The sequence below is a fragment of the Hypanus sabinus genome, chromosome 13, assembly GCF_030144855.1.
Source record: "Hypanus sabinus isolate sHypSab1 chromosome 13, sHypSab1.hap1, whole genome shotgun sequence".
Lineage (NCBI taxonomy): Eukaryota > Metazoa > Chordata > Chondrichthyes > Myliobatiformes > Dasyatidae > Hypanus > Hypanus sabinus.
Window position 1 is genome coordinate 77774010 of NC_082718.1, and position 72089 is coordinate 77846098.

Genomic DNA, 72089 nt, shown 5'->3' on the forward strand with positions numbered 1-72089 from the left:
ATGGAGGAGAGTGGTACTGAGGTGAGCGATTGACCACAAGCGACAGCCTATTCCTTTTTCCACCTCTTTAATTACAAATCCTCCATTTGGCTGTACAGGACTGGAGTTGAAATATTTGAAGGACAGGTGCCCTCTGATACTTTAGCTAACTAGAAGCAAATGTGAGATGTATCCCTGATCAGGACATTTAAACAAAATCTTTTATCTTCCCCTATCAGATTTGTAATTCAGAGAATACAGGCTCTTCAGCTTGCGATACTGTGCTTTTTAACCTACTCCAAGATCAGTTTCCTGCCCCTTCTAATAACATTATTTAAGAAAAGCTTTTATTCTTTTACTTCAGGCTCCTTGACCACATATGGATTATATTTCTCCAATACAAAATTCAGACCAGAGAGCCCTTCAATACCACATGATGGTCTCACTGGACGCAGTAGGAATCCAGCCGAACTTACCCACCCTTGTGCCTTTATGTTAATTTTAATGACATACACTGGTCACTTAAAGTTCATATACAAGTAGTAAAGTATTAAAAGGGAAGACAAATATAATGAAATATTGTGCTATTTTATTGTGCATTCAAGTCTTTAAAAATTAATTTTTTGTACAATCTAATAATTACTGTGCAAAGTCTGATTCTGTATAAATAGTGGAATGTTCACAGTTACACAGGCCTTTTCTGTATGGTCCCAAGTAGTACCTCATTCTGGATTTGAAGTGTTAGGGAGTGGAAATTTTCCAATGCTTTCCTCGACTTCCTCCTTAACAGAGCGTTTCCATTCCAGGACCTCCTGCTCCAGTTTCTTAACCTCGCTGATGATACGATCTTGCCTCTCCCAGAGTTGAGAGAGCAGTATCTGTAGATTACTGTGCATCTGCTGGATCTCCGAGTCAGCACTCTGCAGGAGAGGGCAGCTCTGAATCTTTCTAGCTGGCAATTTGTGACCTTGCATATACTGTTCAAATTCCTCATGGGTGATATTGAGAGAGGGTCCATTCAACTTCTCGATAAAGCTGACAGCGCAGCACTGGAACACAGAATTTAATGTTATCCAGAGATACAATCTCAAAATAGGGAAAAAAAAAACTTTTGACCATTCTTTTTACTTTGCACATTCTCACAATACTCCGCTTGCCAAGATTTTTTACTCCAATTAAAAATAAAATCAATGGTAAACAAACCAGAAGTCTCTAGAAATTGTTCCCTTTTCCTGTTTGAACATTTATCATTACAGCTTATATGACAAAGTAAATGCTTCTTGCTGGAAAGTTCAAAAAGTACACAAAAGTCACCACATTCATTTTCCTGTGGGCATACTCAATAAATCTATAGCATAATAACCATAACAACAATGAAAGACTGCCCGACATGGACATTCAACCAGTGTGCAAAAGACAACAAATTGCAAATACGAAAGAAATAACAATAAATATGGAGAACATGCCTCAAAGTGAGTCCATTGCTTGTGGGAATATTTCAAAGATGGGGCATTGGTTCAAGAGCCTGTTGGATGAGGGGTAATAACTGTTCCTGAACCTGGTGGAACGAGTCCCGAGACTCCTGTACATTCTTCCTGATGGCAGCATTGAGAAGAGAGCATGTCCTGGGTGGTGGGGGTTCCCGGTGATGAATGCTGCTTTCCTGCAACAGTCCACCACATAGATGTGCTCAGTGGTGCAGAGGGCTTTACCTGTGATGCACTGGGCTGTATCCACTACTTTATGCAGCACTTTTCTGTTCAAGGGCAATGGTGTTTCCATACCAACCTAAAAGCACATTCCAGATTTGCATGTCTGTCTGGAACATTTGTCAACTCTCCCCTCAAAGATGCAATGACCTTTCCCATTTCCTATCAATGCAGAGACATCTCTCCATTCGGTGATGACTGAGTGGCACAGGGGGCAGTGCTGCTGCCTCAACTCTGGGCACTTGTGTCAACTGTGTGGAGTTTGCAATGTTCTCTCTGTGACTACAGATCTCTCCCTAGACCATAGGTGTCAAACTCAAGGCCGGATATGGCCCGCGAGATCATTTTAGATAGATCTATTATTTTAATTATTAATGGCCCAGCGATATGAAGCCTATGATTGTAAGTTAATACCAGTCACAAAAATAATGCTTGCTCAGCAGTCTTCTTCATAAGAAATGGAATTTGTGAAGTGAAACACTTTGTAGTTATAGCAGAGACTGAGACACATGAGAACAGGCTGAAAAAACGGAGGCAATGAAAGCTGCGTTCGCACGCGCCCGACTGATCCGGCCCGCATGAAGCTGCATTTTGCCCAATCCGGCCCCGACCTAAAATGAGTTTGACACCCTTGCCCTAGACCGGGGGTCGGCAACCCACGGCTCCGGAGCCACATGTGGCTCTTTTACGTCTGTGCTGCGGCTCCCTGTTGCTTTGAGAAATAATTGGTTGTGGCGACCCTTTTCCTGGCACATCCGAACCGACTCACAATTAGATAGCCTACGGGGGTTTGCGAGCACAGAGCTTTGGAGCCTCTGCGCCATGGGGGCAGGTTGAGTGAGGCTGAAGATTTCGAATAAAGTTTGTCCTTCAACTGCAGTTACCGACTCCGTGTCGTAATTTTAGCGCTGCGTGTAGCACACCGCTACATGGTCAGTATTTAATTAAAATGTATTTTATGTTAGTTTGTTAGTTTTTGAAATGTAAATCTAAATTTGAAGATTATGGTGATCTTGTACAATCTAAATAAGACGTTGTGGCGACCCATTTCCTGACACATCCGAACCGGCTCACAATTAGCCAGCGTTCAGGCTAAGGGAGATAGCCTACGGGGGTTTGTGAGTACGTGTCTTTTGCAGCATCCGCGCCCATGGGGGGCGGGTTGAGGGAGGCTTAAAAGCAAGGCTGTTTAATTCGAATAAAGCTATCTTTGACTGCAGTTTACTGACTGCGTGTAGCACACCGCTACAACGTGTTTTTATCGCTGGCTGTCCAGAGGGGAGGTGCTGAAATGCTTTGTCGCGTGTCTGGAAGAAGTGAAAACTTTCCTGGGCAGCAAAGGGCTCACCTTTCCTGAGCTGGAACAGCCAAAGTAGCTGGAAAATCTACACTTCATGGTTGACATGACAGCGCACCTGAACACGCTGAACACAGCTCTTCAACGGGGTAAGGACGTACAGCCCTGCACATGTTGGAGGATGTTTTGGCATTCGAGCGCAAGTTGACGTTGCTTGCCAGAGATTTACAGAAAAGCACATTGTCTCACTTCCCCAATTTGAGAGAGTTCAAACAAGGTCACGACTTGATAAATTCGGAGTATTTACATTCTGCAATCATCGCAATGCAAACATCGTTTGGGAAACGCTTCTGTGAGTTCAGAGAGGAAAAAAACACATTATCCTTCCCGGTCACTCCCCTAAGCATCGATCCATCCCTACTGAATACGACTGCATTGGCAGGTGTGAGTCAATCTGAACAAGGATGATAAATATTTTAATTGCCTATTATTTTGCGTACATTCATATGTTTTCATTGTTCAGTGAAATAGTCCTTTTATTTTTCAGGTTGACAGCTGGCTGACGTTATTTTTGGTTTGCTGCTGGCGGCAAATTTAAGTTCGGCGTTTTTCATAAATACAAGAAGGACTCAAATAGACATTGAGTATTTTACTTAAAAGTAACCTTCAACCCAACGTCTTTTTTTCGGAGGTCAAAATGTTTTTGTTGCATGCAGAAATGTAATTTCGTTTTCTCTGCAGGAGTTCATCAATTTCATAAATGCAACACATTATAGTTTGTTTATACATAGCATAAAGGCAAAACAAAACGTTGTATGCAGTGTTATTTCATTTTAAATGTCAAACGGGTTTTGCGGCTCCCAGTGTTTTCTTTTCTGTGGGAAACGGGTCCAAGTGGCTCTTTCAGTGGTAAAGGTTGCTGACCCCTGCTCTAGACAATCCATTTCCCTCCCACATGCCCAACATTGCACTGATTAAATGACTCCTAACTGAAGTGGCTGGTGGAGGAGAAAACTTTTCTATGGAGACGTGTGAGAGAACAGTTTTAAGGATACAAGTGAGGTGGTGGGGTTAACTGCTGAGAGGCATAGGCTTGAGGGGCTGAATGGCCTCATATAGAGAAATATTAGATATTGAATCAAATAACCCTCAGCTTTCACTCATTCCAGTTGACAGTATAATGTACAAGCATTTACTGCTCAGGTTCTCAGACTGTGTGGGAATCTTAAGCCAAGTTACAACCCAGAGGAGAAAATTAAAAACATCTTTGATTGGCAAAAAGCCATGGTTATGCATCAGCTAGATCCAACCCACAGAGTCAACAGAACTTGGGTTTGTGACGTTGATCGTGATTGCATCTGGCAGTTAACAATCTTCCCATAACACTGATGGTCAGTGATGAGACAAACATGAAACTTTTAGAAAGTTTCATGTATCTCACCAATCTCCACACTCCATCTCAAATTCCACTTCTGACCATAATCCCCAAGGATGTACTTGGCTTTACTTGTCACATGTACATCAGAACACATCGTGAAATGCATCATTTTACATCAATGACCAACACAATTCAAACATGCGCTGGGGCAGCCTGCAAATGTCACTATGCTTCTGCCAGCTATATAACATGTCCTCAACATGCTAACCCATGTGTCTTTGGAATGTGTGAGGAAAATAACACCCGGGGGAAACTCATGCGGTCACGGGACAGTGTAGGAGGTCACAAAAGATGCTGCTTAAATACTTCCACTTCCAAATAAAGTTCAAGAAGCATGACGTAACATTGCGACTCTAAAACTTTGCTGAGACCACACCTGGAATATCGTGTTCAGTTCTGGTTGACTTGTTATGGAATGAATATTGACACTTTAGAGAGGGTGCAGAGGAGATTTATTAGGACACTACCAAGATTAAGAGGTTTAAGGTTGAGTGAGATTTTTCCCTTTGGCGTAAGAAGCATAAGAAGTGACTCGATCGGGGTGTACAAGATGATAAGAAGCATAGATCGAATGAACAGCCAGCACCTTTTTCTCAGTGGGCAGTGGTTCCACATGGTTGGTAAAGTGATGGAACTTGGAGATTGTGGAGAAATGTGCTACACACTGTGCAGAAACACCAAAGTGTCCTGCTCACTGATACGGGCAATTCTGAAGATCAGGGAGATGAATTTAAAAGGTGGCTGAAGTTAGTGCTGTGAGAACAATTATTCTAAGTTGGAGGAGAGGTGGAAGCATTGACAGGTTGGCTGCAGCTGGACAGTAAATTCCACAATATGCCAGTGATATTAAACCAGATTCTGATTCTCAAAGTTGGCCAATGACTGATGGCAGCTGTGCCCTGCACCAGGTAAAAGATCACAGTCATGGAATGGGAAGGAAAAATTACTAAACCAATTAAAAAGCAATAAGTTCATCAAACCAGAGCACCCAGTGACAGAGATCACTGCTACAACAAATCCAAGCCTGGATCTAGAGGAGGTCATAAAAAGGGCTGCTTAAACACAAGCCTTTTCACTTCTTTAAGTAAAATTCTCATCTCGTTAGTCAGGGGACTGAGTTCAAGATCTGGGCTTCCTCCAGCCACTCTGCCCTACGCAGACTTAACTCAGTAAATGTGACTGGAGCCATCCCTTACCAGGTTGGTGAAGTAGTAACCCGCCTCACCGGTCATCAGTCGCTTGGGGTGGCAGAAGCGGATAATGTACTGGATGTTGGAATGCAGCCGGGGAGGGTTCACCTTCAACACCACGTGAATCAAAGTGGAGAGGAAGTCGTCTGCGGCTGCCGGCTTCTCGATGGAGATCTGGATTGCACAGAAAATGTGCCAGCTGCATTTTGAGATGCAGGCCAGCTTGTCCTGAGGAGCTCGCTTAGAATCCATCTTAACAATTGCTAATAAAACATTTGTAAGAGAGAGAAAGAAGTATTTTAATTTGTTTTGCCCAAGTTGGTTCAGAACACACCAAAATAACCCTTAATTATATTACAATCTGTCTCTTGGACCCAAATGGCAGACATTTGTTTCATTGTTCCCAGAGCATCTCTATCTGTCAGCCTTTGGTTAGAGGTGGCACTAGGACTCAGTGGACCAGGATACACAACAGCAGTCAAATTAAACAGCATCATGCACAAATCATCTAAAGATACAAGACATAGGAGCAGAACTAGACCATTCAGCCCATCGAGTCTGCTCCATAATTTGATCATGGCTGATATATTATCCTTCTCAACCCCATTCTCCTGCCCTCTCCCCGTAACCTTTCACGTTCTTAATGATCAATAACCTATCAACTTCAACTTTAAGTACATTCAATGACTTGGCCTCCTCATTTCTGGATATCCTTCTATTCCAGGGCTGTTCACTCTGGTTCCAGACTCCCTCACTATAGGAAACGTCCTCTCCATTTCCACTCTATCCAGGCTTTTCAATATTTTACATAGAACATACATACTTTTCAGCAAGTACAAGCCCAGTGCCATCAAACTCTCCAAATATACTAACCCTTTCATTCCCAGGAACAACCAGCACACAAAAGCATGTGCTGGGTCTCAGCCTGAAATATCTCCCTCCAAAGATGTTGCCTGACCAGCTGAGTTAGTGTCTCAGAACACCACAGCACAGAAACAGGCCCTTCAGCCCATCTAGTCCATGCCAAACCATTAATCTGCCTAGTCCAGGGGTTGGCAACCCGCGGCTCTTTCATCTCTGTGCTGCGGCTCCCCGTGGTTTGTTAGTTTTTGAAATGTAATTCGAAATTTGAAGATCATGGTGATCTTGTACAATCTAAAAACGTGGAGACCCCATTTCCTGGCACATCCGAACCGGCTCACAATTAGCCACCGTTCCGGCTAAGGGAGATAGCCTACGGGGGTTTGTGAGTACGTGTCTTTTGGAGCATCCGCACCCATGAGGATGGGTTGAGGGAGGCTTTAAAGCAAGGCTGTTTAGTTCGAATAAAGTTATCTTTGACTGCAGTCTTTATTTTAGCGCTGTGTGTAGCACACCGCTACAACGTGGTTTTTTTTTATCGCTATTAATATACATCACCACTGCCAATGCCTGACACCCGCCAGTGCGCGCTTTCTTTTAATTCTTCGATCCAAGGTAGGCTAACTATGGAGTAACCTTCAACCCAACGTCTTTTTTTCGGAGTTCAAAATGTTTTTGTTGCATGCAGAAATGTAATTTCGTTTTCTCTGCAGGAGTTCATCAATTTCATAAATGCAACACATTATAGTTTGTTTATACATAGCATAAAGGCAAAAAAAAACGTTGTATGCAGTGTTATTTCATTTTAAATGTCAAACGGGTTTTGTGGCTCCCAGTGTTTTCTTTTTTGTGGGAAATGGGTCCATATTGGCTCTTTCAGTGGTAAACGTTGCCGACCCCTGGCCTAGTCCCATTGACCTGCACCTGAACCATAGCCCTCCATTCCCCTCCCATTCATTTACTGATCCAAATTTCTCTTAATGTTGAAATCAAATTTGTATCCACCACTTCCACTGGCAGGCCATTCCACACACTCACCACCCTCTCAGTGATGAAGATCCCCCTCAACCCATGACCTCTAGTTCTAGTCCCACTCAACTTCAGTGGAAAAAGCTTGCTTGCATTTACCTTATCTGTACCTCTCAAAATTCTGTACAGCTCTATTAAACCTCCACTCATTCTCCTATGCTCCAGGGAATAAAGTCCTATTCTACCCAACCTTTCCCTATAACTCAGGTCCTGGCAGTATGTAAGTTTTCACTGCACTTTTCAACCTTGTTTACATCTTTCCTGTAGGTCGGACACCAAAGCTGCACACAATACTCCAAATTAGGCCTCACCAACATCTTATACAACTTCAACAGAACATCCCATCTCCTGTAGTCAGTACTTTGATTTATGAAGTTAAGTGTGCCAAAATCTCTATGACCCTATCTACCTGTAACACCACTTTCAAGGAATTCCCAGACCTCTCCCAAAGTGCAACTCCTCACATTTGTCTGCATTAAATTCCATCCGCCATTTTTCACCAGCAAGCTTTGATAATCTTCCTCACTGTCCACTACACCCCTAATCTTGGTGTGGTGTCATCCACGAATTTGCTGATCCAGTTTAATACATCGTCCAGACCTTCGACAGAGATGACAAAAGGACCCAGCACACCACTAGTCACAGGCCTCCAGTCAGAGAGGCAACCCTCTACCACCACCCTCTAACTTCTCCTGTGAACCGAATGTCTAAACCAATTTACTACCTCATCTTGAATGCCAATCGACTGAACCTTCTTGACCAACTTCCCATGTGGGTCCTTGTCACAAACACCTTGCTAAAGTCCATGTAGACAACAGCCACTGCCTTGCCTTCATCAACTTTCTTGGTAAGTTCCTCAAAATCAAACTCTGAGATTACTAAGACACCACTTACCACGACTATTGTAATCAGACCGTCTATCAAAATACAGATCAAGTACCCCTTATCCAAAATGCTTGGGGCTAGAAATGTTTTGGATTTTTTCAGATTTTGGAATATATAATGAGATAGATTGGAATCACCATCATTTTTGACTCTGAATTTAATTGCTACCAGCCTTTGCCTCCTCACACATACGCACTTAACAGTAAAAATTAGTCCATACTGTCAATACAAAGAAATGATAATCGGGAGAATACCTGAATCAGCTGCTGAACAACAACAAACAATGGCAGCCTTTCAGTCTCCAGCTACGATGCCATGTTTTGATTAAAAGGTTACACTACATTGTATTTGTATTTTACTTCTTGGGTTTTATGGAAAGAATGAAAACAATCACCAGACTTGTTCTGGTGCCAAAGTTTCGCCAACAGCAGATGCTGTAAAAATCTAATGTCGTGTTCTGCAACCAGCCTGCTGAGTATTCACAATTACCTTCAATTTTCTGTTTATTGTGATAGGCCTTTGCTTGCTTCATGATCAGCACACCGTTAAGCAGCACATTCCCCCAGTGCTGATGAATCCACTCTTTCAATATACAATCGAGATCTTTATTTTTTGCTTTATGCAATGCTTTTTCCATTTTCATTAACTTTTGTTCATTACAGAAGTGAGGTCACTTCTCAGAACTGTCTGTGCTGCACAGAGACCTGTGCATCGCCTGGGAACCTTCTCAGTGTCTTGTGGAATTTCCTGTTTGTGACTTCATGTCAGCACTCAGGTAGAATTTGGATTTCAGAGGTTTTTGTATGTTGGAATTTCAGATAAGGGGTACTCAGTCTGTACTTAAATAACCAGTCCCTTAGAAAACCTTCCAATAACATACTCATTACTGATGTCCTGCTCGTGGGTCCATAATTTCCTGGTTTATTCTTGGAGCCTTGCTTAAACAGCGGACCAACATTAGCCATTCTCCAATCCTCTGGCACCTTGCCTGTGGCTAAGGATGCTTTGAATATCTCTGCTGGAGCCCCTGCAATTTCTGCACTTGCCTCCCTCAGGGTCCTAGGGAGCAGCTCGTCAATCCCGGGGGATTTGTCCACCTTAACTTGCCTCAAAACAGCAAACAACTCCTCTTATGTAATCTGTATATGGTGCTGGAGCTATTTTCCATTGACTTGCCATCCATGTTTCTATGTACTTGAGAGGTCGGCCCAGACCCATCTCAACTTCCAGCCAGGCCAGAACAACCTGCAATGCGGGAATGGGTCGAGATAAACAAGAACCAGACTTCACATCATCTCCCAACTTCACTGCTGTTTGAAAACAGGAGGCAGCTGTGTGTACAGAACCCACTATCTACCAACACAAACATTAAGCAACAAGAACGCTCTTTTTTTATATATTAAAAAACCCTCAGATTAAACCAGCAGCTGTAAAAAGCTCACACGTCAGGAAACAACCCGATATTTGGTGTCAAAGTTATTTTTTTTCCGCTGTCGAGGGAACTCTGTGCTCCCATTGCTCATGACGGCAAGACGTAATTTAATTAACAAGACTTGTTCACCTCCAACACCCAACCCCCAAGGAACAGAGGTGCTGCTGATGCTCAGTGGTAGTCATTAGATAATCAGAGTTAATTAAAATGACAGCAGAGATCATTATCCTGACAATTCAGTCATACTGTCAGACCAAAAACAACCTCCATCAGCATCAGTGTCAGCATTAATTTGGGAAGACTAGACCGTCTTCTTGAGAAGGCCAGGATGTAACACTGAGGCTTCATAAAGCACCAGTGAGGCCTCTCTTGGAGAACTGTGAGCAGCTTTGGGCCCCTTATCTTAGAAAGGATGTGCTGACATTGGAGAGGGTTCAAAGGAGGCTCATGAGAATTATTCCAGATTGAAAGGCTTATCATACAAGACCACAAGACCATAAGATATCGGAGCAGAATTAGGCCACTTGGCCCATCGAGTCTGCTCCACCATTTCATCATAGCTGATACCCTATCACCTGCCTTCTCCCCGTATCCCTTCTTGACCTGACCAATCAAGAATCTATTAACCTCTGCCTTAAATATATCCAATGACTTGGCCTTCACAGCTGCCTGTGGCAAAGAATTCCACAGATTCACCACTCTCTGGTTAAAGAAATTTTTCTTCATCTCTGTTCTCCTCCTTTTCTGAGGCTGTGATCTTAAGACTTGAACCATAGTAAACATCCTTTCCACATCCACCCTATCAAGGCCTTTCACCATTCAATACATTTCAATGAGGTCACCCCTCCTTCTTCTGAATCCTAGTGAATACAGGACCAGAGCCATCAAATGAACAGCCACTCAATCCTGGAATCATTTCTGTGAACTTCCTTTGAACCCTCTCCAGTTTCAACACATCCTTTCTTAGATAAGGGGCTGAAAACTGCTCACAATACTGAAAAGCGCGTTATGAAGGATCAAAATTACATCCTTGCTTTGAAATTCTAGCCCTCTTGAAATGAATATTAACACTGTATTTGCCTTCCTTACCACAGACTCCACCCACAAATTAACCTTTAGGGAATTGTGCACAAGGACTCTGAAGTCCCTCTGCACCTCAGTTTTTTTTTTGTATTTTCTCTCCAGTTAGAAAATAATCAACCCTTTCATTTCTTCCACTAAAGTGCATCATCATACACTTCCCAACACTGTATTCTGTCATTTCTTTGACCTTTCTCCTAATCTAAGTCTTTCTGTAACCTCTCTACTCCTTCAAAACTCTCTTCCCCTTAACCTATTTTCATTCCATCTGCAAACTTTGCAACAAAGCCATCGATTCCGTCATCCAAACCATTGACATATAACATAAAATGAATCTGTCCTAACACAGACCCCTGTGGAACACCACTATTCACTGGCAGCCAACCAAAAAAGGCTCCCTTCATTCCCACTCTTTGCCCCCTGCCAATCAGCCACTGCTTTATCCATGCTAGAATCTTTACTGTAATACCATGGGTTTGTAGCTTGCTAAGCAGCCTCATGTGCGGCACCTTGTCAAAGGCCTTCTGAAAATCCAAATACACAACATCAACCAATTCTTCTTTGTCTATCCTGCTTGTTATTTTTTCAAAGAATTCCAACAGATTTGTCAAGCAAGATTTTCACTGAGGAACTCATACTGACTACGGTCTATTTTATCATGTGCCCTGAAGAACCCTGAAAGCACATCATTAACAATTGACTCCAACACCTTCCCAACCACCGAGGTCAGACTAACAGGGTTATAAGTTTCCTTTCTGCTGCTTCTCTTCCTTCCTGAAAACTGGAGTGACATTTACAATTTTCCAGTCTTCCAGAAACATTCCAAAATCTAGTGATTCTTGAAAGATCATTACTAATGCCTCCACAATCTCTTCAGCCAGCTCTTTCAGAGCCGTAGGTTGTACAACATCTGGTCCAGGTGACTGGCCTACCTTCAGACCTTTCAGTTTCCCAAGAACCTTCTCTCTAGTAATGGTAACATCACACACTTCATGACCCCGACACCTGGAACTTCCACCACACTGCTGGTGTCTTCCACAATGAAGACATGCAAAGTACTTATTCAGTCTGTCTGCCATTTCTTTGACCCACGTTACTACCTCTCCAGCATCATTTTCCAGAGGTCCAATATCTACTCTTTTACACTTTATTTATCTGAAGAAACTTTTGGTATCCTCTTTAATATTTTCATATTCCATCTTTACATTCTTAATGACTACTTTCATTGCAGGTTTTATAAAGCTTCCCAATCCTCTAATTTTCCAACTAATTCTTGTTCTATTAGATGCCCTCTCTTAGGCTTTTTTGTTGGCTTGGACTTAGTTGGTTAGCCACAGTTGTGTCATCTTTCCTTAGAATACTTCTTCCTCATTAGGAATGTATATATCCCGTGCCTTTCAAACTGCTTCCAGAAATTCCAGCCATTGTTGCTCTGTTATCATCCCTGCCAGTGTTTTATTTCCAACCAGTTCTGGTCAACTCCTCTCTCACGCCTCTGTAATTCCCTTTACTCCACTGTAATACTGATACATCTGACTTTAGCTTCTCCTTCTCAAGTTTCAGGGTGAATTCAATCATATAATGCTCACCTACCTCAAAGGGTTCTTTTACCTTAAGCTAATTATTTCAGGCTAATTGCACTACAGCCAATCCAGACAGCTGATCCCCTTGTGGGCTCAACCATGAGCTGCTCTAAAAAACCACCTTGTAGGCTTCCTAGAAATTCCCCCTCCTGGAATCCAGCACCAACCTGACTTCCCCAAACTACCTACATATTGAAATCCCCCATGACTATTGTAAAATTACCCTTTTCTATCTCCTGTTGTAATTTATAAACCACATCCTTACTACTGTTTGGGAGTCTGTATATAATACCCATCAGGGTCTTTTCACCCTTGCAGTTCACACTTATTCAGCAACTTCTGACCCTATGTCACCTCTTTCTCATGATTTGATTTCATTTTTTATCAATAAAGCAACCCATCCCCTCTGCCTTCCTGTCTGTCCTTTGATACAACGTGTATTGTTGGACCTTAAGCTCCCAGCTACAATCTTTCAGCTTCCAGCCATGATTCAGTGAGGCCTACAACATCACACTTGCCAGTCTGTAACAGTGCTACAAGTTCATCCACCTTATTCCGTAACTGTGCACATTCAAATATAATACCTTCAGTCCCACATTCACCCTTTTCAATTTTATCCGCCCTTTATCTTGCAACTCATTCTGTCGACTGCAATTTTGCCCTATCTTCAGCCTCTCTTGACTACAATTTGCCTCTGTTTGAAAAGCAGCTACATCATCTTCAGCATTCTCATGAGCCTTTCCTAAGATACTTCCTGCATTAAAGTATAGGCAGCTCAGGACACTAGCCACACCATGCTCAACCTTTTAATCCCCAACTGAGGACATACCAACATTTGCCTCCACAACCTCTCCGCTAATTGTTCTGGTGTTCTGGTTCCCATCCCCCTGCAACTGTAGTTTAAACCCCACCGTGCAGTATTAATAAACCTTCCCGTTAGGACATTAGTCCCCTCCAGTTCAGGTGCAGACTATCTCTTCTGTACAGGTCCCACCTTCCCTGAAAGAGAGCCCAGTGATCCAAAAATCTTTTGCCCTCCCTCCTACACCAACTCCTTAGCCACGTTATTAAACTGTATTATCTTCCTATTTCTGTCCTCACTAGCACGTGGCACGGGTAGCAATCCTGAGATCACAACCCTGAAGGTCCTACCCTTCAACTTAGCACTGAACTCCCTATGCAGAACCTCGTCACTCATCCTCCCCATGCCACTGGTACCTACATGGACCACGACTTCTGGCTGTTCACCCTCCCACTTCAGAATGCTGAGGACTCGATCCAAGATATCCTGGACTCTGGCACCCAGAGGCAACATACCATCTGGGAATCTTGTTCTTGCCCACAGAGCCTCCTGTCCATTCCCATACCTAATGAATAATCCCCTATTACCACAGCTCAGCTCTTCTCCCAGTTCCCTTCTGAGTCTCAGTGCCAGAGACCCGTCCACTGTAACTTCCCTCTGTTAGGCCATCCCCGACAGTTTCCAAATTGATATACCTGTTGTTGAGGGAGATGGCTCCTCAACCCTTTCCCCTTCAGTTTCCCGTGTCCTGCACCTTGGGTGTAACTACCTCCTTATACGTCCTATCTATCTCCTCTTCAGCCTCCCAAATGATCTGGAGTTCATTCAGTTCCAGCTTCAACTCCTTAACCTGGTTTGTTAGAAGCTGCAGCTGGATGCATTTCTTGCAGTTGTAGCTGTCAGGGACACTGAATGTCTCTCTGCCTTCCCACATCCCACAAGAGAAGCATTCCACTATCCTGCCTGGCATCTCTACTGTCTTAGCTGAGCAGGTATAAAGAAGGGAACTTAAAAACTTGAGCTTTTCTTTCCTTTGCTTTCTCTGAGTGAAGCCTCAAGATCACCACTCTGACTCCATCCACTCAGGCGATGGCCGCAGTGATTGCCCCGCCTTCCTTTAATTTGCTCTTGGTAATCAATCCCAAACTCCGATTGGTCGCTGGCCAAAGCCCTTTTGTGCTTTGGAACATTTGATGGCTCTGGGCATTTATTCACTGGAATTCAGAAGAATGGGGTAGGGGAATCTCATCGAAACCTATTAAATGTTGAAAAGCCGTGATAGAGTGGATGAGGAGAGGATGCTTCCTATGGTGGGGCAGTCTGAGACCAGAGGACACAGCCTCAGATTGGAGGGGCAGCCACTCAGAATGGAGTGAGGAGGAATTTCGTTAGCCAGAGTGGTGAGTCTGTGGAATTCACTGCTACAGGCAGCTGTGGAGGCAAATTCATCAGGTATACTTAAAACAAATGTTGATAAATTCTTGATTAGTCAGGGTGTGAAGGGAAGCGGGGAGAAGACAGGAGATTGGGGCTGAGAGGGAACTGGATCAGCCATGATGAAATGGTGGAGCAGAATTGATGGGCCAAATGGCCTAATTCTGCTCCTATATCTTGTGGTCTTATGATCAAGTGAAGAAGTGCAATTGATGGGGTAATTGTGTATTTGAGATGTCTCAGAGCACGTCATCGCTGCCCGTGGTGCAGTGTGGAAACAGGGAAGTGTCTTACACCATCCGAGCACAAACCTGTGATGGCAGACACAAGATGTTCTGTGACCTCCGGCTTGTCCTCATTGAGGGGAACTCGGAGCATCTCAGGGGTCACCCAGTGAAGAGCCCTGCGAGCACAGAGAAAAGACAAAGGTTAACAACTCACACTGGAGAAAGGTCGTGGCTACAGTTCTAACCATTTAGTTTTGGGTTGAAAGAATTGCAGTGGTCACAGTCAGCCCATTTCTACAATGCGTCCCAAACCCGTGCACCATTTCAAATGGGTGAACAGGAGTGAAATATATCAGCTAATTGAGTTGTATTGCAGCAACAAACTTGCATGCAATGTCAACAAGACCAAAGAACTGATTGTGGACTTCAGAAAGAGTACGACAAGGGGACACACACCAGTCCTCAGAGGGATCAGGAACGGAGAGAGTGAGCAGCTTCAAGTTCCTGGGTATCAAGATCCATCCTGGACCCAACATATTGGGACGTCTACAAAGAAGGTACGACAGCGACTATATTTCATCTGGAGTTTGAGGAGATTTAGTTTGTCACCAAACGCACTCGCATATTTTTACAGATGTACAGTGGAGAGCATTCTAACTGGCCGCATCACCCTCTGGTATGGGGGACGGGTGGGGGGGGGGGAGGTATTACTGCATGGGATCAGAGAGTTGTAAACTTAATCAGCTCCATCATGAGCACTAGCCTCCACAGTATCCAGGGCATCTTCAAGGAGCGATGCCTCAAAAAGGTGGCTTCAACTGTTAAGGACCCCCTCCACCCAAGACATGCCCTCTTCTCATTGTTACCATCAGGAAGGAGGTACAGAAGCCTGAAGGAACACACTCAATGATGTACATATCTTACTGAAATTCACGCTTTTTAAAATTATGATGTTTTACATTGTACTGGTGCCGCAAAGTTAACAAATCTCTCAACATATTTTGGTGATATTAAACCTGATTGTGATTCTAATCCTGACAGAGTCTTTGATCATTCATTTTACCAATGTGGGGTGTCCAATACAGAGGGAGTGTGGGAGGTGCTGGGCTCCAGAGAAGGTTCTGCAGAAAGCCCAGAGCCTGCTTGACAGAAGCTTCATTTGAGAAGGTGTGTGGGAGATTGAGAGACTGCAAGGGCAGGAGGAGGAGAATTCAAAAGGTCAACACTAAGACAGTCCAATTAAAAGGCAAGTGCTTTGTCAGAGTAAATAGCACATGGAGTGAAGTTGCAGGCAAAGGCTGACTATAGAGATTAAAGGAGACCAGGGATGGAGATTTCAGGTGCATAATCAAGGATGTTGTCACACAGAGCAGGGCAATGGACAGTGAACACAGACGTGGGGGTTGAGGCAGGGAATCAGGAGGGAGGGCGAGAGAGAGAAGACATCAGACAACTGACGACAGAGCACAGCTCATCAGAGGGAAGGAAGTTGTGCATATTCAGATGGAGAAATGGTGCCCTAGAAGCAGAATAAAGAGAAAATTTCATACAGTTGGGCAAGACACGTGAAGCAGGCCAGAGCTTCCAGCAGCGAGATCTCACAGAGCTTGGCCTGAGAGGTCGCAGACTGAAATTGAGCAGTCTGGAGGTAGAGACTTGGACGTCAAATCGTCAAATTTGTGCGTCCAGCTCGGGGCTGGCGTCTGTGAGTCTGGCTCTGGATAGGAGGCCTGCCTGTTCATGGTGGGGGGGGGGGGGCTCGTCTTGCCATTGTCTTGTGGTGTTCTGTTGCTGTAGAACTTTGTGAGCGTGCTACGCTGGTGCCAACACGCACAGCAACCTCCAGGCAGCCCCCAGCACGTCAACAGGTTGTGTACGGTGTGATCACTAATGACACATTCACCAGGTTTCAGCGTGTTTGTGGTAAATTAATGAATCTGATCAACACTGGGGTATAGGGCCCGGCTTTCAACCCCCCCGGAGACGAATGAATCGTCGTCAGTAACCAGTTCTGATCCATTAACCTGCCTTCTGATCGCTGTCACGCTCCTGAAACCAAAACTCACCGTATACGCTGTTGTATCGCTAAATCCTTCTGCTCGTCCTCTGAGCTATCGGGACAGAACACGGTCTTGTACAGCTGCGTCATGGTGAATTTCTCAATGTTATCCATCATCCTGTCCTTCTGTTCGGACGAGAAACCTGCATCAAGAGGAAGCCAAAAGCAATCAGGGTCAAGAACCACCATCCACCACCCCCCCACCAACTCCCGCATCCCAGTCCCGGCAAGAACACCAACAGACCGGAGGCTGCGTAAGATCCCCCACCCCTGGAATGAGCCTCTAAGGTTGACTAGTATAACCAGCTCCAGCTAGTACTGACTCAATACGTTGGACTAAGTGGTTAGACTGACAAACCGGAGGCTCTCCTTCCAGTCAAAGTGAGGTCATTAGTGGACCGTTTTGTAACCTCCTATTTAAGTCATGTCTTTTCTGCTTCTCTCCAGCTGTCTGCATGTTAACTCACCGGTTCGTGACTTACAAACATGACCTTCTGTCCCCGAGGGATGTGTACTGCTTAAAACCTAATGAGCATCTGTTCAGCAACTGACTAAAAACAAATCGCTGTGCGTAAACTCACCGTGCTCGACCCGATGACCCTCCTTAGGAACGGTATCTCATTCGCAGAGGGCCACGGGTGGGTGGATCTTTCGACAACAACGCACAGGGATGGAGACGGCATTACCGGGTCGGATGGAATGACATGTGTAGAGTGTGTACTGTGTATCACTCCCCCGACCGCACTCCAAAGACGTACCGTTAAGATTAGCGAATCGTGGGCCTGCCGTGCTGGCGCCGGAAACGTGCCGATGTCTGCAGGCTACCCAGCACAGTGCTTGCTGATTTGATGTGATGCAAATGATCCACTTCACTGTACATTTTGATGTTCGTGTGACTAATTAAACTGATTTTTATCTGTTCTTTAGCCACTCCAGAATTCCTCAGGAATATCGTCCTGTAATTCGTTACAAGACCAGGACAATGCAGAGTCGCTCAGCACCCACAAGTGGATTTCCAACAGGAACAGCCAACCTTGGCTGATTATTCTCTTATTCCAATTAATGACCTTAATCACTGCCCTGCCCCGCCCTGGTTCAGTTAAACCAATCAGCAGGGAGCAGAGCTTGGGAACAGTCCTGTTCCTCTCACCACTGGGCGGAATCAGCTGTGATCCGCGGCGGCACCATTCAAAACACAGCTTTTCAAACATTCAGAGGAACGTCGTGCATTTTCTGCCGTGCACCCACCCAAACAAAGCATGTGGTGGCTCTCGAAGAGAGGGCTTCATATGTGACAACTGAGTTAGACAAGGATAGAAGAAAAATATATATTAGCACTTGCTCTGCACACAGCTTGGGAGACCGGGGAGATTCTGCAGATCCCTGTAAATTTGAACAACACACTCACACACACACAAAACGCTGGAGGAACTCAGCAAGCCCTGATAAAGGATGTCAGCCTGAAGCGTTAGCTATTCATTCCTCTCCGTAAGTGCTGCGTGCCTTGCTGGGTTCCGCCAGCATCTTGTGCGTGCGTTGCTCAGGAGCAATAGGTCATTTCCTGCCGCCTTCACGGGCTGCTTTTTCTGTGCCCAATTTCCGGAGCTGCACCTTCCTACAACTCCTCAGCAGGTCACAGGGAAATGCAGCCACCCAACAGCATCTCCTTTTCAAACCTTTTCTTACAAATACAAATTAAAAGGCATCAACCTCTGTATTGCTTTTTTCACTCACCGTTAAAGTGTACAGCAACATTCTGGTAAAAGTCTTGTGCTAGTTCGGACTGCGCCTCGACAGTCAGATTCTGGAAGACACAAGTTAACCAACTGGGTGGAACAGAAATTGCAGGTCCTGCAGTTCATAAACCACTTGACAAGATTCAAAGCTCCGTCACCTCAAATCCACCCCCCCCCCCACCCCAGAACCAGCACCTCTGCGCTCCTCACAGGATGAACCAGCCACTCTTGCCCAGAAGTGCCCAGGTCAGTTTATCTTGCCTCCCACCGTCACAGAAGCCAGTCCTCATGCAACTCAAATTCGCTCCTGGTGGGGAAGGAACACCGAGGGAACTGAATACGACAAAGGCCATACGCCAGCTGTGGGCGGACACGGTGGTGTTAGCAATGAGCACATCGCTTTATAGCACCAGCCAGCAATCAGTGCCCAGGGTTCAATTCCTGCCCCAGGAGTTCATGCGTTCTCCCCGTGACTGTGTGGGTCTCCCCCAAGCACTCCAGTTTCCTCTAAAGACGTACAGTTAGGATGTTTTGCTATTTTGGCGCCAGAAACATGGCGGCACTTGCAGGCTACCCAGCACAAACCTCGCTGATCTGATTTGATGCAAACAACACATTTCACTGTATGTTTCAACATACATATGACAAGTAAAACTAATCTTTATCTGTTCCTTATGGACCCACCCATCTTCAGTTGCTTCATCAGTGACCTTGTTCCAGATGTGCTCCAAATTATTCCAGAGTTACAACAGCAGCATCTACCCAACAAAGAGGAAACCCCTCATGCTTTTAATGGACAGAAACTAACTGTGCATCGGCAATTTAGCCTGCTGTCAAACATCAGCAAGACAATGATTGGACCATTTCCTGTATTATCCAGCAGATCTTGCTCAGCTGTGGTTTTACCAGGAGTGCTTTTCTCTAAACATGTTGACCTAAACAGTGAACACAGAGAAATAAACGTCTTCCCTCCACCCCACCCCAGGGCAAGCACCTCTGCCTCAAGGTGGTACACACATGGAGAGACTGAACAGAAGGCTTTACGACAAGAGCCCGGGTTGACAGGGCGCCCCCTCACCTGCCTCGCCTGAAGATGCTCAATAAAATGGACACAGCGTTTCTGCACCATCTGAATGTTTGGTTTCCACAATGATTTGAGGAAGTCTGTGAAATCCCCAGACTGTACCGGCGTGGAAATTGGAGAGCTGACCTCGGGAAACTGTGGGATCTCTAGGATAGGGACAGAGATCAGAGATTAGGATCGAACAGAAGTACATCAATAAAGGACATTTCCTTTACGGTCTAAAAGAACAGAATGCAACCCGTGAGGATCTGACACACTGACACAAGTAGAGGCAACATTTACAGTGACTACATCAGCACAGCATGGGAACAGGCCATTCAACCCAACTCCTCCATGCTGACCCCATTGGTCCAGAGCACTCAAATTCCTGGACAATTCATGCTCATTCATATTATTTTGTGTAGGTTCCCCCCCACCCTGCTCATAACTGTTTGTTCCACTCTCATCAGGGAGGAGGCTAGGCAGCATTCACGGCAGAACCACCAGTCTTCCCCAAGCAGAGAGGCTGACCCACTCCGCCACACCCTCTCCTTTACCACCTCCTGTACCTAGCATCACTTTACGTACATGCAATCAATGTATCACCTCTAAATATCTTTTATATTTGTGTCTTTACTGTGTTCTCTGCCTTTTTATATGCTACATTGGATCTGGAGTAATAATTATTTTGTTCTCCTTTACGCTTGTGCATTGGATCCTGAATACTAACTGCAGTCAGGACTCCACTGCTCTCCAGCAGTGATTTCCAGGACTCTACACTTGCTGGGTGAAGGTGGTCCCTCTGATATCCCCTCTAAATCCCTCACCCTTCACCCTAAACCTACCTCCTCCAACATTATCTATCTCTGATATGGGGTGCTGTTTACCCTATCTCTTCCCCTCGTTTCTCCACCACAATCATTGTTTCCTCTTAACCTCCTTTGCTCTGGGGGGATTCTCCAGACTCTCCTCCTGACTGCATCCCAGGCAATATCCAGGTGAAAAATCCTTTCTATACCTCAATGACCAGAATTGCACACAGTAATCCAGCGGAGTTCTGACCAAGGCTTTTTTTAATATGAAGTATGAGAATTAACCTTGTTACTGCTGTAAGCAATGTCCCAACTAATGAAAGCCAGTGTCCTGTATGTCTTCGTAAATACAATGCCTACCTCATGTTGGCACCTTCAAGGATCTAACTAAGGACTTGTGTTCCAATGACTGTCTGTCCCTCAAGGCCTTACTGTTTACAGTGTATATTCTAACCTCATTACCGCTCCCAAAGTGGATCACTTCACCTTTGTACAGATTAAACCAGATTTATTAGCACTGACGTAGGGTACTGTGCAAATATCTCAGGCACGTGTATATAGCTCAGATACCCAAGAGTTTTGCACAGTACTGTAGTAATTTTATGTAATGCACTGTACTGCTGCCACACACAAAAAAACAATTCCATGACATACATGAGTGATGATAAACCTGATTCTGATACGGGTCCCTATTGTGGACTGAGAGTGGGAAGGGGGCAGGGAGAGGGGAATCATGGTTGGGAAAAAGGGAAGGGAGAGGGGAGGGAGTGGGAAGCACCAGAGAGACATTCTGTAATGATCAATAAAGTAATTGTTTGGAATCAAATTACCTTGCCTGGTGTCTCAGGGCTGGGTGTGTCTGCACCTGCACTAACCCCTCCCCATCCCTGACACTCCTTTTCTGCCACCTGCCCCGCACCCCTCCCAGAGCCCTCCACCCTCACCATCCCCGACATCCTTTGCCCCCACCAGATTTACAAGCTCGCTCTCTGCTCCACATTGACAAATACAGTCTTAGACACCCTATATGTGCCCAAGACTTCTGCACAGTACTGAATGTCATTAGATTTATTGTCTTGCAGTACAGTACAAGACATAAAATTACTCTGTACAAAAACAACTACAGAGGAGTAACGAGGTAGTGTTGACGGACCATTCAGAAAATGAAGGTGGAGGGAAAGACAACAGTCCTGAATCGTTGATGTAGCAATGATGGTGGGTCCTCTGGTTCTGATGGTGCAGCAGACATTTCTTCATGGGTCTAGCATAAGCATTGAGAGAGTAGAGCAGTGGGTTATGAGCAAAGCACGGACCTTTGAGCTGCCTGACAGCAGTCATGTCACTCATTATGTGTCATGTCATATGACGGTCTTGGCCATGACTGTTCTTGGCAAATTTTTCTGCAGAAGTGGTTTGCCACTGCCTTCTTCTGTTAGTATCATTACAAGATGGTAACCCCAGCCGTTACCAATTCTCTCCAGGGATTATCTGCCTGGTGTCAGTGGTCACATAACCAGGACTTGTGATCTGCACCGGCTGATTGATCAACCATCCACCACCTGCTCCAATGGCTTCATGTGACCCTGATCTGGGTGCTAAGCAGGTACTACACCTTGGCCAAGGGTGACCTGCAGGCTAGCGGAGGGAAGGAGCACCATACACCTCCATTGATAGAGACGTATCTCCTCCCCACCACCCTGAATGAGATGTTATTGTGGTTCTATTCCACTTTCCCTGTAGCTGTTGCACTTTATTCTATGTTCTGTTATTGTTTGACCTTGTTCCACCCCAAAGCACTGCGTAATGAATTGAATTGCATGTACAGTATGCGAGACAAGGGTTTCACTGTATCTCCGAACGTGATAATATTAAACAAATATCAATTCCACATCGACGGTGGACTCGGCAAAGGTCCAGTTGCAGAGGAAGGTAAAGAGGCCCAGGTTTTCAAACCCGTTCATTAGTACCGAGGGGATCACGGTGTTGAACGCTGAGCTGTAACTGACAGACAGCCTGACATAGGTTTTGCTATTGTTTAGACCAGGGGTTCCTAACCTTTTATATGCCATGGATTCCTACCATTAACCAAGAGGTCCATGGATCTCAGATCGGAAACCCCTGGTCTAGGTCCTCCAAAGCTGAGTGCAGAGCCAGTAAATTTGCATCTGCTGTAGACCTGTCGTGGAGGTCAGAAAATTGCAGCGGGTTCGAGTCTTTGCCCAGGCAGGGGTTTATTCTAACCACGTCCAACCTCTCAGAGAACTTCATCGTGGTGCATGTCAGTACCGCTGGGTGACAGTCAGTGAGGTAGGTCACCATGCCCTTCTTGGGCACCGGTATGATCACTGCCCTTCTTGGGCAGGAGGGAATCTCCAGCTGCAGCACTACGAGGTTGAAGACGTGCACTCCCACCAGTTGTGGGCACAGGTTTTCAATACCCGGCCGGATTTAATCCTGACACTTAGTGTGGGTTCACCCTCTTGAAAGAGTTTGTCACTCCACAGCCTAACACCACCTTCCACACTATGAAAAAACTCCATGCCATTGACTAGGTTAGCTGATCACACCTCTTCCATTCACATGCACTGCAAATAGCCTGGCCTAGATGTCTGTCCACACTCCAGGTTCTTCAGTATTTTTCTAGGTATGCCACCTGGCCAGATGCTTCTTGTGGTTTCACCCTCGTGTCAGCCTCAGAGACTCTGATCACAGAGTTGTCGAGGACAGTGGGGGACTTGTGGAGATGTCTCCATGTCGTTTCGGTCAAAGGGAGCACAAAACGTATTCAGCTCATCTGCAAGAGAAACCTCATTGCCATTTACATTGCTTGGTTTTGCTTTGTGGGAGGTGATGGTGTACAAGCCCTACCACAGTTGTTGAGCATCTCTTCATGATTCATGTTTAGTCCAGAACTGATATTTTGCATGTGAGATGGCCATACAGAGACTTCTTCTACTTTCCTGGGTCACCAGCCCTAACGCCACCGAATCAAGCCCTCAGCAGACTGCAAATCGACTATCGCCCGGTAGCACTCACATCGACAGTAATGAAATGCTTTGAGAGGTTGGTCATGACAAGACTGAATTCCTGCCTCAGCAAGGACCTGGGCCCACTGCAATTTGCCTATCACCACAATAGGTCAATGGCAGATGCAATCTCAATGGCTCTCCACTCGGCTTTAGACCACCTGGACAACACAAACACCAATGTCAGGATGCTGTTCATCGACTATAGCTCAGCATTTAATACCATCATTCCCACAATCCTGATTAGAAGTTACAGAACCTGGACCTCTGTACCTCCCTCTGCAATTGGATCCTTGACTTCCTAACCGGAATACCACAATCTGTGCGGATTAGTGATAACACATCCTCCTCAGTGACGATCAACACTGTTGCACTGAGGGATGTGCGCTTAGCCCACAGCTCTACTCTCTACATACACATGACTGTGTGGCTAGGCATAGCCATCCATAAATTTGCTGATGATACAACCATGGAGACGAGAGGACATACAGGAGCAATATATGCTAACTAGTGGAGTGATATCGCAGCAACAACCTGGCACTCAATGTCACTAAGTTGAAAGAGCTGATAATGGACTTCCGGAAGGGTACGACGAAAGAACACATATCAATCCTCAGAGACTCAGGATCAGAAGTGGAGAGAGTGAGCAGTTTCAAGTTCCCGGAGGATCTTACCTATACTTCATTAGGAGTTTGAAGAGATTTGGTATGTCAACAAATACACTCAAAAATGTCTGGTATGGGTGGGGGGGGGCTACTGCACAGGACTGAAGGAAGCTGCAGAGGGTTGTAAATCTAGTCAGCTCCATCTTGGGTAGTAGCACACAAAGTACCCAGGACATCTTCAGGGAGCGGTGTCTCAGAAAGGCAGCGTCCATTATTAAGGACCTCCAGCACCCAGGGCATGTCCTTTTCACTGTTACCATCAGGGAGGAGGGACAGAAGCCTGAGGGAACACACTCAGTGACTCAGCAGCAGCCTTGCTCTTTAGCCCTTGCCTGTATGCGGGTAGGCGGACAGATTTCCAGAAATGCCGCAAAGGTTAGGAACAGCAGGCATTCTTGGTGATGTAGCAATGATGGTGGGTCCTCTGGTTCTGATGGTGCAGCAGACATTTCTTCATCCTAGCCTGATTGAAGAATATGCAAGCAGTCGGGGTGGACATAATGCCTTTGAGCTGCAGGCAGCGGAGAGGTCTCTACGGTTGGAACTTTATCCAAGTCAGGGCAACAAGAGTGGGGCAAGACCACGACATGTGAGCATCACTATGACAAGCTGCAGACACTGTTGTGAGGGTGACTCAAGCATGGCAAATAAAACTGAAGTGGAATTCCTCATTGCCACATTTATCAGAGACAAAACCTATCGCCTTAAATCACCAAGGAGCACCTGAAACACAGGTTGCCATGCCATTCCTAATCACCTGTGGCCTGAGTCAGCAAGTTTACATAACTTCACATGACTGTCCGCTCCATCATGACCGTGCTAGTTCCAGGAAATTGGGTTTTAATTAGTTGGAAATTGTTATTGAGCATCCGTTCAGGCAGAATCTTCCAGATCACTGGAGTCAGCTACATGTAAAAACACAGAGGTCTCCCCAATATTTTCCTGTTCCTTTGCCTAATAAACACATGGCACTAATTTACAGTAATCAGCTATTCAGTGACAGACAACTTTATTAAAATGTTTCATAAATTTGGACAGAAAATTAGAGCTAGAAGGAATTATTTCAAATTTAAAACATAGAAATGGCCAGAAAATTGACCCATCTCCGTCTCACGAATCACTCTAATGGTTACTTTAAAACAAAATAACTGAGAGTAAGACAGGAGATTGGCACTGTGTGACGCACTTCCAAATAACGGAATTCCAAAGTCAGAAAAGGTACTTCAATCCTTTATTATGAAACTAACAAAGCCAAACGATCTTGTGGTGAAAAAACTATCAAAACTAAATTAGCATTATAACGGTCTGCTAGCGATATGAACCATTCCAATTAGCACTCTAGTTAGTGTATTTAAGCAATTTCAGAATAAGCACTCTATGCACACTTAAGCAGTCTAATGAAACTAAAAATTAACGTAATTAAGTGGTCAAACTAAATTAGAGGTCAACAAAATAATATAAACATGAGGAAGTTTACAGAGGCTGGAAACCCGAAGCAACATACACAAGATGCTGAAAGAACTCAACAGGTCAGGCAGGATCTATGGAGATGAATAAACAGTCGACGTTTCAGGCCGAGACCCTTCATCAGGACTGCAAAGGAAAGGGGAAGATGCCAGAGGAAAAAGGTGGGTGGAGGGGAGGGAGGCTGGCCGGAGGGTGATAGGTGAAGCCCATTGGTCCAGACTGCTTGTGGTGGCTTGCTGTGATGTTCTCTGTATTCGCACAATGAGTCCACTTCAAAATACACATTGAAAGTGACCTGAAGGCACTATATCAGTGCAAGTCACTTCTTTAAGACACTCCATAAAATCTTAAACATTAACCAAGCTTTTGCTTACTGACCATCGTGTGGTGGGGTTTCAAATCTGCCCGCGGAACGCCTCGCCATACTCCAACTTACCTTGCCTGGGTGTCAGCTTGGAGCCAAACAGCTTCTTCACCGTGCTGACTCGACGACTCTTCTCGTTGCTCCTCTTTTTCTCAAACTTTGAGAAGTTGAACAGCAAGCTGGTGGCGCCCGCAACCAGTGAACTTGTGGGCCCTTCATTGCTCATCCTGCAAAGGAAACTGCAATTTAGAAATTCAGTCCCGACACCGGGTTTCGGCCCAAAACAATCCCTCTCCCACCACCCCTTCTCCAAATTTTCATTCCAGCACCGAACAGAATACAAAGAGAGGGGAATAGAAAACCCCAGTTAGAAAGACAGACACAAATATCAAAGCTTTAGCATGGGGTCTTTTGGGGCACCATGGAAACATAGAAAAGTGGGACACTATTACAGGACATCGGAGTTCAGAGTTCAATCCCAGCACTGCCTGTAAGGATTTTGTACGCTCCCCCGTGATCATCTCCACACTCTTCAGATTCCTTCCACAATCGAAAGACAGACCAGATGGTAGTTTAATTGGTCATTGTAAATTGCTAGGGTTAAATAATTGAATTGTTGGGTGGTGTGACTTGTTAGGCCAGAAGGACTTGTTCTGTGCAGTATCTCTAAGTAAATAAGATTCTTTTTACTTGTCAGATAGAAATGTCACACACTCAAAAAAATTTCAGTTCAAACGCTTGGAGACAGGAGCCCATTTCAGCTGTATGGGCAGGAATCATTCACAAATCAGATTTGACAAAAACCTGTCCCCCCCCCCCTCCAGTAAACTTGTTGTAACTTACTTAAAACTGACAGAAAACAAGTTGGGCTCACGCAGATCGATCCTTGTGCTGGTCCATAGTGTTTCTCCGTTCAGCAAAGGTGATATAAACAGGCAGATCATATCACAGTATGGGCAGTTTAACAAAAACTCTTTTGCTGTGCTTAGTCTGAAATCCCCGAATGACTTGGAAATGCCCACCTTCAGCATTAGATCCAACTTACACACACCTAGATACTCCAGCCCTGTCACTGGGAGGGACAGGAACTCCACGGAGCAGCAGTGCGAGGGCAAGTGAAAATCAGTGAGGGGATAAGCACATGGAAATTCTTCCTCCTTCAAGATATTTGCATACATGCAGTGATCAGAAAGCGCGGCTCGGATCTCACGGCCTGTGGGCATACTCAATAAATCTATAGAATAATAACCGTAACAGCATCAACAGAACACCACCCAACTTGGGTGTTCAACCAGAATGTAGAAGAGAACAAACTGTGCAAATACAAAAGGAGAAATGATAATAATAATAAATAAATAAATAAATAAATATCGGGAACGCGAGGTGAGGAGTCCTTGTGAGTGAGTCCACGGGTTGTGGGAGCATTTCAGTGAAGTTATCCCCTTTGGTTCAAGTGCCTGATGGTTGAGGGGTAGTAATTGACCCTGAGCCTGGTGGTGTGAGTCCCGAGGCTCCTGTACCTTCTACCTGACGAGATGGTGATGACCGATGCTGCTCTCACACAACAGCGATTTTTGCAGATGTGCTCGGTGGTGGGCCGGGTTTCACCCGAGACAGACTGGGCCGTAGCCACTACTTGTTGTAGGGTTTCCCATTCGAGGACACCTAGTGGGAGAATGTTCAGTCAAAAGATTACACTGTTCAAAGAGTCAGCTCACCTTCTCAAGGGCACCCTGGGGAGGGCTGCAAGTACTGGCCTCGCAAAGGAACCCGGCATTCTGTAGAGAAGAGCTCGGCTCGCTCTGACCTGCTGCACAACTTCACCAGGGCGAACTTCAACTACCAGGAAGTAAAACTTGGCGAAGAAGCCAGCTAAACTAAACTAAACCAGAAAAGCAACAGCAGGTGGTGAGGGAATGCGTGGGGCTCCCCAAAGCTAGTCACTGAATCACATGAAGTTCCGTCATTTTACTGAACTTCAGAATTTTACAAATTTTCCTCAAAAGATATTTAAATGAGTTAAATAACCAGCAGGCAGAACATTTGGAGTAAAATACATTTGTGAATAAATATACAGAACATAAAGTGAATCAGCAGATGTCCATGTGATCCACTGTAATATGTAACTGACTACGTTGTTCTTAATACTGACCACTTCAATCGGTCCCTATCCCTTGTTCGAAATCCAAAACACTGGATAAATACCTTAAGATTGGACTTTACTGTCCCACAGAAAGATGATAAATAAATAGTCCTCAGTGTATAACTACCTGCATTAATAAAATAACCTTAATATAGCAAATTGGTGGCAGGCTGGAGATATGTCTCTACCAAAGGAGGCATAAGGTACTCCTTCCCTGCAGGTTACCCTTGAATAAGATGTAGCACCTGCTTAGCTCCCAGTCGGGGTCGCGTGAAGCCACAGGAACAGCTGGTGCATATCACAAGTCCTGGTTATGTGACCACTGACCCCGGGCAGACAGCTTCAGAAGGGTATTGATAATGGCTGAGGTCACCCATCTTTTTAAAGGCACTGCCCACAAGGAGGAAATGGCAAACCATTTCTGTAGAAAAATTTGCCAAGAACAGTCATGGTCATGGAAGGGCCACGATCACGTCACGGAACATAATGATAAAGATGACGATACTGATCAGGGGTAATCAACACAATGATGTTAAGCCATTTTATGTAAAGGTCAATGATCAGTGGCTTGGTTGGAGAACTCATTTTATGGAGCATTTCGAATGGAGGAAAGATTGGCTTACAGAGCATCCCTGGGTGCCCAATGCGTGGCTTGTGTTGCTGGAGTAATTAAAAAGGTGGTGATCAGAAAAGGAAATGAATTTATTACAGTTGAAGGCAATTACAAATATAGGAAGAGGTAAGTCCGCACAGCTACTCAAAACAAGAATGAGAATGCAAAGAGCAAAGTTGCTTCACCACAAGCCAATGTAGATTGGCACCCGCAGCAGCAGCTGACAGAGGAAGTCAGAGCCAGCTGGGGTGAAAGGTTTAAGGATGGAAGTCAGACAGTCCCTTGATGAAGTCAGTGATTTAACACGAAACCTAGCAGGTGGCTTTAGCCATCTAGGGGAGGCTACGTAATGTAACGCTCTGCAGCGTCAGCAACGGGTTCAATTCATCCTCGTACTGTGTCGACCATTGACGCAAATGCCGCATTTCATTCGCTGTACACGTGACAAATAAAGCTAATCTTTATCTATCTCAGTCTTCTGCTCCTCCAGCCCATATCAGACAATAGTTAGGCAGAGTCACAGGGGGAAGGTGTGGGAGCTGTGTGGTTCTAGCATACATACAAAGTATGCTGCTGTTGTCAGCTGCAGACAGTCTCCAGATGAGAAGGGGAGGGAGGGGGAGGGCAATACTGGAAGCAGGCTAGGCTTACATTAACTACACCTTTTAGTCATAACAAAAAGTGACCAATGACTGAGCCATTAGGTGGTCTCCACAGACAGCTGTCTCTTGGCCCAAGAATTCTGGCTTTCCTGTTGATAGTGGTGGCTGACGGGATGGAGATACTTCTCTGCCAAAGGAGGTGTAAGGCACTCCTTCCCTCCATCTGACCATTGGGCAGATGTAACACCTGCTTAGCCCCCCGATCAGGGTCACGTGAAGCTATGGGAGCAGGTGGTGGAAGGTCGTAGGAGCAGCCGGTGCATATCGCAAGTACTGGTTATGCGACCACTGACGCCAGGCAGACAATCTCTGAAAAGTATTGAAAATGTCTGGGGTCACCCGTCTTGTAAAGACACTGCCCAGGAGGCAATGGCAAACCACTGCTGTGGAAAAAATTGCCAAGAACAATCATGGAAAGACCACGATGGCCCACGTCATATGACACAGCACGTAATGATGGTGATGATGATTGGTAGGTGAAGAACAGGGCCCAGTTCTGCTACTAAAGCACAGCACAGTGTCACTGAGCAATACGTGCGCACAAGATGCTGCATTGTTGGGGTAACTCAGTACATTGGGCAGCGTCCATTGAGGGGAATAAACGGTCAATGTTTCTGGCTGAGATACTTCGTCAGGACTGGAGAGGAAGGGGGAACGGAAGGCCAGAGTAAGCAGGTGGAGGGAGGGCAGGGAGTACAACTGAGACAGGGTGAGGGGGAAGGAGGGTATGTTGGGGAGGGAGGGAATGAAGTGAGAAGCAGTGAGATGATTGCTGTAAGAGGTTAATGTTTGGAGAAGGAAGCTGATAGGAGAGGACATGAGAGAACGAGAAGGACGGGGACCATAGGGAGGTGAGAAGGGGACAAAATGGGGATTGGAAAAGGGGAGGGGAGTAATTGCTGAAGGTTAGAGAAATCGATGTTCATGCCATCAGGTTGGAGGCTGCCCCGATGGAATACAAGGTGTAACCCCTCCAACCTGATTCATTGTGGTAGTGGAGGATCAAAAAAACCTACTCCCAAGTCAAGGGAACTCAGAGAGTCAGGTGATCCACATTTTCAGTGAGAGAGGTGTAGAGTTGACTGGCCGTTTGGTCCTTGTAGTTCTGGCACTGGGTTTGTTTCCAGTTCAGTTTTACAGACACCCTTCTGCCCGTGGTGCAGAATGAGCTTTGGCTGAACTCCCAGTCCATGTCAGAATAAATACAAAACACACAGGACAAGGTTGCACACTAAAATAAAATGTGAGTGGTTGTACTATTTAAGCCAGTTTCACACAGCATTGTCGGACAGGTTCAAACCTACCCTTTATCCAGCTGCTGACGATTCCTCTCCCTCCAGCACTTGGAGCAGTAGCCCTGCCAGGCTGAGTTGCCATAGAAACCACAGCCATCTTTACACAGCAGCTCAGACTGATCAACGTGAATCCCTTGGGGTCCGAATTTAACGTTCATCCTGAAAAGAGGGGAATGAAATGGAAGTTATCACGATTTTCCTCACACAGTTGAAAGGAACTCAGACGACCACATCCTTGCAGGGCTGAGGCCTCGTATTTACTGAAGATCCATATCTTTCAATGTCAAGAACACTGACCTCAGATATTGAACTTTAGATACACACCCAAGATGAAAACATTTCAATGTGCTCCCCCCAAAAGAAACCCAATGCCAATGACCTTAAACCTCTGTTATTAAAAGCCCTGGAGGAAATGACTCCTTTCTGTTCAGCCTCTCTAAACCTCTTATAATGGTAAGTACACCAAATAATTTCCCCCTGACTTTACTTTAAACAACCACCTAAGTATAGCCACCTGCTTCAGCTTCTCTGCAACTATCTTGGGCTACCACATTCTTCCTGTAAACACCCATAGTCCAGCTTCGCATTTCAATCTTGTCCTTCCTGTTCTCACATTACAAACGTCAGTCAATAAAGGCTACGGTGTACAAACACCAGCAGGATGTTAGAGGGAGCTGGCTGTACGTTACGGGAACTCAAGGGCATAAAGGATCTCAGGGAAAGGCCAGTCAGCCCTCCAAACCTGCTCCATTCATCGCCATCTTCCAGACATCTTAGACAGGCACAAAGATGGCAGTAAAATGGGAGGGAAGGGTTAGATTGATCTTAGAGTCCATGCGAGCTCTGGAGTGCTGACAAAAAAATGGCGGCACTGCCCCAAACAACAAATCCAGGTTGTTTTGGACTTGACGTTCTGATGCCAGGCCAAAGTGCAGCTGATTATCAGTGCACTGCCAGCAATTCAACCTCAAAGTTCACGGTAAATTTATTATCAAAGTACATCTATGTCACCTTATACAACACTGAGGTTCATTTTCTTGTGGGCATACTCAATAAATCCAATAACGGTAATACAATCAATGAAAGACCGCAGTAACAGGGTGGAGAACCAGTGTGCAAATCAGAAAAAATGTGCAAATATTAAGAAAGAAAGAAAAGGGAACAACAGTAATAACAACAACAAATAAGCAATAGATATCAAGAACATGAATTGGAGAACCCTTGAAATTTGTGGGAACATTTCAAAGATGGGGCAAGTGAAGTTGAGTGAAGTTATCTCCTTTGGTTCAAGAACCTGATGGTTGAGGAGTAATAACTGTTCCTGAACCTGGTGGTGTGGGTCCTGAGGCTCCTGTTCCTTCATCCTGACAGCAGCAAGAAGAGAGCGTGACCTGGGTGGTGGGGGTCCCTGATGATGGATGCTGCTTTCCTGCAATAACACTTTATGCAGACGTGCGCAGAGGTGGGGAAGGCTTTACCCTGACAGACTGGGCTGAATCCACTATTTTCTGTTCAACAGCGTTGATGTTTCCATACCAGGCCAAGATGCAGGCAGTCACACATCTACAGAAGTTTGTCAAAGTTTTTGATGTCACGCCGAATCTTAATGCAACGTAAGAAGAAACAACTATATTGAAACAGCAACGGGATGTTTTCAAAGTCTGGGGATCTGTTATTTTCCAAAGAAAACAATGCTCATCAGTAAGTTAGATAACACATTCAACTACAATGGAGGAATTTGACCTGTTGTGTTGCTTTGTAAAACCATTGTGGCGACAAGGGAGAACACCCACACACAAAATGCTGAAGGAACTCAGCAGGTAAGGCGGGGCATTTATGGAAACGAATAAACAGTCGATTCGGGCCGGGACCCTTCCTCAGGACTGAAATTGCAACCCCAAGAATTTGAGCGAGAACTGTCAATCACAGAGACGGTGAGTTGTCAGTACGAAATTAAACCGAGCCGGTGCTCTCCGCCCTGCCCAAGGGTCCCCCTCCCGCCGCTCCTCTCCCACCCCACACGGCCGTGTCCCGTCCCGCTGGAAGCAACGCCGTACCTACTTGCCCGGCTCGGTCACCTGCCGTCGGGGGGCAGTTCTGACTTTACCCGGAACCACACCGACGCCACGCAGAGCCCGCCCCTCGCACAACCGTAACCAAACTTCGAGGGGACCTCGATGTCTGTCGGCTCCGAATCGGAAATCAGTGGGTGTTCGCAGGTCCTTCGAGCAGTTGCTGCGTCGCTGCCCCAGTTTGTCGAACAGGAAATTGCTCAACACATATTAATCAGTAACATCGCAGGGAAACGGTTGCACGTCTGGAGTGCACTCCGCTTCGAAAACTAGCCCCGGCACTTCATCAAAAAGGCAAAGACGCTAGTTTTGAGAACCAGCACGAACGGTTTAATAATTCGTTTAAATATCTTGCAATGCGACGTTGCGGGGCAGGAGTCCACTCCACGAAACGGGTCCGAGTCTTTTCAGTCTTGCGCTCGGGTTTGATGGGGCTCGCCCGGCCCTCGGCTCCTCTGGACCGAGCTGAACTTTATAACATCGGAATAGGATTCCGTATTATATTGACCAGTTGGCCACGGACTCTAGCTTAACGTTCAAGAAACAATCGTTCCCAGCACGGAAGCTTTACGTGTCTTTAATAAGACATAGGAGCAGAATTAGGCTATTCGGGCCATCGAATCTGCTCCACCGGGCTGTTCCGCTTCCCTCTCAAATCTGCCTTCTCCCAGTAACCTTTCATTCACTGACCAATTAACCTCAACCCAATAACTTGGCCTCCACACAGCTACCAGTCTCAACGAATTCCACAGATTTACAGCTCTGGGGAAAGAAATTACTCCTCATTGCATTCTGAGGCTATGCCATCTGGTCCTAGACACCCCCACCATAGGAAAACATCCTCCCCACATTCACTCTATCTAGGGCTTTCAACATTGAGATCCCCCCTCAGCTCCAGTGAGTACAGACCCAGAGCCATCAATTGCTCCTCATACAATAGGCCTTTCATTCCCAGAATCAGATTTAATATCACTGACATATGTCATAAAATTTGCTGTCTTTTCAGCAGCAGTACATGCAATATATACTAATAGAAAAATGTGAATTACATTATAAATATAACTCTCTCCAATGTCAGCACATACCTTTTTAAATAAGGGGCCCAAAACTGCTCTCAATACTCCGAGTGAGGTCTCACCTGTGTCTTGTAAACCCTCAGTAAATAAACAAGTAAATAAAGTTGTGTATTACACAACAAATCCCACCTTGCTTAGGATTACACCACCATAATTGTGAATAAAAACTGACCAATAGGAATATTTATAAATAAGATTCCCTCTCATACATATGCAAACCAAATTAACACTAAGTCACTTACTCAATATTTATTCTAAATTACAGTCCTGTACTATGAGAATTCAGGCATCTCCTCCTAGCCCAACACACTCCTCACCATTTCAGCCAACGTTATGTATAGATTCCAAAAGATTCTCTCAACTCCACTAGTAAATGAATATCTTCCTTCACCGTTTCTGACTTTGCATTAATGCCGAGCAGATTCAACCTCTCACTCAATGCCAGCAAGACCAAGTAACTGATTGGAGACTTCAGGAGAGGGAAACCAGGGGTCCATGAGCCAATCCTCATCAGATGATCAGAGGTGGAGAGGGTCAATAACTTTAAATTCCTGGGTGTTACCATTTCAGAGGACTTGTCCTGGAACAGGTACGGTAAGTGTAATTGCAGAAAAAAGCACTATGGTGTCTCACTTTCTTAGGAGTCTGCAGAGACTTGGCACGACAACCAAAATTTTGACAGATTTCCCCACCACCCAGACCATGCTCTTTTCTCACTGCTGCCATCAGGTAGAAGGTACGAGAGCCTCAGGACTCACCACCAGGTTCAGGAACAGTTACTTCCTTCCAACCATCAGGCTCTTGGACAAAAGCGGATAACTACACCCACTTGCCCATCCATTGAGATGTTCCCTCAACCAATGATCTCACTTTAAGGACTCTTTATCTCATGGTCTTGTTATTTATTGCTATTTATATTTGCATTTGAACAGTTTGTTGTCTTCTGCCCTCCACTTGATCTTTCAGTGATCCTGGTGTATGATGTTAAAAGACCCAATGATTCCAGGAACATGACAGAAGATGTGTCCGGAGGGATCAGTAGATGTATATACACAGCTTATAATTACTATTCTGTAGACTTGCTGAGTCCGCCCACAGGAAATGAATCTCAGGGTTGTATGTGGTGACATGTATATATCTGATAATAAATTTTACTTTGAACTTTGAAAAGGCTACAGACCTGAAGAGTAACTGGGAAAAAGAAGACTGTGTTTAAAGTGACACACACCTAGGACAGAGCTATACAAAGTCCAATAGTTTTATTGCTATTTTGGGAAAACTTTGAATTTTAATTATTTTATTACTACCTGGGTGGTGGGGTGGAGATGTGTCCCTAGCAAAGGAGGTGTAAGGCACTCCTTCTCTCCACTAGACTGCAGCTCACCCTTGGGCACCTCCCCTCAATCAGGGTCACATGAAACCATGGCAGCAGGTGCTGGATGCTCTTACAAGCCGCTGGTGCACATCACAAGCCCTGGTTATGTGACCACTGACCGGGTAGACAATCTCTGAAGAATATTGATAATGGCTGGGGCCATCCGCCTTGCCCAGGAGAAAGCAATGCCAAACCCTCGGCAAGAACAGTCACGGTCACAGATAGAGAAAGGAATGGGAATGGCAGTGTGAGGGGTGGCTTTCCCCGTAGATTACAGATGGGTGGAAAACCACGATCGCCCATGTCATACGACATGATGATGACGATGCTTCTGATTATCATGATGTCCCCAAACAGTGTGTAGTTAAATCTGCTCTGCTACAGTGAATAGATCTCAAGTGTCACTATGACATGGAGGGAAATATCAGACACCATCCTTATTTCTGGCCACTGTCCAGTGATTAATAGCTACAGCCTGTTATGCCACTGGCATTTAGGGCAACAGTGAAAGTCCTCCATCTCTGTCCTTGGCCATTGCTGTTTCCGTAACAATTTTGTTTTGACCAGTCAGGGTTGTTAGCCCTGAGCTGAACCCCCAAACCTGGAGAGCCGGTGGACCACTCTTCATCTGGCTTCTGCCCTTTGACCTGCTGGGCATGGGTGACTCTACCAAGAGCCAAAACATAAAGCCCTGACTCCACCCAACATACCTCTCTGGGTCACTGATGCACGCAAGCCTCTGAACCCTACAACGAGGTTGTGGTCCTCTGGGAAGATGCAGTCATTACTGCTGGTTTGTGGTCAAGTGAGGTGTTCACTGGATTGAACTCCAGTTGCAGCTTTTCCCCTCAGAAATATCTGTAAGATGGGAGTGATGTCACCGTACAAATGCAGCACTGAAACCAGTGAGACATTGCTCCTGGCCGGACACATTCCCACATGCTCTCACATACAACATAGAGACCATTTGGCTCAATGAGTCTGGAACAATAATCTCTTGGAGAAACATCAATGAGTTGAACAGCGTTTGTGGTGGGTTGGGACTTGCCAATGCTTTGGGTTAAATACCTACATCCCACCTTCATCCAGATTCTGTACCAGCTCTCAAAGAAATCTAACCAATCCAATGTCCGCATTTATTCAGCAATCATTTTGAGAGGATGAGAACATGAAAGTAAGGATGTAACGTTGAGGCTTTATAAAGCACTGAAAGCAGTTTGGACCCCTTATCTAAGAAGGGATGTGTTTGGAGAGGAGGTTCACAAAACTCATTCTGGGACTGAAAAGCTTGTCATTTGAGGAGGGTTTGATGGCTCTGGGCTTGTACTCGCTGGAATTCAGAAGCATGAGGGGGGATCTCATTGAAACCTATTAAATGTTGAAAGGCCTCGATGGAGTGGATGTGCTGAGGACATTTCCTATTGTGTGGGAGTCTAGGACCAGAGGGCACAGCCTTGGAATAGAGGGATGTCCATTTAGAACAGAGATGAGGAGGAATTTCTTTAGCCAGAGGACAGTGAATCTGTGGAATTCGTTGCCACAGGCAGCTGTAGAGGCCACATCGTTGGGTATACTTAAGGCAGAGGTTGATAGATTCTTGATTGGTCAGGGCATGAAGGGATACAGGGAAAAGGCAGGAGATTGGGGCTGAGAGGAAATCTGGATCAGCCTTTATGAAACGGCAGAGCAGATGATAGGCCAAATGGCCTAACTCTGCTCCTGTGCCTATGATCTTACTCCGCTGTAACTCATTCTCTCACAGGCCGTCATTACAACTGTGATTCCACCAACACCAGGGGCAATTCACAGAAATTTACACATGACTGGGATGTGGGAGAAAACTGGAGCATATAGCCACAAGGAGAATGTGCAAACACGATGGTACAGAGTACTCAAGATTGGGGCGTGCTGGAACTATGAGGCTGTCCCTAACTCTTTATATTCTGCCTGCAAGACCTTCCCTTTATCCATATTGTTAATACTGATATCGCCCACAAGCTCTTGCTTTCTCCATAACTTCTTGTAGATCGCCGGTGATTTTCTACATCTCAGCACTAGGGTGGCAACACCCCCTTCTGGAATTATGTGTCTTCGGGCTTGGTCTGTTAGACACACAGATACTGCAACAGTGGTGCAATTACTTAACTCCAGATCATTTTAACACAGGGATGCAACAAATTCCCTTATTAATAATCGACAATGAGAAACCTCATCTAAACTCTAAAAAAAATTAAAGAAGAACATGAGAAAATCTGCAGATGCTGTAAATCCAAACAACACACACAAGAATAGTCTTGCAGTCAGTTTTTTGAAGTGCCCAGAGCCCAGCAGAGTTGTGAAGAGTTGTGTTGGCCAGAAGTTATATTGGCAAAGCCAAGCTTAGGTTTAATTATGTGGAAAGTCTGGAAGGAAGGAGAAGCAGAGAGCAAGTAAGGTTTCTAACTTTGAGCAGGTAGTTCAATAGTCTTCATTTCAACATCATGATAAAGCAGGGAAGAAGATATGGAGACATGGGGTGCTTAAAAAGAAGGACTGAAATAGAAATAGAAAGAGAGATATTTTAGGTTAAGAGAGGACTCACAATCAGATAACTAAGTTCTATCTATTCTTCAGGACTGTAGTGATGAAGGGTCTCAGCCTGAAACATCACTGCCTGACCTGCCGAGTTCGTCCAGCACATTGTGTCTGTTGTCTCGAATCTTTGTAGTGCCTCCACAGTTTAGTCATATTGTGATGTGGGACCTAATTTCTGTACAAGATGTGAAACAAAGTTTTAGCAGAACTGACTCATAGAATGACTTAAACCTATCTACTCACATTCTTGCTGAAGTTTCACAGTCACCCTGTGTCACTGGTAAGAGCTGACCTATTATTTGTATGGAATTCTCCGTGTGTGACGTCATGATTAGGGTTAGTGCATTCTGGGTAGAGGCCTCACACCTAATTTAAATGGAGTGGAACTTGAGGGATGAATTGAATAAGTTGATATTCCTCATACACAGTTGCATATGGTATGAAATCCATTCATTCATCTGTCAGTTAATGATAAAGAATGATTTACGAAATAATTCAGCAGAACAAAACCTTGTTTTCTTTGTATATCTTCTCTTCCCCTGTGGGAAGTGCTGTCTTGATCTGGAATATTAATAGTGTACATCAATGTGCTCCTTCTTCTGGTAGAAGCCACAAGCTATTTCTCTAATGAATCCATTCCTGTTCCAACGTTCACCACTGGCTCAGTCAAAGATTCCCGATTCGCAAGTGGATTTTTTTTGATTAGTCTTTGTTTGGGCCTGTACTCATCAAAGTTTGAAGTAAATTCTATTATCAAAGTACATATTTGTCACCACATACAACCTCAAGATTTATTTTCCGGCAGGTACACTCAGCAAATCTATAGAATAGTACAACAGGACCAATAAAAGATCAACCAGAGTACAGAAGACAACAAACTGTACAAATACAAATATAAATAAATAGCAATAAATAATGAGAACATGAGATAATGAGGTAAAGAGTCCTTAAAGGCCATTAGAACATAAGATATAGGAGCAGAATTAAGCTATTTGACCCATCAAGTCTGCTCTACCATTTCATCATGGCTGATCTAATTTTCCTCTCAGTCCCAATCTCCTGCCTTCTCCCCGTATCCCTTCATGTTCTGACCAATCAAGAATCTATCAACCTCAGCCTTAAATGTGCATAAAGACTTGGCCTCCACAGCTGCCTGTGGCAAAGAATTCCACAAATTCACCACTGTCTGGCTGAAGAAATTCCTCCTCATCTCTGTTCCAAAAGGACACTTCTCTATTCTGAAACTGTGTTCTCTGGTCTCACGCTGTCCCACCATAGGGAACATCCTCTCCACGTCCACTCTATCAAGGCCTTTCCCCTTTCATTAGGTTTCAATGAGGTCTCCCCTCATTCTTCTGAATTCTAGTGAATACACGCCCAGAGCCATCAAACGCTCATGTGACAAGCCATTCAAACTGGGAATAATTTTTGTGAACCGACTTTGAATCCTTTCAGCACGTAAGCGCCCAAAACTGCTCACAATACTCTGCGAGGCCTCACCAGTGCTTTATAAAGTCTCAACATTACATCCTTGCTTTTATATTCTAGTCCTCTTCAAATGAATACTAACATTGCATTTGCCGTCCTCATCACTGACTCAACCTGCAAGTTAACCTTCAGGGAGTCCTGCACAATGACTCCCAAATCCCTTTGCTCATACACAATTCCCCAGTTTTTGGTATTTTCTCACTATTTAGAAAATACTCAACCCTTTCATTTCTTCTACCAAAGTGTATGACCACACACTTCCCGACACTGTATCCCATCTGCCATTCTCCTAATCTAAGTCCTTCTGTAGCCTCTCTACTCCCTCAAAACTACCTGCCCCTCCGCCTATCATCATATCATCTGCAAAGTTTGCAGCAAAGCTGTCAATTTCATTATTCAAATCATTGACATATAAAATAAGAAGTATCAGTCCCAACACCGACCCCCCCGTGGACCACCACTAGTCACCGGCAGCCAACCTGAAAAGGCTCCTTTTATTCCCACTCTTTGCCCCCTGCCAATCAGCCACTGCTTTACCCATGCTCGAATCTTTCCTGCAATACCACGGGCTTGTAGCTTGTTAAGCACCCTCATGTGTGGCACCTTGTCAAAGACCTTCTGAAAATTCAAGTACACAACATAAAGTGATTCTCTTTAGTCTATCCTGCTTGTTATTTCTTCAAAGAATGCCAACAGATTTATCAGGCAAGATTCTCCCTTGAGGACTACAACCTATTTTGTCATGTGCCTCCAAGATCCCCGAAACCTCATCCTTAACAACCGACTCCAACATCTTCCCAACCACTGAGGTCAGACTAACTGGCCTATAGTTTCCTTTCTTCTGCCTCTCTCTCTTCTTGAATGATCGCCCACGTTGTACAGCATGGCACATAATGATGATGAAATGCTCATTGCCCATTCAGAATTCTGATGGCGGAGGGGAAGATGTTGTTCCTACAACACTGTGTGTGCCTTCAGGCTCCTGTACCTCCTCCCTGATGATAGCAATGAGAAGAGAAGAGGGCATGTCCTGGGTGATGGACCCCCCCCAATATATTCAAAAATCAAACAGTAAAATGAACCCTGGGGCGAGGAGCCGGTCACTGCCGATAGACCTGTCATTGAGTTTTCTACACGACAGCAGTGAGCACGGTGGATCCTCATCGTTTCACAGCTCCAAGTGAAATGAAAGGAGCAGCACTGAACACTGTACATTGCCTGTCTAAAACTAGCTAAAGTCTTTCACACCGTCAAACAGGAGAGACTTGTGTTCGCTCTTCTCTAATTAGGATGCACGCTGAAATGTGACTCCACCTGAAATGTTTTATGCCATTTGAGCCATGATCCCAGCCAAAAGGTTGAGAGCAGAGCTCATCACAGTGAAGACTGGTGACAAAAAGGTGGCACCATTAGCCTCTCTGATAACTGGACCCCTGCCTTCAAAACAGGTCAATGGCAGATGTGATCTCCCTGGTTCTACACTCATCTCTGGAGCATCTGAACAGTGAAGACACTTATGTTGGACTATTGACTCTTGTTTGTTGACTGCACCTTGGCCTTCAGTACTATAATTCCAAGCAAACTCCAAGCCCAAGGAGTCAACACCTCCCTCTGCAATTGAATCCTCAACTTCCTGACCAAAAGATTATTCATGATTATTCTCAATGTTGTACTCCACAAGGCTGCTTAGCCCCCTACTCCTCACCCTGTACACTCGTGACTACGTGGCCAAATTCTGTTCTAGCCCCATCTATAAATTTGCAGAGGACGCCACCATAATGAGCCATATCCCAAATAATGATGAGTTATATCACAGGAAGGAGATAGAGAGCTTAGTGATATGTTGTCATGGCAACAGACCTTCCCTCAATGCCAGCAAAACAAAAGAGCTGGTCATTGACTTCAGAAAGGTGGACAGTGCATGTGCTCCTGTCTACATCAACAGTGCTGATGTGGAGAGGGTTGAGAGCGTCAGGTTCCGAGGAATGAACATCACCAGTAGCTTGTCCTGGTCCAACCACATGGAAGTCACGACCACACTAAAGTAATGTGACATACCCCCTTCTACCCTTGTCTATTTTTATCCATGCTTCATAGAAAGCATCCTAATTGGATACAGCTTGTCTTTGCATGCCAATAACTCTGCCTATGTCCACAAGAAACTGTGGAGTGTTGTGAACACAGCTCAGAACATCACAAAAACCAACTTCCCCTCTCCCTGGACTCTGTCTATGCTTCTTGCTGTCTCAATAATACAGACAGTACAATGAAAAACTTCTCCCATCCCAGACATTCTCTCTTTTCCCCTCTCCCATTGGGCAGGAGACACAAAAGCCTGAAAGCATGTCCCACCGGGCTCAAGAATATCTTCCACCAATAAGACTATTGAATGCTTCCCTGGTACAAAAGGATGGACTCTTGACCTCAAAATCTTCCTCATTACGATCTCCCGCCTTATTGTCTACCTGCACTTCGTCAGTAGCTGTTATACTTTGTTCCGCATTCTGTTATTGTTTTACCTTGTACTACCTCAATGCACCGTGTAATAAAGTTATCTCTATGAGCAGTAAACAAGACAAGTTTTTTCACACCTTTACCTTGGAGGTCAAAATTCAGTATACAGACGACACTTGCATTTGATTGCAGCCAAAGGCCAAACTCCAAGACTTAATTCTCTCATTTACTGAAGCAAAAGCTGAACAAAGGTCCTCAACTAACTTGCCCCCAATGCACCACACTGCTCTTCAGAAATGAAGGTTCAATGCGAGACCCTTGAAAGTGTGGAACATTTTAATGCTTCAGGAGTCACCTCTTGCCAAAGCCAAACATGGATAGCTGAATTCACCAATACACCCATAGAGTCTTCTGGTCTTTTGAGGGAAAGGGTGATGAAGATCAAACTTCTGTGCCCGAGATAATTTGTGATTCATTAGACAGCAGTGATCCCTGCCCTCCTATATATATATCTGGGATCTGCATTACAGCAACATCTCAAGGCATTGGAGAGATACGACCAACACTGCCTTCACAAAATATTCCAAACCCACTACAGGGTAAGCGAGCCAACATTAGCATCCTTCACCAGGCCAAGCATTGAGGCTCCACCCACATTCAAGTAGCTCTGTTGGATAGGCTACATTGATCGTATCCGACAGCTGACTCCCAAAATACTCTCTTCTGAGCTCTGATGTGGGAGGAGATTACTGGTAGTCAGAGAAAAAACATTCAAGGATGTGATCATGACCTTCTTGTAGAATACTACATCCCCGATGGCTTCCAGCACTCCTTAGACCACGACCATTCGAAGAGGAGAAGGAGAATTCGGAGAACCTCATGGTCATACAACAGAAGCACCCAGAGGCCCTGTGAAAACAGCCAAAGGAGTGAACACCCTACAAACCTCCAGCCCCTCCTCCAATGAGATGCTAGGTACCCCTTACCCCACCCTGTGGAAGAGTCTGTGGTTTTCACAAAGGACTCTTCAGCACTGCACAACTCACAGCCTCTTGGGTTGAACTGTCATCCTTAATCCTGAGGGCCAGTCTTTGAAACTACATTTCAAAAATAAGTTGGTATCTGCAAGGTACTTTAGACCTTAAGATATAGGAGCAGAATTAGGCCGTTTGGCCCATCGAGTCTACTCCACATTTCATCATGGCTGATCCATTTTCCCACTCCTGTCTTCTCCCCGTATCCCTTCATGCCCTGACTAATCAAAAACCTATCGACCTCTGCCTTCTTATACCCAGTGACTTGTCTTCCACAGCTGCCTATAGCAATGAATTCCACAGATTTACCACTCTCTAGCTAAATAGATTCTTCCTCATCTCTGTTCGTGAGGCTGTGCCCTCTGGTCCTAGACTTCCCCTAACTTAGGAAACATCCTCTCCACATCCGCTCTATCAAGGCCTTTCAACATTTGACAGGTTTCAATGAAATCCCCACTTATTCTTCTGAGTTCCAGTGAGTACAGGCCAGGAGCTATCAACCATACCTCTCGTGGTGACCATTTCGTTCCCAGAATCATTCCTGTGAACCTCCTACATTCAGGAAGAGAAGTGAAGAGGCTCTATAAAAGCCATTTTAAAATTGAGGTTCAGCTTTTTGTCAGATTACCAGAAGTCACAATGAATAGTGATTTCTATCCTTTGTTCTCTCAAGCAGAGTGAGATCCCCCTAGATCCTACCTGACCAAATGATATTTACAGCATTTTCTGCTTTTATTTAACCAAGTGGAGACATCCTGTTGTATTTCAACACATTCAGAACCAATGAATCTGGTAAATTGAACAGAAATGTTATGTGCAGTTGCCAATTGCATATTAGTATTAATTTTAGGACAGAACAAATTTGTAATACCTTCCAGCATGAACCTAAAGAACATGTTTAAAAGTCATTTCAGTTACAATGAATTCTCAGATAAGTTCAAGCAAGCCCCACTGTGGTCTATCAAACCTGCTCGAAATTCAAAGTCCGTCATGGAACTTGCGTCTGTAGACGGATTCTCATTGTGGAACATTATTCGCTTACTTTTATCGTTAGCACAATTTGTTTTTTTTCCTCTGAACACTGGGTGTTTGACAATCTTTTTTTAATGCGTTATTTTGGGTTTCTGTATTTTGTGGCTGCCTGTAAAAAGATGAGACTCAAAGTTGTATAATGTATACATATTTTATACTGAGAACTTTGAAATCTCAGCTCTCTTTCACACTGTGTGCAGTCTTGGAAGCCTTCTTCCTTGAGCTCCTCCTACTTCCTTCCAGTAAGAAATGTGGGGAACCCATGGCTTTCTTTATCAGTCGGATAAAGATCATCCAGTCAGCTTTCTCTACTACTTTCCTGCCTACTCTACCACCCACCCACTCTCCTAACCCCAACCCACCCATCCAGACTTGTGTCTTTTTCTAATTTAATCTCCCCTTTTATCCTCCCCAAGAGCCTTGCCCACAAACCCCATCTTTATGTAGTTTTGTTTCTATTCCCGCTAAACTGTTCCGGGCTTCCCATTCTGACCTCCAGGTGAACTAACTTTGTTCATGGACCCACCCCTTTCAAATCCGCTCCCCAAAGGACCCAACCCTTCACTCTCCTGAACCAACGTAGGGAGGCTCCCCTGCAAATTTCATGCTCATCTTACCAAGCCTTCCTTGTCTTGTTCCTCCAGTCATGTTTCTGCCCTGCTCTTTTCCCAGAGTCAGGAATAACATGCTCCCAGAAGAAAAGTAAGGAGCACAGGATTTAGATGAGTGTGTAGTTATAATGTCATTAATTAACTTAGAGATACAGCACAGTAACAGGCCCTTTCCTTCCAATGAGACCATTTGCACCCATGTGACCAATAAGCCTACCAATCCATACGTTTTAGGAATGCGGGGGGAAATCGGAGTATATCGAGTGCCTTCATCACAGCCTGGTATGGAAAAACACAAAGTGAAGAGTCCTTGAAAGTGAGTCTATAGGTTGTGGGAACATTTCAATGATGAGGCAAGTGAAGTTATCCCCTTGGTTCAAGGGTCTGATGCAACCCAGGTTAATTAAACCCAAGGATGTGATGTTAGAAAGCCCCACCTGCACTGACTGAATTTAAAAAAAGAGAACCTGAAGAAAAAGCTGTGCAAGAATGAGGCATGGCTGATGCAGGTGTGGACGAGTGAGAGAAACACAGCAAACTATTAGAAACTAACTAACGATATCTTAGGTGTATAAGATGATGTGTGGCTAGTCAGAGGCTTTTTCCTAGGGCCGAAATGGCTAACACGAGAGGGCACAGTTTTGAGGTGCTTAGAAATGGATACAGAGGAGATATCAGGGGTAAGTTTTTTACTTTGAGAGTGGTGAGTGCATGGAATGGGCTGCCGGTGATGGATACGATAGGGTCTTTTAAGAGACTCCTGGACAGGTACATGGAGCTCAGAAAAATAGAGGGCTATGGGTAACCCTAGGTAATTTCTAAAGTAAATACATGTTCTGCACAGCATTGTGGGCCAAAGGGCCTGTATTGTGCTGTAGGTTTTCTATGTTTTGATGTAAACTGTTAAAAGTGGAATTAGTGGTGAGCATCTCTTCCCTACTTACTTGGAAACGTCAGGTTGAAACCTCTGGAGGAGAGACGATATTGATAAAAGGTTTCTTGAAGCTACGATTGTATCAAGCATGCTATTTATTGTAAATTACTATAAATTGCACATTGCACATTTAGACAGAGACATAACCAGAAGATTTTTACTCCTCAAGTATATGAAGGATGTAAGAAATAAAGTCAATTCAATTCAATAATATCGGCAGAGATGTGTGTCCAAGATCTCTTATGTGTAACTGGGAATTAGTTCTGTTAAATCATACCAAAGGATTTGATCAGGTTTTTTTGTGTAAGTATTGCGAATCAGCTTTCCATGGATGACCCACTATGTCATCCAATGAACCAAGGAACAGGAAACAATATTCAAGATCGAAGAACCAGCATGGGAACGAATTATTTCATGACAAAGAGGATTTAATATCTTGGATGGATAAGTTTATTTCTCATTTGAAGGATCAGAATTTGATTTTCTGCGAGAACTGATTATTTTTGCAAAGACTTTAAGTTATTGAATGAGTTTTACTTTACCTAAAAGTTGTGATGTTGGAGAATTCGTCATGAAAGGATTTGAGTTGTATACATGATCTTTTATATATATATTTCATTTTCTAATTAACTAGGGAAAAATAGAAAGGCAATTGTTAGTCTGTAAACCTTCAAATAGAGAATAACACGTGATCTAATTAGTTTGAGAAATTGGGATAACAAAGGTTATTTTAATGAATATCACTGATTCTAACTAAACAGGCTTTTGTTGATATCTAAGATTTGGAACCTAAACAGAATTTTGAATTGTTCTTGCTCATGTAAATATTTTGTACATATTTTGTTTTCTCTTATAAAGAACACATTCTCCCCAGAAGTGTGTGACGTATTTTGTTTTCTCTTATAAAGAACACATTCTCCCCAGAAGTGTGTGTCATATTTTGTTTTCTCTTATAAAGAACACATTCTCCCCAGAAGTGTGTGACGTATTTTGTTTTCTCTTATAAAGAACACATTCTCCCCAGAAGTGTGTGTCATATTTTGTTTTCGTGTCTGTCTCGATTCGACGCCTCCTTCTGATACCTAAACCTCTGGTGACCTGTTAGCACCCAGTGAAAGTTGATCTTTTTCAACCAGTCACACTCATAAGACCAGTGCTACACAGTGCATTAGATAACCAGTAACACGCTGATTAGTATACAAAGCACTAAAAAGTATCTTATTGCTCAAAGTCAGACCCAAGTGAAAGAAAATGGAAGTCATAGAGGAAAAGGGTGTCAAAATCCCAAAAGCTGTTTTAGTCAATGGCATAACAGGAACAGAAAAAGAATAGGAAGTACCAGACTTTCTAAAAGAATATGGCTCAGTTGCCAGAGTTATCTCTCTAACTGACCCGGAGCAGAATTTCCCCAGTCCCTCATAGCTGAGCAGCATTTTGACTCTGCAGTGCAAGGTCTCCGGCCCCTTGCTACCGTGCACTCAACAGGCAAATAGTGAGCAAAACGTTTCCTACCATGCCGTTACTTTAGCCAGTGTTTACACTCAGGAAGTTGGAAAAGACAGCATTCAAGCTTACCTTGGTGAGTTGAAAACCTTAGCGTGGTGCAGTGGGAAGATTATAATGAAATCTTGAGAGAGTTGTTAACCCAGATCAATGAAACTCTTACTATCGAGAGTAGGGAAACAGTCAGTGTTCAAACTGCTGAAGATGTACTTAACAAGACCACAACTCTTCCATTCAGAGCAGACTCCTCTGAAACAAACCCGCCAGAAACAGCTCTAGCTGCTATTCAGAATAATTCAGTCCCTGTAGTGCAAACTAATTGAGCTGAAGTGAACCCATCCCTCTCTCCCAGTGATCTACTCCTTCCAGGTATTCTCAGAGTGCTAGTGGAGCACATTGTGCGCAGTAATGACTTGATAGCTCATTGGCGATCCAACAGTAAGGCTGGGAATTTTCTCTGGTAGAACCCCTCGTCCACCTAACGAGGCGGATTATTTGACTTGGCGTGCTAGTGTTGAACTGTTCTCGCAAGACCCAAGTGTGTCTGATCTTCATAGAAAAAATTAAAGTATTCTTCCGCAGCTTCTGACCTAAAGTCCATAAGCCCTGGAGCTTCACCCGTTAATTACATACAGCTCCTAGATTCAGCTTTTGCCAGCATGGAGGATGGCGATGAATTATTTGCCAAATGCATGAACATGGTACAGAACACGGGCGGAAAACGGTCCGCCTACCTACAGTGCTGAAACTGAGGCTAAACAAGCTTCTCTTAAAACAGCTTTGTAGGGGCTCCCCAATGTTAAAGCTGCAAATGGAACATAAAAAACAAAAGCCGCCACCGTTTACCGAGCTACGGACATCTCACACCGAGGAAGACAAGCTTGCACACATTTAGGAACAGTCAAACAACGTGCTGTCATACCTCAGGAACGTGCCTGTAAAGAAGATGATGCAGCACAGCCAACTTCAGTTACTTCTCAATTTACTAAGCAAATCACCGAGCTTCAAAGTCAATTAGCTACGCCAAGCACAAAACAGCAGAAGGTAAAAGCAAGCTCTGAGATAGCGAGTGATCAACCATTAAAAGGACAGGCTGGCAAGAGTCCACAACCACTGACAAACCAGAACCTTGGTATTGTTTTACATGTGGCAGAGATGGGCACAGAGCCAGCTCTTGCTGGTATGAACTCAACGCTGCATTAGTGGCAGAAATGAGAAGACAGTTTCAAAAGATACAGAGTGAAAGGGTACTCATTTTAAACTAGAAGCAGTTACTGACGCCGGACAAACGGGGTCTGATGTTGACAAAGCATGCCCCAAAATCCCCCAGAACTTGCTTGGTGAAACAAAGTTCCCAGAAAGAGCGAAAACGCAGCTTGAAGTTCCCTGTGCTGAACTCAGGTGATGGGGTTGAAGTTAGCGCTGATGTTGTACGTTGCATTGACGCAAAGGTCTTAAACAGACACAGATGTTGCCATTGCATTTGTTCGACCCTTAACGATGCATTCAAGTGCGATACCTGACAGTTCTGCCTAAGAAGCTCCGTGCGGGGGATTACCAGTCATTTCTCATCTCTCTGATGCTGAGGGTACAGACTCCCAGTTAGCAGATCCGTGTATTGGGGAAGTCATCAAGCATACGGAAACTGGAGAAAAACCATCTCCTTCAATGAGAAACGCAATCCCTAGACAACCCTACCTTCTCAGAGAATGGGATCGTCTATAGGAAAAAAATTAACCGTAGGTAAAACAATTTACTAGCTAATTTTACCTGAAAAGTTTCAATCTGATGGACTTAAGAGTCTTCATGATGCCTTTGGTCACGTGGGTATTGACCGTACCCTGGACTTAGTCAGAAGCCGATCCTATTGGTCCGAGATGGCTGCTGACGAGGATCACAAGATTAAAACATGTGGTCGATGTGTAAGAAGAAAGTGCTTGTCTGAGAAAGCTACTCCGAGTGAATACGTGTGCATAGACTTGCTTACTTTAGAACCTGATCAAAGTAACACAAAAGATGTGTTAGTAATAACTGATCATTTCACTACACCTAACCAAAAAGCCAGGATGGTTGTGAAGTTCCAATGGGAGCATTTCGTCTAGCATTATGGTTATCCTGAGCGCCTACACAGCGAGAGAGGGCCTGACTTCAAATCCCATTTGATTAAAGAATTATGTGAGATAGCTGGAATTCAAAAAGTCAGAACTACACTGTATCATCCCAGAACAGTTTAACAGGACCCTCTGAAATAATGTTGGGAACCCTGGAGACCCTGGGGAGAATTTGTGAAACCCTAATCCATGCTTATAATTGTACTAGGAATGAGACAAGTGATGTTTGGATGCCAACCCAGACTTCCTGTTGACTTAGCTTTAGGACTACCCTTGAAAGACAAACATGGTTCATCAGACTCCCAGTATGTGCAACATTTGAAATCTCGAGGGAAGCTTCGAGATAGCCATGGGGAGCTCACAGATGGAAACAAGACCAGATATGACAAACATATGACAGCTTCAGAGTTGAAAGAAGGAGACAAGAGCTCGTAAGGAACGTGTGCCTACAAAGTAAAAACAAACTTGCCAATAATTGGGAAGAAATAGTCTATGTAGTGGTGAGCCGAGCTGGTGATCAGTCGGTCTGCAAGGTACATGCTGAGAACCAGTCTGGGCCCATGAGGGATCTATTGCTCCTGTGTGGATTTCTTTCTTCTCAAGATGATGACCAACTTCCTTCTGTCCCTGTTCCCAAGCACACAGCTGGCAGCAGTACTAGGAATGAACAGTCAACTCCAACTGACTCTGAAGAGAACGAGGATGATGTTTATAACCTCAGACCAAAACTTGACGTTGTAGAAGAACCTTCTAAGGGTCCGGTCACACAAAGGAACTGAGGGCCCAAACCAGCCAGTTACAATCACTCCAGTTGCAGAGCCAGTGCTGGAACCCAGGAGAAATGCAAGTTCCTCACCTGATGTAGAGGAACCCACTGTAGAAAGTAACTTACCTGAAGAAATGCATAATCAGTGTATCCCGCCCATTGGCAAAGTCTGGAAACTTACTCAATCGCAACTGAGTTTGAGCTTCGACAAGAAAAAGAGACACGTGATGAAGTGTTGACTAGAAAAGACAGAATAAATGAGAATTCTCACAAAGAGGAGCCTGAACTCAGGAGGTCTTCTAGACACTGAGAAAAACTGAGAACTCTATAACATATCCAGAGCGAGGAAACCCTATATTGACAATAGCTCAGTCCCTTTTCCAGGCTCTGAGTTCAGCTATTGTAGAGTCTCTTCCAGATTTCACAAAGGAAGAACATGTAGCGATGTGCTACATACAGCGCTGAAATAACAACACGAAGTCGGCAAGTCATTTCGAGACTAGTTTATTCAAACTTTGCGGCGCTGGCATTTAATCCCTAGCGCCCGCCCTCTCCGGGTGGAAATGACATCAGGGGTGCATTACCAAGGTCTCTCCCCGCGCACTGGCTATTTGTGAGCCGGTTCACCTGCGCAGAAAGTGGGTCACCACATAACGCCCCCAAAACCGGCGATACACCCCCCCAATGTCCACAGTCTGGATCAGCCTCTGTTTGTGAGGTCTGCCTCTGTGCCGCAGTGCCTGAACCTCGACCGGCTGCGCCAAGTCCACGTGGGCTGGTTTGAGTCGGTCCAACGTGAAAACCTCCTCTTTCCCCCCAATGTCCAGCACGTACGTGGACCCGTTGTTGTTGATCACCTTGAATGGCCCCTTGTACAGCCGCTGTAGCGGTGCCCGGTGTCCGCCCCTTCGTGCAAACACAAACTTACTGTTCTGTAGGTCTTTGGGTACATGGGTCAGGGTCCGACGTGCTGTGAAGTCGGTACGGGGGCCAGGTTGCCAAGCCTCTCGTGTAGTCTGTCCAGGACTGCTGCGGGTTCTTCCTCTTGCCCCCCTGGGGCTGGTATGAACTCTCCCGGGATGGTCAGGGGTGCACCGTACACCAACTCGGCCGACGAGGTGTGCAGATCCTCTTTGGGCGCTGAGCAAATTCCAAGCAGGACCCAGGGAAGCTCGTCCACCCAGTCAGGTCCTCTCAGGCGGGACATGAGAGCCGACTTCAAGTGACGGTGGAAACGCTCCACTAGTCTGTTTGATTGTGGGTGGCAGGCAGTAGTGTGGTGTAGCTGCGTTCCCAACAGGCTGGCCACAGCCGACCATAGGCTGGAGGTGAACTGGGTGCCTCTGTCGGAGGTAATTTGGGCCGGTACCCCGAAATGTGCTACCCAGGTTGCGATCAGTGCTCGGGCGCAGGAATCGGCAGATGTATCGGTGAGCAGGACTGCCTCTGGCCACCTCGTGAACCGGTCAACCATAGTTAGGAGGTACCGCGCTCCTTGGGACACTGGTAGGGGGCCCACGATATCCACATGAATGTGGTAGAACCTCCGGTGGGTGGGTTCGAACTGCTGTGGCGGGGCTTTAGTGTGCCGCTGCACCTTGGCTGTTTGGCACTGCGCGCACGTTCTGGCCCATTCACTGACCTGCTTGCAAAGTCCATGCCACACGAACTTGCTGGAGACCAGCCAGATGGTTGTCCTGTTAGATGGGTGTGCCAAACCATGTATGGAGTCGCAAACTCACCGCCTCCAGGCTGCCGGGACGATGGGGCGAGGTTGGCCGGTAGCCACGTCGCACAGGAGGGTCCTCTCATCTGGGCCTACAAGAAAGTCCTGCAGCTGCAAACCCGAGACTGCGGTCCTGTAGCTGGGCATCTCATCGTCTGCCTGCTGTGCCTCTGCCAGTGCTGCATAGTCCACCCCCAGGGACAGGGCCTGGACAGCTGGTCTGGAGATTGTGTCCACCACAACGTTGTCCTTTCCCGAGACATGCTGCATGTCCGTTGTGTACTCGGAGATGTAGGACAGATATCGCTGCTGGCGAGCCGACCAGGGATCGGACACCTTTGTGAACGTGGTGAAGTACCTGAAATGCTGGATTGCCAGATACAGCGCCAACAGCTCCCGGTCAAAAGCACTGTACTTGAGTTCGGGTGGTCGTAGGTGCTTGCTGAAGAACGCCAGGGGTTGCCAGTGCCCCTCGATGAGCTGCTCCAGCACCCCACTGACTGTTGTGTCAGATGCGTCCACCGTGAGGGTGGTTGGAACGTCCGTTCTGGGGTGCACCAGCATCGCGGCATCTGCCAAGGCTTCCTTGGCTTTAACGAAAGCGGCTGTGGCCTCCTCGTCCCAAGTAATGTCCTTGCCTTTACCCGACATCAGGGTGTATAAAGGGCTGCTGAGGGGAGGAAACGGTGGTAGAAGTTCACCATACCAATGAACTCCTGCAGGCCTTTGAACATGTTGGGCCGGGCAAAGTGGCAGATCGTGTCTACCTTGGCGGGCAGAAGTGTTGCCCCATCTTTGGTAATCCTGTGGCCCAGGAAGTCGATGGTATCGAGACTGAACTGGCATTTGGCCGGGTTGATAGTGAGGCCGAAATCACTCAAGCGGGAGTAGAGCTGACGGAGGTGGGACAGATGCTCCTGACGACAACTGCTGGCTATAAGGATGTCGTCCAAGTAGATGAACACAAAGTCCAGGTCGCGTCCCACCGCGTCCATTAGCCGCTGGAACGTCTGTGCGGCATTCTTCAGGCCGAACGGCATTCGGAGGAACTCAAACAGGCTGAACGGGGTGATGAGTGCTGTTTTGGGGATGTCTTCAGGGTGCACCGGGATTTGATGGTATCCCCGGATGAGGTCCACTTTGGAAAAGATTCTTGCCCCGTGCAGGTTTGCTGCAAAGTCCTGTATGTGCGGCACAGGGTAGCGGTCTGGAGTGGTAGCCTCGTTCAGTCTGTGGTAGTCGCTGCATGGTCTACAACCCCCGGCTGCTTTGGGCACCATGTGCAGGGGGGAGGCCCATGGGCTGTCGGACCTCCGTACGATCCCCAATTCCTCCATCCTCTTGAACTCCTCCTTCGCCAGGTGGAGCTTTTCCGGGGGGAGCCTTCGTGCGCGGGCGTGGAGGGGTGGTCCCTGGGTCAGGATGTGGTGCTGTACCCCGTGTCTGGGCATGGCTGCTGTGAACTGCGGTGCCAGAATTGATGGAAAGTCCGCCAGGATTCTGGTGAATTCTTTGTCCGACAGCGTGATGGAGTCCAGGTGTGGGACCGGCAACTTGGCTTCACCCAGGGAGAACGTCTGGAAAGTCTTGGCATGTACCAGTTTTTTCCCTTGCAAGTCGACCAGCAGGCTGTGAGCTTTCAAGAAGTCAGCCCCCAGGAGTGGTTGGGCCACGGCAGCCAGTGTGAAGTCCCACGTGAACCGGCTGGCGCCGAACAGCAGCTGCACTGCGCGGGTGCCATAGGTCCGTATTGTGCTGCCATTTGCGGCCCTCAGGGTGGGTCCTGGCTTCCTGTTGCGGGTGTCATACCCCGTCGGGGGCAAGACGCTGATCTCTGCTCCGGTGTCGACCAAGAAGTGACGGTTTGTCCCAGACATACAAGAGGCTGTCCTGGTGGCCAGCCGCCATAGTCATTAGTGGCAGCTGGCCCTGGCCCTTGCAGAGTGGGCGACAATGGCGGGCTACCCAGAACAGTGGTAGAAACACCACTGTTCACTGGCCTCCTCACTCCTGCCTCTGTGTTGTGTGCGCCCCCCTGCCGGGCCTGGTCTGGTCTGTTGTTGGGCGCGTGGCCTGTTAATCTGACCGACGGATGCCACGCTCTCCCTCTTGGCTTTCCACAGCACTTCTGCCCGGGCCGCCACCTTCCGGGGGTTGCTGAAATCTGCGTCGGCCAGCAGCAGATGTATGTCCTCGGGCAGTTGCTCTAGGAACGTTTGCTCGAACATGAGGCAGGACTTGTGTCCGTCAGCCAGGGACAGCATCTCGTTCATCAATGGTGATAGCAGTCTGTCTCCCAAACCGTCCAGGTGAAGCAGGCCGGCACTCCACTCACGTCGTGAGAGGCCAAAGGTCCCAATGAGCAGCGCTTTGAATGCTTCATTATTTGCCTTCTTCCGGAGGCGACTGTGTGAAATCCGCAACCTGGGCGGCCGTCTCCTGGTCAAGGGCGCTCACCACGTGGTAGTAACACGTGGAATCAGAAGATTCTGGAATCTGGAACTGGGCTTCTGCTTGGCTAAACCACACACACGGTCGCAGCGTCCAGAAAGTCGGCAGTTTTAGCGAAACTGCATGAACAGATGAAGAGTTGGTCATCTTTGGTCCAAATCCCGTTTGGACCGTCGGGGTCACCAATGTAGCAATGTACTACACACAGAGCTAGAGACAACACGCAGTCAGTAAGCCATTTTGAGACTAGTTTATTCAAACTTCGCGGCTCTGGCATTTAATCCCTAGCGCCCACCCTCTCCGGGCGGAAACAACGTCAGGGGTGCATTACCAAAGTCTCCCCCCGTGCGGGGGCTATTTGTGAGCCGGTGCGCCTGCGCAGAAAGTGGGTCGCCACAAACCCCCCAAACCCATTGCAGTGCAACCTGTAGCCATATGCAAAGGGACTTGCAGAAATTGAAAGGGAGAGAGTGTATTAATTAAACCCAAAGGTGTAATGTTAGAAGGCTCCACCTGTGGAGGGATGAAAACAAGGTTTACCGAATTATAAAAAAGAACGTGGGGGGAGAAAAAGCTGTGAGAACGAGACGTGGCTGACACAGGTGCGAGAAAGGCAGCTAACTATTAGAAACTAACTGAAGATATAAACTGTTAAAAGTGGAATTAGTAGTGAGTATCTCTACCCTATTGACTTGAAAACCTCAGGGCAGAACCCCTGGAGGAGAGGTGATATCGATTAAAGGTTTATTGAAGTTACAGCTGTAACAAGCAGCAGCTATAGCGAGATAATATCAACAGAGACCAGAGTCCAAGATCTCCACTGTGTCACCTGGAATTAGATTGTTCAATCATAACAAGGGATTTGGTCAAGTTTTTTTTGTATAATTTTTGTGAATCGACACTTCATGGATGACCCACTATTTCATCCAACGAACAATACAACAGATGGTGAGACCCCTGATTGAAGACCCAGCAAGAGAACGAATTGTTTCAAGACATGGGAGATTTAATATGATTGGCTGGATAAGTTTATTTCTCATTTGATGGGTCTGAATTTGATTTTCTGCATTAACTGATTATTTTTGCAAAGACTCTAATAAGTTAATAAATGAGATTCACTTTGTTTAAAGGTTGTGATGTAGGAGAATTTGTCGTGAAAGGAGTTGAGTTGTATATATGGCCTTATGATCTTATATATATTTTTTGGGGTTGAATGTGAATTTGTAGACATACTAACCTGGAACTGAAACTGAAGTTAACAATAATACTCAAGAATAGGAATTCAATTAGTTTTCTAACTAACTAGGGATAAATAGAAAGGCAATTGTTAGTCTGTAAATTTTTAAATGGGGAATAACACCAGACCTAATTACAGAAATTGGAGTAACAAAGGTTATTCTGATGAATCTCACTGATTCTAACTGGAAAGGAATTTGGTTTTCGTATGATATCTGACATTTGGAATATAAACAGAATGTTGGAATTTTGGATTGTTCTTATTTGTACATATTTTGTATATATTGCTATTTTTTATAAACAAACTTGCCTCCAGGTGTGTGTTTTCTACACACTGCCTCCTTTTAATTCCGAGAGCACTGATGTCTACTAGCACCTAGTGCACTACTATACAATTTGATTTTCTCATGAAGAGCGTACTGACCGGATAAAGACCAGCACTACACAGGTGTTACACTGATGGTTGAAGGGTAGCAACTGTTCCTGAAGCTGGAGGTGTGAGTCCTGAGAGTCCTGTACCACCTTCCTGATGACAGCCGCAAGAAGGGACATGATGTGGCTGGTGGTGGTCCCTGATGATGGTTGCTACTTTCCTGAGTGGAGAATCCTATCAAAAGTAGTGGGTGAAGCCCTCCCCACATCTACACGGAGTGCTGTCGCAGGAAAGCGGCATCACCCAGGCCACGCTCTCTTCTCGCTGCTGCCATCAGGAAGAAGGTGCAGGAGCCTCAGGACTCACACCAGCAGGTTTAGGAACAGTTTTTACCCCTCAACCATCAGGCTCTTGAACCAAAGGAGATAACTTCACTCAACTTTTCTTGACCCATCATTGAAATGTACTCACAACCGATGGACTCACTTTCAAGGACTCTTCATCTCATGGTCTCGATATTTATTGCTTATTTATTTATTTATCTATCTATCTATCTATCTATCTATCTATTTATTTATTTATCTATCTATCTATCTATCTATTTATTTATTTATTACTGTTTCTTTCTTTTTATGTTTGCACAGTGTTGTCTTTTGCAAACGGCTGAACACCCAAGCTGGTGTGGTTTTTGATTGATTCTGTTACGGTTATTATTCATTGAATTTATTGAGAATGCCCACAAGAAAGTGGATCTCAGGGTTGTATATGGTGACATGCTGTATTTGTTCTTTGGTGATAAATTTACTTTGAACTTTGAACATTTCGAGAGCTTAGGAGGAGACGACGGCGCCCAACGGCGACTCCTTCGCTCGCATCTTCGGAAACAGCTCCATTTCTATCTTTAATATCTATTTTTCCCTTTCAGGGTTCTTTTGAAGACCCTGACCTGGAGTTACACGCTGACTATGGTTCTTTGTGGGAATGGGACCCGCTCTCGGGGTCTCGTGACTGGCTGCCGAGGATGCGACCTAGAAGACTAGCTCGCCTTCAGGGTGCTGGGAATGGAGGCGGGTGTCCTGGGAGAGGGAAGATCAAAAGCAGCGAGCTGGCTGCTGGCCGTGTGCCCAGAGACCCGAACTCTTAGGGCACAGAGCTCAGAAGAAGCAGCACAACAGACTTTTAACATTGTAAATCAGCGAGTTGTTTGTTATGTCTCCTTCTCGCTGTGAAACGGGAACACCTCTTTTTCCCTTATTAAGGAGAGAGAGAGCCTGTGGTATGTCAAACACCGGGTGAACGAGTAGTCGTTGGTGTTCTGCAAGTCTGTGTCTTTACTGATGCTTTCCTGCATGCTCGCGTGCTCGGTGGGGGTGGGGCACCGATGCTTTTTTGCTGGTGGAGGGGGTGGGTTGTTGCTTTGTTGCTACTTATGCGTGGGTGGGGGTGTGCTGGGGGGCTTTGGGGTTCTAACATTTAACTGTCATTCATTCTTTGGGGCACTCCTCTGTTTTTTGTGGATGTTTGCAAAGAAAAGTAATTTCAGGATGTATATTGTATGCATTTATTCCTTTGACATTAAATGTACCTATTGAAACCTTTGAGTGTTGGCAGAAAAGAACTTGGATGCCCACAAGCTCTGGGCAGCTAATCCAATAGAGTCTTGGCCAGCTTCCCTCACTCTACTCTCATCATTTAGGCCGTCCAGAACTGCTGCCCATATTTCAGCTCGCACATCTACATCAGCCCTATAAACAATGACCTACGTTGGTTCCCAGTCCAGCAATAGCTCCATTTTGACATTCTCGAAGGTCTCTGCTGATCTCTGTCTTCCCCTCCAGCCATGCAGCATTTTCCTTGCATAATAACTCCTTTCAGTGGCCTGACATCAGCTATTGCTCTTGTGCGATGCCTCAGAGACCTAACAGCGCTTTACAAACCTGTGGTCGAATTGAGCAAAGTTGAGACATTAGAGGGCGCTCTGAGACTGTGAGGACAGTGGATTTTGCCTCGAATCTGAAGGGTTTATTTCTTCAACCTCATAATTCAGAAGCGTTCTTTCGCTTCAGCAAATATAATTACCTGGTGATGTGCGTGAAACAATTTTAATGAAACTAAAATTTAGGAGCAGACAAGGAGAACATACAGACCCATCACACCTGTGTGGGCACAGATTCAGTAACAACATTGAATCAGAATCAGGTTTATGATCACAGGCATGTGACGTGAAATTTGTTAACTTAGCAGCGGCAGTTCAATGTAATACATAATCTAGCAGAGAGAAAAAAAATAATAAATAAAATAAAACATAATAATAAATAAACAAGTAAATCAATTATGTATATTGAATAGATTTTTAAAATGTGTAAAACAGAAATACTGTATATTAAGAAAAAGTGAGGTAGTGTCCAAAGCTTCAATGTCCATTCAGGAATCGGATGGCAGAGGGGAAGAAGCTGTTCCTGAATCGCTGAGTGTGTGCCTTCAGGCTCCTGTACCTCCTCCCTGATGGTAACAGTGAAAAGGGCATGCCCTGGGTGCTGGAAGTCTTTAACAATGGATGCTGCCTTTTTGAGACACCGCTCCCTAAAGATATCCTGGGTACTTTGTAGGTTTGTGCCCAAGATGGAGTTGACTAGATTTACAACCTTCTGCAGCTTCTTTTGGTCCTGTGCAGTAGCCCCTCCATATCAGACAGTGATGCAGCCTGTCAGAATGCTCTCCACAGTACAACTATAGAAGTTTTTGAGTGTATTTGTTGACGTGCCAAATCTCTTCAAACTCCTAATAAAGTATAGCTGCTGTCCTGCCTTCTTTATGACTATATTGATATGTTGGGACCAGGTTAGATCCTAAGATCTTGACACCCAGGAACTTGAAACTGCTCACTCTCTCCACTTCTGAGGATTGGTATGTGTCCTTTCGTCTTACCCTTCCTGAAGTCCACAATCAACTTTTTCATCTTACTGATGTTGAGTGCCAGGTTGTTACTGTGGCACCACTCCACTAGTTGGCATATCTCACTCCTGTACACCCTCTCGTCACCACCTGAGATTCTACCAACAATGGTTGTATCGTCAGCAAATTTGCAGATGGTATTTGAGCTATGCCTAGCCACAGAATCATTTGTATATAGAGAGCAGAGCAGTGGGCTAAGCACACACCCCTGAGGTGCGCCAGTGTTGATCATCAGTGAGGAGGACATGTTATCACTAATCCGCACAGACTGTGGTCTTCCGGTTAGGAGGTCGAGGATCCAATTGCAGAGGGAGGTACAGAGGTCCAGGTTCTGCAATTTCTCAATCAGGATTGTGGGAGTGATGGTATTAAATGCTGAGCTATATTCAATGAACAGCATCCTGACGTAGGTGTATGTGTTATCCAGATGTCTAAAGCCGTGTGGAGAGCCATTGAGATTGCATCTGCCATTGACCTATTGTGGTGATAGGCAAATTGCAATGGGTCCAGGTCCTTGCTGAGACAGGAGTTCAGTCTAGTCATGATCAACCTCTCAAAGTATTTCATCACTGTCGATGTGAGTGATACCGGGCGATAGTCATTAAGGCAGCCCACGTTATTCTTCTTGGGCACTGGTATGATTGTTGCCTTTTTGAAGAAAGTGGGAACTTCTGTCCATAGCAGTGAGAGGTTGAAAATGTCCTTGAATGCTCCCGCTAGTTGGTTGACACAGGTTTTCAGAGCCTCACCAGGTACTCCATCGGAACCTCCTGCCTTGCGAGGGGAGCACGTTGCTAAGCTTGGCTGATCCATGTCAGTGTGTATGGCTCTTACAGGCCTCCTTTCACCCCATCCACGTAAATTGTCCTGCTTTGTTTTATGTGCAGAGGCCGCACAGCAACAGAACCTTTTGGCTTAAGGACCCCACACTGCCCAATTGCTTTTACTGTCAATAGATGGTTCGTTGATAATGATGAGATCAGTTTATTGACCCTGGTACTATCAAAAATGGATCTCAGGGTGGAGATTCGTCTTTATCAAAGGAGGTGTAAGGCTCCTTCCTTCGGTGAGCCTGCAGGCCCCCCGGGCCAAGGTGTAGCCCCTGCTTAGCCCCCGATCAGGGTCACGTGAAGCCATGTGAGCAGGTGGTGGATGATCATATGAGCAGCTGGTGCAGATCACAAGACCTGGTTGTGTGACCACTGATGCCAGGCAGAGAATCTCTGAAGAGTATTGTGGACAAGGCTCTGGGCTCACCCACCTTGTTAAGACACTGCCTAGAAGAAGACAATGGCAAACCACTTCTGTAGAAAGAACAATCATGGTCATGAAAAGCCCATGGTTGCTCACGTCATACGATATGGCACATAGTGATGATGATCGGTATCGAAAAGCATCCTGGTGCCACCCTAGACTTTGGTGAAGGTGTTCCTGCGAAGTATGGATGAATAAACTTGAGGAATGTGGTACAAACATCTTGAGGGCGAGGCCAAAAAGCATTTCAAAATGAATGGGTATCATCCATGACTTATAGCCTGGATTATCATGACATCTGGTGGAGTAGCAGTTTCAGCATCGGGTTTCAGGGCGGGTGGTCCCGGGTTCAAATCCAGCCAGCTCCTTCTATCTGTGCTGGATTGAGCGATCAATGCTAAAGAAATGGCAAAGTTGCCACCGGTTGCACCACAGGGCGCAGAGATGAATAACAAAACCATTCTTTAAGACAGTCACAAACATGAGAGATTCAGCAGATGCTGGAAATCCGGAGCAACACACACACAGTGCTGGAGGAACTCAGCAGGTCAGGCAGCATCTGTGGAAATGAATAAAGAGTCGATGTCTCGGGCCGAGACCCTTCTTCAGGATTTATGATAATGCTGATGTTCTAACTCATGATTTCCAGTACAATCTCCACGTCACTTAATGCCCCAGAACACATCCATCTCAATTCTGAGTGAAACAAACTCAATTCACCACTCTCTAACTGACCCAACCCTGAGTCCTATAAAACCAAAATCTCTTATCATAAACGGCCTACCTTTATTCTTAAACAGTACACTCTGGTCATGGACGAGCCTTTCAGGGATATCAGCTTAACTGTATCCAAACTGAGTGCCATGGAAATGTAGTGGTTAGTGCAACAGTATTACAGCTTGGGACATCGGAGTTCACATTTAATTCTGGCATTGTCTCTAAGGAGTCTCTGTCCGTCCTCCCCGTGAAATTTGTGGGTTTCCACCAATTGTCCAGAGACGTACTGAGCAGGTAAATGGGTCATTGTAAATCGTCCCGTGATTAGTTTAGGTTTAACCAGGTCTGACAAGGCCTGGGTCAAAGGGCTGGAAGGATGTGGATATGACAGGTAAGACCCAGGTTCAATTTCGCTGTTTCCCTTTGGCCTCACGGGATTCCTCCAGGTGCTCCGGTTTCCTGCCACATTCCAGAGAAGTATGGGTTAGTAGGTTAATTGGCCACGTGGGTGTAATTGGGTATTGCAGGCTCATTAGGCTGGAAGGGCCTGTTACCACACTGTATCTCTAAATAAAATAAAAACAACAAATAAACAGTCAAACCATCAGAATTGGAACGTTTCAATGAGACCCTGGTTGAACTTCCAACTTAGTGCAGACTTCCATTGATTCTGTTATGGTTATTATTCTATAGATTTATTAAGTATGCCTGCAAGAAAAAGAATCTAGGGTTGCATATGGTGGCATATATGTACTTTGATAATAAATTTACTTTGAACTTTTGAACTTCAAAACCTCTTCTCGTTCATCTAAACTTGAGCGAACATTGTCCTAGTATATTCAATCTCTTCTGATACAACAAACCCACCTTCTCCAGAGCCAGTCTACTGAGCCGCTGCTGTCCTTCCTATGCATACTAATGACCTCTGAACTGTACACCAGCTTCAGGTACGTAATTATATCCAGACCCTATATAATTGCAATAAGAATTCCTCACACCCGATTTCAAATGCTCTTTGTATAGTAACTTCGATCACATCACAAGCAGCTGCTAAGTCCGTTGGTAATACTCTTTCCACAGCAGTTATTTAATCAAAGCATCATGAAGATTAGATGCAGAATATTCAAAGAATTTGGTGTTACAGGAATATTTGCAGCAACAGCAACATTTTGTACCAATTATTTCTAAGGCTGTTTCATCAATCGTATCTGCATCAATTTAGTATTCCAGGCCCGAAACATCGACTGTTTACTCATTTCCATACACGCTGCCTGATCTGCTTGAGTTCCTCTTGGATTTCCAGCATCTGCAGACTTGCTCATTGTTAGTTGTTCTATTAGGCACCAGTTGTTTCCTAAATGCTGGGTCCTGTATCACCTCATCACACTGGAGGGTCTCCTCAGGTCAGGCAGACATGGGTTAACAGCCAAGGTTCCAGGCCGAGGCCCTTTGTCAGGACAGAAAAGAAAGGGGAAAGACACCAGAATAAAAAAGTGAGGGGAGGGTAAGGAGGATAGCTGGAAGGTGATAGGTGAAGCCAGGTGTGTGGGAAAGGTAAAAGGAAGGAATCTGATAGGAGGTGAGTGGACCATGGGAGAAAGGGAAGGAGGAGGGGCAACAGGGCCAGGTGATCAGCAGATACGAAAAGATAAGAGGCCAAAGTTGAAATAGAAGACGGAAGGGGGAGGGGGAGGGATATTTTTAAATCAGAAGGCGAATCGATGTTCATGCCATCAGCCTGGGGGCTAACCAGATGGAATATAAGGTGTTGCTCCTCCACCCTGACAGAGGCCTCATCCTTTTATTTAAAACATAAAATGCCCTGAACTTAAGCAAGAACAATCCAACAAATCTCAGAACAAAGGCAGTCATTAAATGAAAACACGAGGAAATCTGCAGATGCTGGAAATTCAGGCAACACACGCAAAATGCTGGTGGAACGCAGCAGGCCAGGCAGCATCTATAGGATAAGTACAGTTGAGGTTTCAGGCCAAGACCTTTCATCAGGACTAACTGGAAGAAGAGATGGTAAAAGATTTGAAAGTGGGAGGGGGAGGGGGAGATCAGAAATGATAGGAGGACTGGAGGGGGTGGGGTGAAGTTGAGAGCAGAAAGGTGATTGGCAAAAGGGATACAGAGCTGAAGAAGGGAAAGGATCATGGGATGGGAGGCCTAGGGAGAAAGAAAGGAGGAGGGGAGCACCAGAGGGAGATGGAGAGCAGGCAAGGAGTGATCGTGAGAGAGACTGAGAGAGAAAAAATGGACTTTATTCTTTAATAACTTAAAACAAAGGAAATCATTTTGAGATCAATGATGATACTCCTAGATGTCCACTAAGATCTCAACACCTGGCACTGAAGCCCCAGACCATTACAAGGGAAAGCATGTGCTCTGTTTCCTGGGCAGAGAGAAGTTAGGAGAACAGAGGGAGATGGAGAGAGGGAAGTACCAAACAAGGCCACCCTCCGCCATCAAACACAATCCCAGTACGTCTGTTCTGTGGCTCTGGTTCCTGTTCTAAGCCTCACACTGAAACAAGGCTTAACACAATAGGATGGATTTGCCCTGTAACATCAATGCCTGGTCCAATAAAAGCAAGGACATTTAAAAAAACCCTCCATCCCTTGATCTGTATAAGACCTTGTCGAGTTCAGGAGAAAACTATCAGGAGTTTTCTGTACATACGCGGCCATGACCAGTGAGTGTAGGGCACGTCGGATGCCCCTGAGCTGCGGGTTAAAAGTAGCAGAAAAGGCAGAGAATAGTCCTGGGCATTCAGTCTTCCGAGTACAGGTTCAGGGAGAGGACAGTGGAAGGAGAAAGGTCAAAGGTAATTTATTATCAAAGTTAATCCACATTATACAACTGTGAGATTCGTCTCTTCACAGGCAGCCACAAAACATAGAAACCAGGTAGAACTCAATAAAAAATACCAATGAGCAGGGGGAGAAGACCAAACAAACCAGACAAAACAACAAGAGCAAGCCAATAACTGAAGTTGGGTTCTCAGCCGCAGAGCCGCATGGGCACAAGAGGTTCTGCAGACACTGGAAATCCAGAGTAACACACACAAAATGCTGGAGGAACTCAGCAGGTCAGGCAGCGTCTATGGAGAGAGTAAAAACAGGCCGAGACCCTTTGTGTGTGTGTGGAGAACTGTAGAAAGCAGCATAAGCTGGAGATCAGATGGTGGAGAACTGCAGTCAGCACGTCTGAAACAAAATCAGCCATTCATGCCTGCTCCTCCACACAGGAAGCACATGACACAGCTTCACTTCTCTTTTACCAAAGCCTTGCATGCAGTCAGTGAGTGAGTTGAATCCCATGTCAAGGAATTTTTTGCCTCCTCTGTCCTGAGTAGCCTTTCCCCGTAGTTTGAGAATGTGACCCCAGGTTCTAGCCTCCCCATCCAGGGTCAACATCGTCCTCCCCTTGGCTGTGGAAGGTGTGAATATGACTTGACGTTTGGTGTTAGGCAGCCAAAGGTTGGTATTCTGAGTCACACCAGCCAACTTCTGAGCCCTTCTGCCAGGGAGGAAGTGAAGAAATTCTATATTCATTACAGGATAGAGAGAAAAAATCAGGTAAAGCTGAACAGTTTACATGGAGAGCATGAGCAAGGCTAGACATTACTTCACCTACATGGCAACTCTAAGTAGTTTTAACTGGCTGCGTTTCAAAGATTCAAATTACATTTGTTGTCAAAGTGTGTATGCAGAATACAACCCTGAGATTCGTTTTCCTGCAGATGGCCGTGGAACAAAGAAACACCATATACCTCATACACAGAAAATATTGAACACCCAATGTGCAAAAGAGAACAAATCGTGCAAATGACAAAAAATGACAAATAACGCACAGAATATTAAACATCAAACCACAGAGTCCCTGAAACAGTCTAGGAATGTTCAGTTTAATTCAGTTCAGATCAATTTAGCCCTGCGTCGTTCGTTGACTGCAGGCTGCAGATCCAGTCCTCCCCGTTCAAAATCACGCAAATTAGCACCAAATAAAAGAGTAACCAAAAAACGAGAAACACGCATAACTTCATGTGTTTGTTTGAGTTGGGATTGTTTATTTTCTACTCGCTGAGAGCAGAGATTGGTCCAAAGAATTGGATCAGATTGAGCTGGGTATAGACTGCTGATAGATCTGCTCATATCATCTAGAAGACAATGGATGTGCAATTAGATCTTGGAGAGTATCAGAAACAATCAAAGAGACAAATAGCATTGTCTTGGTTTGCTGACAACATTTATGTTTCCCTCTTCTGAAGCCATTTAAATAACGACTAAGATACGTTCCAGATTACACGATGAAAAAACTGTACTAAAATAATTTATACCAAACACAATAAAAATATGGTGGGAAAGAGAGAATTATTTGAACCAGCAGATCAATAATTTAGTTAATAAATACCTCCCAGATTAATGAAGACATTATATTTCTAAAGAAACTTTATCATGTGAAAACTTGTTAGGTGGGAGGTCACTTTTCCATTTTTTTTTGTAATTTATTTCTTTATTGAAGTTCATCATCAAACAAACATTTCCATAAGATGTATTTCAGACATTGTACATCATATATATCAGAGGTCACTTTCCATTATGGAAAAGGTTCAGTTAGGTACCTGATGCTAAGATGGTTGTGGTGGGGGTGGTGGAGAAGAAGATTGCTGGCCAGCCAGTGGCAGAGAGGACCCAGTTCAGGACTCACAATTGCGGGTTGGATCTGTTCTGCCTTTCTGTGTGAGTGAGAGTTTACTGACTGCTCTGCTGGAGTTCTTCGCTGCCAGGTGAGGTAATTGTACGAGAGCCAGCTCCCTTTATACTTCTGATTGTTCTTCACATGGTAGTGGCATGGGTACGTGACGATGTTGGCAGCTCATCCGCCTGGTGGTGGCATGGGTACGCGACGTTGGTGGCATGGTTACGTGACGATGGCGGCATGGTTACGTGACGATGGTGGCAGCTCATCCCCTGGTGGTGGAATGGGTACGTGACGATGGTGGCAGGTCATCCCTCTGGTGGGGGCATGGGTACTCGACGATGGTGGCAGCTCATCCCTCTGGTAGTGGCATGGGTACGTGACGATAGGGGCAGCTCATACCCCTGGTTGTGCATGGGTACGTGACGATGGTGGCATGGTTACGTGACGATGGTGGCATGGTTACGTCACGATAGTGGCAGGTCATCCTCTTGGTGGTGGCATGGGTACGTGACGATGTTGGCAGCTCATCCCCTGGTGGTGGAATGGGTACGTGACGATGTTGGCAGCTCATCCCTCTGGTGGTGGCATGGGTACTCGACGATGGTGGCAGCTCATCCCTCTGGTGGTGGCATGGGTACTCGACAATGTTGGCAGCTCATCCACCTGGTGGTGGCATGGGTACTCGACGATGTTGGCACCTCATCCCTCTGGTAGTGGCATGGGTACGTGACGATGGTGGCAGTTCATCCCCCTGGTGGTGGCATGGGTACGTGACGATGGTGGCAGTTCATCCCCCTGGTGGTGGCATGGGTACGTGACGATGGAGGCAGCTCATCCCCCTGGTGGTGGCATGGGTACGTGACGTTGGTGGCAGCTAATCCCTCTGGAGGTGGCATGGGTACGTGACGATGGTGGCAGCTCATCCCCCTTGTGGTGGCATGGGTACTCGATGATGTTGGCAGCTCATCCCGCTGGCGGTGGCATGGGTACTCAACGATGTTGGCAGCTCACCTCCCTGGTTGTGGCATGGGTACGTGACGATGGAGGCAGCTCATCCGACTGGTGGTGGCATGGGTACGTGACGATGTTGGCAGCTCATCCCACTGGTGGTGGCATGGGTACGTGATGATGGTGGTATCTCATCCCCCTGATGGTGGCATGGTTACGTGACCAAGGTGGGAGCTCATCCCCCTGGTGGTGGCACAGGTACTCGACAATGGTGGCAGCTCATCCCCTGTTGGTTGCATGGGTATGTGACGGTGGTGGCAGCTCACCCCCCTGGTTGTGGCATGGGTACATGACGATGTTGGCAGCTCATCCCTCTGGTGGTGGCATGGGTACGTGACGATGGTGGCAGCTCATCCCCCTGGTGGTGGCATGGGTACGTGACGATGGTGGCAGTTCATCCTCTTGGTGGTGGCATGGGTACGTGACGATGGTGGCAGCTCAGCCTCTTGGTGGTGGCATGGTTATGTGACGATGGTGGCAGCTCATCCCCCTGGTGGTGGCATGGGTACGTGTCGATGGTGGCAGCTCATCCCCCTGGTGGGGGCATCGGTACTCTACGATGGTGGCAGCTCATCCCCCTGGTGGGGGCATCGGTACGTGACGATGGTGGCAGCTCATCCCCCTAGTGGTGGCATGGGTACTCGATGATGTTGGCAGCTCATCCCCCTGTTGGTGGCATGGGTATTCGACGATGGTGGCAGCTCATCCCCCTGGTGGTGGCATGGGTACGTGACAATGGTGGCAGCTCATCCCCCTGGTGGTGGCATGTGTACGTGACGATGGTGGCAGCTCATCCCCCTGATGGTGGCATGGGTACTCTACGATGTTGGCAGCTCATCCCCTTGGTGGTGGCATTGGTACGTGACGATGGTGGCAGCTCATCCGACTGGTGGTGGTATGGGTACTCGATGATGTTGGCAGCTCAGCCTCCTGGTGGTGGCATGTGTACGTGACGATGGCGACATCTCATCCCCCTGATGGTGGCATGGGTACGTGACCAAGGTGGGAGCTCATCCCCCTGGTGGTGGCACAGGTACTCGACGATGGTGGCAGCTCATCCCCTGTTGGTGGCATGGCTACGTGACGGTGGTGGCAGCTCACACCCCTGGTTGTGGCATGGGTACGTGATGATGGTGGCAGCTCATCCCCCTGGTGGTGGCATGGGTACGTAACGATGGCGGCTGCTCATCCCCCTTCTGGTGGCATGTGTTCTCGACGATTGTGGCAGCTCATCCCCCTGGTGGTGGCATGGGTACGTGACGATGGTATCAGCTCATCCTCTTGGTGGTGTCATGGGTACTCGACGATAGTGGCAGCTCATCCTCTTGGTGGTGGCATGGGTACTCGACGATAGTGGCAGCTCATCCCCCTGGTGGTGGCATGGGTACGTAACGATGGCGGCTGCTCATCCCCCTTCTGGTGGCATGGGTTCTTGACGATGGTGGCAGCTCATCCCCCTTGTGGTGGCATGGGTACTCAACGATGTTGGCAGCTCACCTCCCTGGTTGTGGCATGGGTACGTGACGATGGAGGCAGCTCATCCTCCTGGTGTGGCATGGGTACGTGACGATGTTGGCAGCTCATCCCACTGGTGGTGGCATGGGTACGTGACGATGGTGGCAGCTCATCCCCCTGGTGGTGGCATGGGTAATCGACGATGGTGGCAGCTCCTCCTCTTGGTGGTGGCATGGGTATGTGACGATGGTGGCAGCTCATCCCCCTGGTGGTGGCATGGGTACTCGACGATGGTGGCAGCTCATCCCCCTGGTGGTGGCATGGGTACTCCACGATGTTGGCAACTCATCCCTCTGGTGGTGGAATGGTTACGTGACGATGGTGGCAGCTCATCCCCCTGGTGGTGGCATGGGTATGTGACGATGGTGGCAGCTCATCCTCTTGGTGGTGTCATGGGTACTGGACGATAGTGGCAGCTCATCCTCTTGGTGGTGGCATGGGCACGTGTTGATGGTGGGAGCTCATCCCCCTGGTGGTGGCATGGGTACGTAACGATGGCGGCTTCTGATCCCCCTTCTGGTGGCATGGGTTCTCGACGATGGTGGCAACTCATCCCCCTTGTGGTGGCATCGGTACTCTACGATGGTGGCAGCTCATCCCCCTGGTGGTGGCATGGGTACTCGATGATGTTGGCAGCTCATCCCCCTGGAGGTGGCATGGGTACTCAACGATGTTGGCAGCGCACCTCCCTGGTTGTGGCATGGGTACGTGACGATGGAGGCAGCTCATCTTCCTGGTGTGGCATGGGTACGTGACGATGTTGCCAGCTCATATCCTGGTGGTGGCATGGGTAATCGACGATCGTGGGAGCTCATCCCCCTGGTGGTGGCATGGGTACGTGACCAAGGTGGCATCTCATCCCCCTGGTGGTGGCATAGGTACGTGACGATGGTGGCAGCTCATCCCCCTGGTGGTGGCATGTGTACGTGACGATGGTGGCAGCTCATCCCCCTGATGGTGGCATGGGTCCCTGACGATGGTGGCAGCTCATCCTCCTGGTAGTGGCATTGGTACGTGACGATGGTGGCAGCTCATCCGACTGGTGGTGGCATGGGTACTCGATGATGTTGGCAGCTCAGCCTCCTGGTGGTGGCATGTGCACGTGACGATGGTGGCATCTCATCCCCCTGATGGTGGCATGGGTACGTGACCAAGGTGGGAGCTCATCCCCCTGGTGGTGGCACAGGTACTCGACGATGGTGGCAGCTCATCCCCTGTTGGTGGCATGGCTACGTGACGGTGGTGGCAGCTCACCCCCCTGGTTATGGCATGGGTACGTGACGATTGTGGCAGCTCATCCCCCTGGTGGTGGCATGGGTATGTGACGATGGTGGCAGCTCACCTCCCTGGTGGTGGCAAGGGTACTCGACAGTGGTGGCAGCTCATCGTCTTGGTGGTGGCATGGGTACTCGACGATGGTGGCAGCTCATCCCCCTTCTGGTGGCATGGGTTCTCGACGATGGTGGCAGCTCATCCCCCTGGTGGTGGCATGGGTACTCGATGATGTTGGCAGCTCATCCCGCTGGTGGTGGCATGGGTACTCAACGATGTTGGCAGCTCACCTCCCTGGTTGTGGCATGGGTACGTGACGATGGAGGCAGCTCATCCCCCTGGTGGTGGCATGGGTACGTGACGATGTTGGCAGCTCATCCCACTGGTGGTGGCATGGGTACGTGATGATGGTGGCATCTCATCCCCCTGATGGTGGCATGGGTACGTGACCAAGGTGGGAGCTCATCCCCCTGGTGGTGGCACAGGTACTCGACGGTGGTGGCAGCTCATCCCCTGTTGGTGGCATGGGTACGTGACGATGTTGGCAGCTCATCCCTCTGGTGGTGGCATGAGTACTCGACGATGGTGGCAGCTCATCCTCTTGGTGCTGGCATGGGTACGTGACGATGGTGGCAGTTCATCCTCTTGGTGCTGGCATGGGTATGTGACGATGGTGGCAGCTCATCCCCCTGATGGTGGCATGGGTCCCTGACGATGGTGGCAGCTCATCCTCCTGGTAGTGGCATGGGTACTCTACGATGTTGGCAGCTCATCCCCTTGGTGGTGGCATTGGTACGTGACGATGGTGGCAGCTCATCCCCCTGGTGGTGGCATGGGTACGTGTTGATGGTGGCAGCTCATCCACCTTGTGGTGGCATGGGTACTCGATGATGTTGGCAGCTCATCCCGCTGGTGGTGGCATGGGTACTCAACGATGTTGGCAGCTCACCTCCCTGGTTGTGGCATGGGTACGTGACGATGGAGGCAGCTCATCCCCCTGGTGGTGGCATGGGTACGTGACGATGTTGGCAGCTCATCCCACTGGTGGTGGCATGGGTACGTGATGATGGTGGCATCTCATCCCCCTGATGGTGGCATGGGTACGTGACCAAGGTGGGAGCTCATCCCCCTGGTGGTGGCACAGGTACTCGACGGTGGTGGCAGCTCATCCCCTGTTGGTGGCATGGGTACGTGACGATGTTGGCAGCTCATCCCTCTGGTGGTGGCATGAGTACTCGACGATGGTGGCAGCTCATCCTCTTGGTGCTGGCATGGGTACGTGACGATGGTGGCAGTTCATCCTCTTGGTGCTGGCATGGGTATGTGACGATGGTGGCAGCTCATCCCCCTGATGGTGGCATGGGTCCCTGACGATGGTGGCAGCTCATCCTCCTGGTAGTGGCATGGGTACTCTACGATGTTGGCAGCTCATCCCCTTGGTGGTGGCATTGGTACGTGACGATGGTGGCAGCTCATCCCCCTGGTGGTGGCATGGGTACGTGACGATGGTGGCAGCTCATCCTCTTGGTGCTGGCATGGGTACGTGACGATGGTGGCAGTTCATCCTCTTGGTGCTGGCATGGGTATGTGACGATGGTGGCAGCTCATCCCCCTGATGGTGGCATGGGTCCCTGACGATGGTGGCAGCTCATCCTCCTGGTAGTGGCATGGGTACTCTACGATGTTGGCAGCTCATCCCCTTGGTGGTGGCATTGGTACGTGACGATGGTGGCAGCTCATCCCCCTGGTGGTGGCATGGGTACGTAACGATGGCGGCTGCTCATCCCCCTGGTGGTGGCATGGGTACGTGTCGATGGTGGCAGCTCATCCCCCTGGTGGGGGCATCGGTACTCTACGATGGTGGCAGCTCATCCCTCTGGTGGGGGCATCGGTACGTGACGATGGTGGCAGCTCATCCCCCTGGTGGTGGCATGGGTATTCGACGATGGTGGCAGCTCATCCCCCTGGTGGTGGCATGGGTACTTGTCGATGGTGGCATCTCATCCCGCTGGTGGTGGCCTGGGAACGTGACGATGGTGGCAGCTCATCCCCCTGGTGGTGGCATGGGTATGTGACGATGGTGGCAGCTCATCCTCTTGGTGGTGTCATGGGTACTCGACGATTGTGGCCGCTCATCCTCTTGGTGGTGGCATGGGTACTCGACGATAGTGGCAGCTCATCCTCTTGGTTGTGGCATGGGTACGTGACGATGGTGGCAGCTCATCCTCCTGGTGGTGGCATGGGTACGTAACGATGGCGGCTGCTCATCCCCCTTCTGGTGGCATGGGTTCTCGACGATGGTGGCAGCTCATCCCCCTTGTGGTGGCATGGGTACTCAACGATGTTGGCAGCTCATCCCCCTGGTGGTGGCATGGGTACTCCACGATGTTGGCAACTCATCCCTCTGGTGGTGGCATGGTTACGTGACGATGGTGGCAGCTCATCCCCCTGGTGGTGGCATGGGTATGTGACGATGGTGGCAGCTCATCCTCTTGGTGGTGTCATGGGTACTGGACGATAGTGGCAGCTCATCCTCTTGGTGGTGGCATGGGCACGTGATGATGGTGGCAGCTCATCCCCCTGGTGGTGGCATGGGTACGTAACGATGGCGGCTTCTGATCCCCCTTCTGGTGGCATGGGTTCTCGACGATGGTGGCAGCTCATCCCCCTTGTGGTGGCATCGGTACTCTACGATGGTGGCAGCTCATCCCCCTGGTGGTGGCATGGGTACTCGATGATGTTGGCAGCTCATCCCCCTGGAGGTGGCATGGGTACTCAACGATGTTGGCAGCGCACCTCCCTGGTTGTGGCATGGGTACGTGACGATGGAGGCAGCTCATCTTCCTAGTGTGGCATGGGTACGTGACGATGTTGGCAGCTCATCCCACTGGTGGTGGTATGGGTACGTGACGATGGTGGCAGCTCATCCCCCTGGTGGGTGGCATGGGTACTCGACGATGGTGGCAGCTCATCCTCTTGGTGGTGGCATGG

At 46.6% G+C, this 72089-nt stretch overlaps 1 protein-coding gene across 5 annotated transcripts; it reads right to left on the bottom strand.

The window, feature by feature from the left end:
• Positions 1-548: 548 nt before the first annotated feature.
• On the bottom strand, positions 549-48833 carry LOC132404015 (rab5 GDP/GTP exchange factor-like). 5 transcript variants are annotated; one of them, XM_059987963.1, is made up of 9 exons: positions 48775-48833; positions 30861-31010; positions 26211-26365; positions 19820-19971; positions 18740-18809; positions 17013-17148; positions 15031-15122; positions 5620-5876; positions 549-1028 (listed from the first exon to the last, which is right to left on the bottom strand). In XM_059987963.1, exons 1-9 carry the CDS (start codon positions 48810-48812, stop codon positions 702-704), a joined length of 1377 nt encoding a protein of 458 aa, XP_059843946.1. In that variant the 5' UTR covers positions 48813-48833; the 3' UTR covers positions 549-701. The 5 variants fall into 5 exon arrangements, with proteins under 5 accessions (XP_059843946.1, XP_059843945.1, XP_059843948.1 ...); XM_059987962.1 differs by lacking the exon at positions 48775-48833 and adding an exon at positions 46044-46131; XM_059987965.1 differs by lacking the exon at positions 48775-48833 and adding an exon at positions 32913-33127.
• Between the last annotated feature and the right edge of the window lie 23256 nt (positions 48834-72089).

Bases quoted from the DNA above. Each gene is read 5' to 3' on its own strand.
- LOC132404015 (XM_059987962.1), bottom strand. From the start codon at position 46,120: ATGAAATATATATATAAAAGATCATGTATACAACTCAAATCCTTTCAT. The intron at 19,972-26,210 runs GTAAGTTGGAGT...TCCCTATCCTAG, and splicing joins CAAGCTGACACCCAGGCAAG to AGATCCCACAGTTTCCCGAG. The intron at 5,877-15,030 runs GTTTGTGCTCGG...ATGTTTTATTAG, and splicing joins TCTTGTGTCTGCCATCACAG to CAATTGTTAAGATGGATTCT.